The 60,948-nt window shown below is 39.7% G+C and overlaps 1 long non-coding RNA gene across 1 annotated transcript; it reads right to left on the bottom strand.

Annotated features, from left to right (window-relative positions):
- Positions 1-1,812: 1,812 nt before the first annotated feature.
- Positions 1,813-51,673, bottom strand: LOC149917292 (uncharacterized). The gene is made up of 3 exons (XR_016468040.1): positions 51,579-51,673; positions 2,853-2,935; positions 1,813-2,754 (listed from the first exon to the last, which is right to left on the bottom strand). It is a non-coding gene; the product is annotated as an uncharacterized LOC149917292 (long non-coding RNA).
- Between the last annotated feature and the right edge of the window lie 9,275 nt (positions 51,674-60,948).

The following is a 60,948-nucleotide window of genomic DNA, read 5'->3' as shown; positions in this document are numbered from 1 at the left end:
AAATCACTAAGGCACAATAAATATGGAACCCCACAAAGGATTTATTTATTTATTTACGGTCAATTTTCAAAGGAGAGCTGCAATTTCTGTAATGAACATGCATTAAACCCTCAATAAAAAAGTTAATTAAGAAAATTAGATTTTTATTTTTAATTTTTTTTTTTTTTTTTTTTTTTACTCAAAGCAAGTACTTTCCTGCTGAAAAATACATTATGTACAGTAACGATGGCTTGGCAGGCCAGGTCTACTGCGGGACTGCATTAGTATGGATAACAGGCTTCAGTTCCTGTGGAACTTAAATTCAGACACTCCACACAGGGAAATAAAATATGAAAAGAAGCAGCACATGAAACACCGCAAGATCATAAAAAGGCAGAACACAGATGTGCAGAAGCAGCATAAAATCAACAGGAAAAAAAAAAAAAAGTCAGATATTTGCCATTGTAACAGATAATAAAGTGTGCTCTTCCCCCCACCTCACATAGCAGCAAACTGTAGTAGAAACTGTGTACCTCACAGGTTTTTCTATCCGTAATTGCCAGCAAACAAACAAGTCCCCATAAAGAATAGAAAGCTTTTTGGCCACATAGATGAAAAGAGAGATTTTGAAAACACGCTCAGACATTCCTGTATTGATAGCTTCCCAACTTTCTCTTTGGCTCATCCAAGAATTAGTGACAGTGTCCTGAAGCAGGAGGCAGTACAGAAGGAAGTCAGAGAGGTGACAAAGAGAAATACTGAAGAAGGTTCAGAGAGAAACACATGTGTGTGTTGTGACATAGACACAACCTGTATGGAAGGGAAGCCACAGATTAAAAGACTCTGTTAGTCACAAGCAGAGAAACATAAAAGGAGGGAGAAATCAAAGCGAAAGATCTCCTCGTATCATTAAGTGAGGAGCAGCACAGAGTAAATCTCTAAAAATGAGAAAAATCCTAACCTTTGCTGTGGCTCATAGTTGGTAAAAAGAAAAGGTAAGTTTTGCCAAAGAAAAGAAAACCAGTGATCAGGATACCTCAGATCTGACACCTAAAGAAGCATTATGCTCATATTCTGAGAAGAACTCAATACTCGCCCTGTGAGCAGCATACACTGCTGTGCTAAACATGGGGATCACTAGAGGCAATTGCTCTGCGAGCATCCAGAGCAACACCATGGCCCAGCAGCACAGTTCCTGGTCACTGGTTGGGGCTGGCAGCTGCTGGGGACTGGATGAATAACCCTGCACCTGTAGGCAATGGGTGCTCGTGCACAAGAAACAAGATTCTTGGAAATATGGTGGCTTCAGTACTTATTACAGCCTCTTTCCCAAACTATAAAGAAAGCTGACCAAGACCTGCAGCCTACACAAACTGTTCCCTGTTCCACAGAGAAATCCTGGGTTTCTCTGTTACAGCAGAGAATGCAACATCCTCACACGAAGCTCATGTTGGCCCCATGTTGGCCAACACTCAAACCAGCAACGATTTGGAGATGCACACCTTAATAAATGCCAGCCTGCTACTTGAGATCACATTACATGCTCAGAAGCCTGTGTCTCAGAGGATCTTTGAGAACAGACTCAAGCACACCCTTCTAACATGTCTCAGTGTAATTCCCTCTCCTTCACAGCTCATTCCGTACATCAGAAGCACTCTATTTTTCACAAAAAATCTGTCATACAGGCAGCATAATGCCACTCACTTGCTCTTGTCCCCTTAGCATCACCATGTAGTGCTCCCACAGAGCAACAGGGGATGCAGTAGTGTCTTAGCTAACACAGGAGATGGCACACTCCCCACTGCACTGGAAATATTAATGTCACTTGTTTTGCCTGTCCCAATTTATAAAGCACAAAACTTCTTACCTGTTTGCTGGTGGAGGGGAAGGAGGTCCTGTCTGCTCTTGTTCAGTGTCCTTCTCCTGTAGAGCAGATAGGCTGAAGCTGCTGGCTGACAGCTGCTGGAAGGGGGAAAATATTCTCTCATGTTGAAAACAAGCACTCTCCAATTCCCATGTGTAGATTCAGTCTTTAGGAGAAGTTTATCCCGATAAATGAAGCCCTGTATCCAAGAGCTGTTGAGTTTCATCAGGGAGTACTTTTTGTAGCTTTCACCAACCACTAGCAAGCATGAGTATTTGCTCATCAGCTGATCAGCAAAATTTCTCATCCATATGCTCCTGGGGCACAAATCCCACCAGTTTTTACTCATGGAGTAGACGTCCAATCTGGCTTGACCACCAGCTTTGCATTGTTACTAGGTGCTTTAGAGGACAAACATGCAAATGGGCATTTATGAATTGCCTTTACTGAAGTCTCCTTTTGTGCACTTAATAGAAACAGCTTAGGTTGGTCTGAAATAGGTGGGCTCAGTGTGCAGGCCGGATGCACGTGAAGCCTTCCAGCGAGTTCCTCCACTCTCACACACACCTGAGCCCAAGAGTGGGTGTCATTTCCATCTCATGTCCTCTCACACATCTTCCTTCTCTTTACCAAGATGGTGATTATACTGGATACTGTCTTGTTGAGTCTATTACAGTGCATGTGACATTACAAAAAGACCTTCAGCATCCAGAATCATTAGTCTGGCATGTTTCAGTTCCCATTGACAGAGAGCCAAACATCCAAGCAGGAATGTGGGGTGTGGATTTCAGAGAATGTTGACTTTCATGATGGCTTGCATGCAAGTAGATAGAGAAACATTTGTCTCCAGTACGTTCTTTGATATTGTAAAGAGAAAGCATCTTTACTCCTTTCAATAAACTCACCGTGTTCTGCGTTGGAAAAAAAATGTCAGGAATAATTTAAGATGACATGTAGTGCCCAAACTTCCTGCAGAAACATCTTTGATAAATAATTAATCTTCAAAAACCTTAGAGGCATGGATGGATGGCAGATGAGGCGCTCCCTTCCAGCACCGGCTGGCCTCCTGCAGCACGAGTAGCTCATCCTATCCTGGTGGGGCAAAGGGAAAAGAGCTTTAATGGCTTTGACAATGTAACTGCAAAGTGCAGGTGCGTGTGGTAACCAAGGGGCACATTTCACAGCAGGAGCTGTAATGTGGGGGAGAAGTAGAGATGCCAGGCTGGTCTCAATCCCCGCAGCACCCAGCAATGCAACATGTTAAAAAGGGCTTGCACAGCACATGGTCTTCACACAGATTGTGGTGACAAGTCTCCGTGCGGTTACAAATGATACAACATTACACTGTTTAGACCTCAGAGAACATCCTGCCAAATTTCTATCTTTTATTTTTAGATGCCTATACATTTTGAGTGCTCTTAGCAGGAGGTCGCAGTCAGCAAAGTTTTAGTAACAAACCATTTTCCTTCTTTGGTTTGGAACCGAGCTATCTGAAATATTTTGCTGTATTCCAGCAACGGGATGCATTTGCTTTCTCCAATGGTTACTCTTACACACATCTACTGAAACATCTGCAGCAAAACGTTTGCTCCTTATAACCTTACATCATTCTTCCCTCAGATTGACAGGGTTCAAGCCAGTGGTAGGATTCTCCACCAGATGAGATGAGACAAAGCTAAACACAGCCATCTGAGCATGGTCCTCAGCAAGGTATGCCTTGCTCATTCTTTAAGACCTTGAAAAAACTTGTCATGGTTTTGCTTTTCTGACTGTGTGCAATAGGGATCAATTACATTTAACTTTGGACATTTCCCCATCTACTTACCAACTGTCATTTACTTAACATAAATATTGATTTATTTTTTTTTTTCTCGGTCAATCACAGCTCATCTGACAGACTAATGCTGCCACAGGAAAACTCCACATGGATTGTCATTACTTTAATGAGGGATTTTGGATTACCAAACTGGTTTAAGAGAAGGGAGGAAGGAAAAATACAAAGAACTACTCTGTTCTACACAGAAGATGTTATGCACATGTGCATGCAGTATTAAAATCTCTAAGAACTTTCTTGATCGGGAACTTCTGTTACTTAACAGAGATTTAACAATACTTTTTAATTAAAAAGAAACCCAAAAACCAATGTAGAGACATAAGATGTTTTCTTGCCTCATATTCGTGCTCTTCTGGTACTTAGGCTGAGAAAACACGCACATAGTTTGTTCTGCAGATCTATTTAACACATTGCTAAAGGGCAAATCTGACAGAAGATCACAGTCCTATTTCCACTTGCTTCCATTTATTGGCTGGCCCGGCCCATCACTACAGCTACATTACACAAAGGTCGGAGCCTGCTGGGCCCCCTGCTAGGAAGCAGGCTAGTAACAATACACAAGAAGGCGGCTGAGGTTCCAAACATTTCTGCCTCAGTCTTCACTGGCAACTGCTCTTCACGCATCCTTCAAGTGGACGGGTCAGAAGATGGGGGCTGAGGGAGCAATGTTCCTCTTGCTGTAGGTGCAGGTTTGCAACACCTGAGGAACCTGAAGATCAATAAGTCTGTGGGTCCCAGTGTGATGCATCCCAGAGTCCTGAGAAAACCGGCTGATGTAGTCACCAAGCCACTCAACGATATTTGAAAAGTCACAATGGCCAGGTGAAATCCCTGGTGACTAGGAAAAAGGTAATATCGCTCTCATTTTTAAGAAGGGTAGAAAGGATGACCCAGGGAACTGCTGACTTGTTGGCCTCACTTCAGTGCCAGGACAAATCACGGAGCAGATCCTCCTGGAAGCTATGCTAAGGCACATAGAAGGCAGGGAAATGATATGAGAGAACCAGCATGGCTTCACCAAGGGCAGGTCCTGCCTGGCCAACCTTGTAGCCTTCTATGATGGTGTAACTGCAACAAGGGAAAAGGTAAGGGCCATTATTGTCATCTACTAGGACTACAGTAAGGCCTTTGATATAGTTCCCTGTAAGATCCTTCTCTCCAAATTGAAAAGATATGGATTTGATGGATGGACTGTTGAACCGGTTGTGAGATTGTACCCAGAGAGTGGTAGCAATTGACTCAATGTCTGGATGGGGATCAGTACTGGGATTGGTGCTTCTTAATATCTTAATCAGTGACATTGACAGTGGGATTGACCGTACCCCCAGCAAGTTTGTGGATGACATCAAGCTGTGTGGTACAGTTGACATTCCCAAGGGATGGGACACCATTCGGAGAGACCTAGACAGGCTGATGGTATGCCCAGGAGAACCTCACAAGGGTCAACAAATCCAAGTGCAAGGTATTACCTGGGGTAGTGGCAATCTACCATCAGTACAAGCTGGGAGATGTAGGAGTGCAACACAGCCCTACTGATAAGGACTTGAGGAGCTCTGGGGAGACCTGAGAGTGGCCTTTCAGTGATGGCTATAAGAAGGAAGGATACAGACTCTTTATTAAGGTCTGTTGTGACAGGACAAGGGGAAATGGCTTCAAACTGAGGGAGGGGAGATTCAGACTGGATATAAGAAACAAAATTATGATGTGGGTCATGAAGCTCTGGAAAAGATTGCCCAGAGAGGTGCCCCATCCTTGAAGACATTCAATGTCAGTCTGGACAGGTCTTTGAGCACCCTGATCTAGCTGTGGGTGTCCCTATTCATTGAAAGGGAGTTGAACTAGATGACCTTTAAGGGTTCCTTCCAACACATACAATTCTGTGATTAGTCCAAGCGAGGGAATTGCATGGTGATCAAAATTAATGGTAAGGAAAAATCAAGGGTATCAGCAAAGTGGCCAGAATTAAGCAGTCCTTTCATAGGAGGATAGAGGGGCAGGATCACCCTTATCAGAACACAGCACTCTTTCTGCGAATCAGTTAAATCTTGTCATTTTGCTGGCACTTCAAGAAAAGATGGCTATGTTTGGTTACCTAAAATGCAAGTGGGCTCAGATTTTTGATTACAACTATAGAAAACCTGAAAAAAAATTAGAATAACACAACAACTTTTAAAGAATGGCCCATTATAACCACACTTCAACAGAAATAACTTCTGCAATGTGTGTTCTGCCAGTGCTACACTGTGCCTGCAATTCAAACAGGAAGAAGTTTAATTCATTTGATTATCCATGCCTAGAAATAACAATTTTGAAAAGAAGCAGAAAATATATTTTCTCAAAATAAATTAAATGAAGAAAGTCCACTTTCCTTATGGTCACGATGAGACTGCTTTTCTGCAGGTTTGTATAGTTTTCATGTGTAGTGAATGAGGATATTCTAAATTAAAACACAATTATTTTACTAAGGAACATACCCTTCTGACCTTACATTCTGCAGAGCTGAATGTTGCAGGCATTATTGAGCCCCATAAGCAGAAGAGCTGAATATTATGGCATTATTGAGCAAGTAATTGCTTCCCCCAGTGAATGTTATGACTCCCATACAATGCGATACAATTTATTTTATAATGTATTTTCACAGAAACGCCTCACTATTTGCAGAAGTGATGTAACACCAAAACTTTCTATTGTGAAATGCTTTAATGAAGGGTGGTGTAAGAGGAGGTGGACAATGAAGAGAGCTAGCGAAGCTGGTGTGCAGTGAGGGCAGCAGCCTCCAGAGGGAGAAGAAACTACCTATGGCAGTGCAGCAATTGGACAAATTAATATGACAGGAAAAGGTGTTTCACCAAAGGTGTAAAGACAGAAGAATCAGCACAGTACAAAGGTGCTATAAAGGAAAGGAAGAAGATTGTTTACCTGTATCAGAAGATTCCAGGTTCACAAAAGAAAGCTCCACCAAAGAAGAATCTCCTAAAAGAGATTCTTCCCCAGTGGCAATCAGCCCTTCAATGAGGTCTAAGGGAGGTGCAGCCAGACTCCACCTCTACTGGTCACACAGCTGAATTGCCTCCACCTGTGCTCCCAGCACTGACCGGGTCCTTTCCCCAGGTGCTCAATTAGTGGTTCAGGCTGTGACTCAACAGTTCCCATACAAGCGAGAGCACAACTGCTTTGAAGGATTGCTGCAGGGATGCAAAGTGAGGCAGAGGGGCAGGTGATAAGGGGGACTACCACAAGCAGCTGAAAGCTGTAGAAGGGGCTCTGTATGAGAGAGAAGGCAGTGCTGGAGACTGCAACGAGGGGACCAAGAATGGAACAAGGAGAAAGCAGAGCACTGTGCAGGCTGCCCAAAGTCTTAAAGCCAGAGAAATGCATGGGCACACCCTGCAGGAGCTCTGTACTCTGGCGTTCAATGTGAGCAGTGAAGATTTCTTTACAAAATGTCACATGAGAAAAGGAACGTTTGTAGGAACCCCCTTGACTGGCTGAATGCTCGCTGAATCCTGGGACAGCAGAAGCACAGAAAGTCACACAAATGTGAATTCCACCAAGCACTTGCAATGGTAATTGCAAAGCTGCTTCAGGTTCCTGAGCAACAGTGCTTTAGAACCCAGGGTGAATTTAAAACGAAACAAAACTTTTTTTTTTTTTCTTTTTCTTTTTTCTGGTGAACTGAAACAAAATCTGCTGAAAAACCGAAGCACTGACTTTTGGCCAGTGCCAGAGGTAGAGTTAAGGTTCAGAACTCCATTGCAAGAGCTAAGGAATGAAATAACGCTTGAACAACCCAGAGGAGCAGCATGCGTATTTTTACAGCTGATCTTGAACCATAGGACACCCATTGATTCTCCAAAATTGTTCTAAAGACAAATGAACTGTAATAGCACACATCGTGCTCTGATTGCATGTTGATGCTGTTTCCTGCGGCGATGCGATGACACCGTGGTAGGACCATTAACCCATCTGTCACTTCCTGCATTTGTCTCAATCAAACTGACAAAAGGATTGTGTAAATGTGGCTGTGGGCAGCGCAAACACAGTGATACTGACCTGACATGTGAGAAAGGCAATTGGTATTGAATAGAGGGACTGATATGACACAGACACGTATTTGAAAGTAGGATTCTTGCAAGAGGACATTTAAATAAAAGATTTGTCACTTCTCTCCAGCAACCTGGGATCATTGTGAAGGCGCTTCAGAGCTCCCTGCCATCCTTTGACAGTCAGCCTGCACATAATGTGCAGAGCATTGTACCCAGCATCAGAAAAAACAAAGCCCTCTCTCTAATGCCTCATCATTCGAAAACTGAGACACCCACTTACCATTAGGAACATCTGAAAATACGGGAGTAGTTTTAGAAAGACCATTCGGTACCGTTAGGGGCAAGGTTTTGGTAATGGCATTGCCTACACCTCAGCCAAAATTTCCATTTCTATAAACAAAAATGCGCGTGCATTGAAGACTGGAAGACAAACACTGGCAAACACAGCCTTATGGAGCAGAATCCTGCTTTCCTCTTTTTATTTAAAAGATGGAAAGTATAAAATACATGTTGTCTCTTTTCTGCAAGATATGCTATGTCTCTAACATATAACTGAATCCCCAAAGATGTGACAACTACTACTGTAGCATTATCTTCTTTCCATATGCACCCTGTGATACACAAATCCAAATCCTGGGTACAGATTACTGTAGCCCGAGGAAATAATAATTAAATCACTCTCTGCAACATTTTCTTCTTCTCCCCACCACCTTTTAATCCTAATTCACTGAAGTACACCTGCAACTGACTTCGGCCTGATATACTGAAGACTGCTAGAAGATGTCATGCTCTGGGTGGCCATGAGCACTCCCCAGATGCCAGCAGGAGCTGGCAGATCAGCAGCTCATATCGCTGGCACCACGCTCAGCCCTACCAGCCGGGATCTCTCCAGCTGCAGGCAGATGCTCACTGCAGCACAGAGTAAAGGCAGGGCGCTGAGGCAAGAGCAAGTGGAAGGAAGCTTAGGTTAGCCTTGCCACAGAAACGCATCACTCACCCTGGACCTCTGGAGTTGCTCTCAGAAATGCAATCGGAGCAGAAAGAACAAACTGAGGCGGGCCCGGAAAAGCTTGCCTATTTTTCCTACAATATCAGCTGTCTAAAAAAAAGTGATTACCTCCTCCTGAAGCCTTGTCTGACAAATAATATGTTCCATCTGCCGAGGTTTTTTTTTCTTTTTTTTAATTTTTTTTTTTTTAGCGACTCAATCATCCAAGGATAAAGGAACAGCAACTGTATTTATTTTATTTCCCTAAGTGCAATCTCTCTCCGCAGCAGATGTGACAATTTACTGCCAAAGTAAGTTCATCACACAATTAGCGGTGTGAAAGGAAAGCCCATTGTGCACCATAATGGTTTCTCTCGCTATTAGCAGTTAATAATTACCGACACCCGCTCCCCCCCCCCCTCCACGCCTGGGCTCCGAGCATCACTGCGCAGCGCCCGGGGCTGTTCTGCAGACACCTCCTCTGCAGGGCACGCTGCAAGGACGGGGTGCTCTGCAACACCTCCTGACAAAACCCATCATTTTCTTACTCACAGCGCCCTATTTTCCCAGGTGGAGCGCACAGCTGTGCCCGGATTAGAATCGGCACCCCGAGGTCTTTTGATTTGTCTGGTGCACTCGATTACTGTTCCACCGGTGGGATGTTGGACGTGCTGTTGCTTTATACTTACAGTAATGACATTCCTATAAATTTTTACTGCATTTTCTAATGCAATTTCATAAATATTACTAGCACAATATACGGTAAGTTCAACATTTTATACAGAAACCCATAAAGTAATAATAAAGATTGTCAAAGCCGGACCTTTAAACTACATAATGTGTTTTCATCAAATGACGTTCCAGTAACTGACCCTGCCTTGCTGTTTGGTGCTATCAGCATTTCCAATGACAGCATCACTGAGTGTGAACACCTCTACCACCACTGCTAACTTTTTACCCAAAGAGCGTATGAAGAAAATCCCCTTTGGAGCTGTTTGTGTGTTTTAGGATGGGGAAAGAGCATTGTTTTTTTTCACTGAGAAATCCCAGTGATTGTTGTTTTCTGGTAGAACTTCAGTAAAAGTCAAAATAAAGCCAAGAAAGCTCCCAACAGACTCAATACATCAGAAATTCATGAAGACGCAACTAAGAGCATAAAGTTAATGAGTGCCTATCAAAGCCTGTTAAAGCACTGCATGCATGCTTCTTGCCTGAGAGTAAGGCGACCTCCAAACCACATTAACCCAGAAGTACTTCACCCCACACAAGGGTGCACACACCTCAGTTTAACAGGCTCTTATTCCTTATTCCTGTCCATTAACTTGGTCTGTTTGCAGGGTACTACTCCAGGCAAACCAAAGCTGCTGTCTCTTTGCTGCTGCACACCAGCTTCCATTCTTGCAGCATTGCTCCCTCATCCAGAGGTGCACAGCTAACCCCAGTCCTCCTCACCAACGTGCTCTGCCAACTCATCACTGTTTGCAACAGGGGATGGCACCTACCTCTAAGGCCCCTATTCTGCACATCACACACTAGAACACTCTTCTCATTAAATGCATTGGGAAATTTTTGATACCTAATTCCGGTGCATAGAGTGAGAAAGCAGACAGCACATCCCATCTCCTGGGATGTGCTTGGGGATGAGAGGAAAAGCAAGCAACCAAGCAACATTCAGTTTGTTGAGAAGGGGAGAGTGCCCTGCTGGATGCTCCAGGATAGCTAAGAGGGATTCAGTGCTACCTGGGTTAGAAATATTTATTCAGGCAGCGTTACTGACATAATGGGAAGCTGTTTCTGCAGGCAGATCAGGAAGCAGAAAGTAGACTTTTCATGCTTACAAATGCACGGGCAGCGTAAACCAGATGCTGGATGCAAAGCTATCTGAATTCACAACAAGCAGCCCGTCGCAGCCGTGTAGCTGGCAGAGCACTGGGCAGACAAGAGCCCTAAACTGTGGCCTTGATTTCTTCCAGTTCCCAGTCTCCTGTGTGCTCAAAAGGGGCTGCAGCAGGTGAGAGCGGAATAAGTAATCCTGCTCTTTGCCTGTCTGACTTCCCATAGGAAGCTGTAGCCATAACACTGTTGTCCTCAGCAGCTGATAATACTGTGGGTGCATAAGGAATGTTGAAGACACGGAGCAGGGCTGAGCAGCAGCCTTTCATCAAGAATGATCATTCATATGTTATTTAGGATCTCAGATTGGCACTGGTTGTTCCTCAGAAGACGGATCATAGAGCTGCAGGAAATGGGGTATAAAGAAATATGAAAGGTCAGCTAACCCACCCCAACTTAAAAGACCATCTGTGGCATACCAGCCAACCTGTTCCCAAAGCTCTCAAAGCTGAAGTGTCTCTGACTGATCTCTTGGAGCGTTTTTAGGGGACCTGGCATCTGCCCAGCACTCCCACCTGCAGAGCTGTCTGACAGCACACAGCCTGGCTGCTCCATATCTGAGTGTTGGGATGCACAAAGCAACAGCAAGAATCCCCCTCCATGCACATCCTCCCCCCCACGCACAAGGCCCAAGGAAGACTTTCCTGGCTCACAAGAGCTGCTGCTGAGCCCAGAGCATATTGTGCCATGTGGGAGGATTTCGTCCCATTCCTCAGAAGTTCTCTGTCTATTTAAAGGCATTAAACTAGATATTTTTGGAAAAGCTAGAAGTAGTGATTTTCAAAAGCACCACTTTCCAGATAATGGAGTTCTTGGCCAGAAGTTATGCATTAAGGATCGCCTTTTATAAATTTAATCTGTGAGCTTCCTTTTGAAGGTTCTTCCTCCCCCTGACCAAACCATGCATGACTGTGCAAGGAGGATTCTGCATTTTACAACCTTTGCTTGTTGCTTTAATATTTGCAGATCCCATCCACTGGAGAATGGGCATTTAAGAACTTCCAGAGGATATTTCTGTAGAAAGCAAACCTCTTCTCAGTATATTCAGTCCTCTCACTTCCCAGTTCAGAAGCTGATGACCTGGCTCACATTGCTACCCCAATAGGTTTCCTTGCAAATAATCCTGATTAAAAGGAAATCACAGTGTGATGCCACCCACTTGGCACCGTCCATCCAACCACATCGATCATCCGTCCAACCGTCAACCCATCAGCACCATGCCTGCTAACCACATCCCCAAATAGAATCACACCATCACTAAAGTTGGAAAAGACCTCCTTGCAGACTCTCCACTATTAATTGTTTATAACGCATCTATGCAAAGGAAACACTTGCAGTGATGTCCCATCAAACGTTCCAGGTTCCTCATAGCAGTAAGTGCTCTAGGAAATTTGTATCAGCTGTTCCCCCATGGTTGCAGTAAGTCTACTTCATAATACAGCATTGCCTTGGGACTCAGTGCAGTAGGCATACATTTTAAAGTTACGTAAGATTAATTTTTTATGCCACTGAAGCAAATTCTCTTTGTAATTAAATTTATCTTCAGTTGTCTTTGTTGTTGTTGTTTGCTTTTGTAAGTCCAGAATGCTTCTTAGCTTACATTTGCATATGGATTCATTTAGAAGTATTGAAGGGCATTAAAAAATAGCATGCAAGATCTATGTTAATATTGATTTTTCTAAGAAAATTAAATACTTATAATTTATTGTTAATTATGTAAAATGTTTTATAATCAAGAGAACTTGAGGGGACTAATCCCTTGTCTCCTGAATTTTTATCTGTTGACAGAAAAAGAACTCATTAGTGTAGAAATAATATCCATAAGTAAAGAATGGATACATCTCTATCTCTTCTGAGTGCGAGTGGTGAATATCATATGAATTCAGTAATATTAAAAGAACAGAAGATGTGATGGCTACATTATGCATGAACCCTGGCATAGTTTGCTCCTTCAGACTCTGTCAGCTTGCTTGCATTTCTTCAATCCTTTTACAGCAGAGATCAGAGTGGGAAAGATTCCTTTGGCAGGGGAGCTAAAATTGGATAATAACATATTAAGGGTAATAGGAAGAGGGAAGGGAAGAGGGAGGGTTTTCCTCAGCACACTTCAAAGATCATTATTGGAAAGTTAATGCTGTAGGTTCACAATTCTGTAAATTCCAGTTTACCTTCACAATCTCTTGTTTTTATTTTTTAACATACAGATCAACAGAAAAAACATCTCTGGGGTCAATGAATGGATTTCCCTGCCAGGCTGGAATCACTCTTAAGAAAATGTTTACTACCATCCTATTCTGTTACATTTAAGTTTTCAAAGAAGTGCTTCACTTGAAATAGAAAAAATTCTATTTTGAATAGATGAAATGTAGCTTTTTAATATTTACATCTTCCCAAGTAATCCTTTCCTACGTCAGGGACCCATGCTAGATACTTAGACTGCCACCAGCTCCTTTCCTTTTCAACTCAGGAAAGCATTCTTATTCAGAGCTGCACTTAAGTAAATGTTTAAGTGCCTTCTTGAATCAGAACCAAAACTGCCACTCTCTAGGTGATAGATGTATTCGCTATTTTGAGCTTCACTTTTTTTTTCTTCTCCTGAGACATCTCCTTTTTTTTTTTACTAACAGTTTTCTGGTGAATGTGTTCCCAGAAACAAATGAATTGTGGTCACCTATCTCCTATCCAAGCACTTTATTATAAAAATTGGATCTATTCAATTTTGCACGTTTATCTCCTTTATTATGGGAACGTTCTCACTTGCAGGTGGACCTGCTGATGTCAAGGCATCCCACAACAGTTCCTTCTCCCAGTCCATCAAGGAAAATCATGCTGAAAAGCTGAGGAGCGATGGGCTGCCAGAAACATGCCTCAGGTGCTCTCACAAGTGGGGAAGGAGACTTCAGGGACTTTGCTGTGAGAATTAGCGGAACAATGAAGAGGGTGGCCTCTTGCTTCTGAGAAGCACAAAGCAGAATGAAGAAACGTCCATCAGCTCTCCCTCCTATCACATTATACACATTAACCCAGACTGGATTTAATTTACAAAACAAAGCGAAATCCATTCATTTCTATTGCGCACTGTACATGAACTGAAAACTTGGTTTCTCCGTCACCTCTTGGTCTGTGTCCCTAACCCATCACTGGATTCAACTCTCCTATTTTGCATTTTGCATTTGAATTAGAATAATGTGGATAACACGACCTCTGTTTGCACACGTCTGTATTTACAGAAGAGCTGAAGCAGCATTTTACCTGAATGAGACTACCACAATTACTACCCAATATTCTATTTTCTAACAATATCTGACTACTTGGCTTGCAAGGCACACAGTGCTTGCTGGGTTGGCTTGAAATAAGGAGCATGGAGAAGGTGGAGCAGCCTTTAGTCTTATGACTCACCACCTTATGATAATTTAAAAGTTCTGGAGTTACCGTATGCATTGATATGCAATGCCAGAACCCTGAAAAATTAAAATTTTAAAAGGGAATGATTTAACATTATATTATTGCTTAATGAGATAACAGAACCTCCAAACCCAATTAGATAGCTTCTTGCCGTTAGCCAAAATCAGGCCAATACAAAAAAAAGCATGACTTTGAAACATCACTTATTGACGCATTTCATCCTCTGAAGCTACACAAATTACATGAATGAGAATTTCCTCTCTGCTCAGGGTTATCTTGAGATAGAGAGAGCCGAAGCAAGGAGAACTTTTAATAGCCTCTTCTCTGGGCATTTAGAACTTGCAGCTTCCTGTGTCTGGATGCTCATACTCAAGCATGTTTCTTTCCAGGAATAAAAACCTTGAGATTGCCCAGATTCCAAAGATATAAACTGCAAAGACACAGCATCAGATCCTCAAAAGGAAGAAGACCCTAGCAGCTTCTCTGTTTAGTCTCAAGCAGTGAGCATAACAGACTAATGGTGCACCTCTCATTTCATCCTGGCACCAAGCTCCATGGATGTCATTACCTGATACGTTTCCCTGAATGTAGCGCTAGAGTGCTGTAATTATAGTGCACATACATCTTCAATAATATGGATTTTTCACTAACCTCCAGTGCATAGTTCCTACAAACCATGTGCAAACTCCTAAGGATTATCTATACAGATATTAATTACTAAATATGCATGCTAAAATCCTATGACAAACCTCCAATCCTTCAGAAATAAAGTTTTATAAAAGTTTCATTATGTCATTACATGCAGACTTCTGCTGGAGGATGCTGGACTTTAAGCAAGAAGCATCCATCCTTGCTGGTAAAGGAGAGGAGATTCTGTGCCAACTTCAGGACCACTGCTCCTAGTGCTAAGCAGAAGGTTTGCAGCAACAAACCCAAAGTTACCCATCCAACAGTGAATCAAAGTCAAATTTATACAGCCTACAAAAATAACTCCAACTATCAGTTCAGAAATACTGCCTTTGAAATGAGAGGCAGACACTTCAAATCAATTTGATCTGCATGGATAAGGATCTTTCCAGAAAGTGACAGGATGTTTAGACTCATATTTCATCTACGAAGTTCTGGAGATCAATGAGTTCACCAGTCTTTAATGTGCTGCAGACTCCAATCAAATTTTCATGGAAAAAAAAAAAAAAGTTGAGCTTTGGGTAAGCCAAATCATATAGCAGCTACACATTTTCCTTGCTAGGATCAACTAATCATCATATGCCAGTTAATAAGCTTGTATACTTTCTATAACATATTTAATTCCCTACGTGACAAAATGTTTCATATGTAGTATTTTGAGGGAGGAACTCACTATTTTCAACCATGCTTCTGCTTAGTTTAAGTATCCGGAAGGATTTTCTTGTCAGCTTTGGAATTCAGACCCTGAATACATGGTAACATTCCCCATGCATGTGACTGGTGCTACAGGTCCTACTGGAAATTTGAGGTGATTATGGGTTAAGTGATCAAAATGATCACAAAATTTGGGTTCTTGTATTCTGAAGTACAGAGCTTGTGCCTCCATCTCACCTCTTGCACTGAGCATCTCAGACAGCCTCACATTATAACTATACATCAACCTGATACCCTGAGTCCTATGTTTCACTCATATATAGCAATCATATGTCAGCCCCCAAACAACGGTGTACAGCCTTACAGCGTGTGGCCTTTGATTTAATAGTAGATGTATCTACCATTAAACAATTCAATAGGTATTCTCAGTAAAACACATACGTTTTCTTAACCACATAAAGTGTTTTGTAGTCAGTCCTATCAGTTTGGCAAATTCTGAAAAATAGGATTCAAAGAAAACTGTTATATATAGATGAAGGGGTTTATGTGTGATACTTAGAGATTCTCGCCTTTTCAAATTTTAAACTACTTGTTTCATTTCCAATCAGTTTGTTGATTGAAAAATATCCTCTCATATCTCTATTTTCTAGATTCATTAATTAAATCAGAAATCTCTGAAAATCTGAATAGATTTTCAATGGGAAATTAGATGCATTTTTAAGATGAGATCACAAATTTTGTTTTCTAAACATAAGATAGGAGCAAAATAGGGAATGAATCCTGCTGTCTTCCTAGAGGAGCAAACTGCCTTACACTGTGGGTGCTAAAAGACGAAACTTACTGCAACTACTGTAGAACAGCACTAATTCAAGACCAGTGTTTTCCATTCTGGTCTTTTCTTTCTTTTTAATTATTATTATTATTTCCTTTTCTTTCTTTTCTCCCGTGGTATCTTATTATAATTCAAACCCATTTGAACCAGAGCATGCTTGCCAGCAAGTTTACTTGGCGTGAGCAGAGGTGAGGCTGACACCAGAGAGATGAAAGAGATTGTGGGAATTCCTTGCTGAAAAGCTGCATGAGTTCTGCAAATGTATAAATAATGACATTTGTACAATGTGAATTTTATAGGACCAGTCACTATACACTGGAAAAAAAAAAAAAAAAGGAATAGTCACAAAGAATTTTATGCTTATATTTTTAATATTAGTATCAATGAAGGCTACGCACAAATATTCCCAAATATGTGCCTGTCCATTCTGGGAGATCAAGGTAGGATCACACCCTTCAGGATGCACAGTCACACTGCCAAAAGCACCACTGTGGACCCTTTGTAAGGAGCTCTGAGTTGCTCACTGCTACCGCCAACGTGGAATCAGAACATCCTGCTTTTGCTCATTGCATTAGGCAACAGGCTTTGGTTTAAATCTTTGTCAAATCTTAATAGAAAGGGAGATGATCTACTTTTAGGAGGGGCTGCCCGATAAATTGATTGCAGTGCAACTGAAAAAAAGAAGGCAGCGCAGACAATTTGCAAAGTCTGAACAAGGACTGCAGCTCACAGTTGGTTCCATTCATAATGATAAGAACCATAAGATTTTCAGTGTTTCTATGGGGAGCTCTGTTAAAATAGTGGCACACAATTCTTAATTAGTATGATTACACCGAGTACTGTTATAAATCCTTTTAGACAAAAAAAGGAAAAGTGTTCTGTTTTTAAAATCCAATTTAGTCAAGAGAATGGGAAAAGTTATCTTGTTTTTAACAACAGGGGGAAAATAAACTGGATTTTAATTAGACAAAAGGACTATGATGGAATTAAAGCTAAAGAAAGAACAATGCCTTAACAAAGCCTAGCTGAAGAGTGTTCATATAAAAAAGTTTCCACTTTTATGTCAAATTGAATTAAGGATCTCACAGTTATTATGTAAGAGTGATAATTACAGAAGAAAAGTTCAGTTACAGAAATGCTTTAGGAGCCAACGGGGACATATTCTGCAATTTGTAGTTTACTCCATGGAAAGCATCCCTCACGGCCCACATGCGAGCACAGGAAATTCAGCAAGTGGAGATGGAAAGAAGGAAACCCACTGGGAGCAGAGGCTGCACCAGCCCAGCAACATGGGCTGAGAAGGAGGATGGCAGCAAAGACAGACAGACAAGGAAATACAGGGAGCAGATTTCTGTCTGGAAATAGAAAGGAAAGCTCCTTTTCTCAGATGAATTTCCTGCACTTTTTTTGTCAACTCTTCTCCTAGCACCACAAACACTGGGGGCTGCAGTTATTCTCCAGCTGGCCATCAGACTGCCTCAGCTAGGGTACAGTTTTAATCAGTGCCAAAGTAGGTTCTCTAATGCCTGTGTTGAGAAACGCTTGAAAAGGCAGGTACAAGGAGAGAATGAAGGCATGGAGGCCATCTCGTTGGGCATACCAGGTGGGTTCTTGGACGACCCTATGCTCCTCTACCATCTGTATGCTTGCAAAGAAAGTAAGAAAACCAGAAAATCACAAATACCTCTCCAAAGAGATGCAAAGCACACCATCTTCGCCGGGCACCAAGTGGCAGGTGCTCAGGTGCCAAGCCTAAATATTTGCCCTCTGTTACGGCATCTCACGCCGACTTTCAAAGCCAGGGGACCAGCTTCTGTTTCATTAAACAGTCTGTCCTTCCCTCTCTCATAACACTTGCTCCAGACTGTATCGATTCAGACAACACATAATTAGTGTTGACTCAGACTAAATTCAGGCTCAAAAAGCACTTGTATCTTTCATCCTGCACCACAGAAGCAAACTGAAGACCCTCACGTTCTGTAATGCAGAAATGTTGAAGTAGAAAAAAATCTGTAAATATTTATGGAAGTCTTTAAGTGTTATAGGAATCACATATGTATCTGAAGTAAAGCTTTTACTGATTTGAGCAGCATCTATGTTCATTTTCAGAAATATATACTAGCTCAGAAATAATGGATTTGGATTGCTTTTGAGAAGAGACCTTGGAAGAAGGACTTCAAAACATCGTGGTCAGAAAATCAAATGGAAGCAAATGTCACATTTAAACTCTATAACCAGCAAATAAAAGTACACCGTGAGTTACATTTTCCTATATATTTTGATTTCTGTAGAAAGAAATAAAACCCAGAGTTAGAAGTACCTTCTTTCTTGCTTGCTTGGCTCCATACCTACAGATTTGCTGACTCTTACTCAGGAGCTGTGCTGAAAGTACTACCTCCTATTTTATTCTGTCGGCCCACAGCGTCACAGGTAGATGTTGGTGGTATGGCTGTAGAGGCGGAACCTTCCCACCAGTATTACATTACACGTTGTTGTCATGTAACAGATGGCAGACGTGGGGCAGTCTGATATGGAAGTGCATATGAAGCAAAGGTGTGTCACTGAATTCCTCCACGCAGAAAAAAATGGCACCTATTGATTTTCATTGATGCTAGCAGAACATTCATGAGACCAAACAGTGGCTGTGAGGACACTGAGGGGTGGGTTATTTTAGCACTGGCAACAGAAGCCAATGTTTTTCTGCCTTTCCTTTTCTCCATCCCAAATCAGTCTGTTTTCATTTGCACTACTATGGTATTTTTTTTCCCAGTGTAATTTCATCACATTGTTCTCATTATACCTGACAAAGATGAATAAAACACACAAGTGAGCTAATGCGTGAAAATAATAAACACATCTCTGAGAAGGAGGGGAATACTTTTCTTCTGGTAGCAATATGAATACAATCAGCAGTATTAGAACAAAAGCTGCTTCTCTGCAATTGAGCACGCGAAACCTTCTGCTTTATCCATCACCATTCCACCTATCAGCTCAATCAAAATCTGCTCTCCTGGGGTTCAAAGGGAATGGAACAGACTGATCTCCAGATTCCACAGAACAACTTTTTTAACAGTCCTTTCCTGGTCAGATATTCAGTGAAAAGCATCGCTGCAATGATACACATGGCTGGGCCACTGGTGTTCTGTGCCACCTGCCATTGAGATCTGCGCTTCTCACTTTCCAGCTGGTAAGCCTGTTGGGTTTGATGTACGCTGAACATTTACACATGGCCCATTATTGCAAAGTAAGCCTTTATCATACATGCTCAAGATGATACCACGAGCAATGTGTGCTTCAGTATCCCAGGACCAGAATCAAACATTGCTAAATGGAGAATGTTAAAGTAGCTGTGTGTGGTGATAATTAAACACAGTTGTTGTGTAGCTAGTCTTGTCTTTTAGGAGCATCTTGAAAATCAGTATATCTATCTAGCCTACTAAAAGGGAGATTGGCCTCATCATTAACTAACATGTGCATGGGAGACGTGGGTCTCATGTTAACTGCAGGCATCTCTCCAAGCACACATGGCATAGTGTACCCAAATATGCCTTTGTTCTGTTGGGGTGCAAGATTAGGTAGAAGGATCCCATTCCCTCCTGCATCCTGTTCTGTGTTAAAGAATGCCTGCTTCTTAATACCACTTTGACCTTTAGGAGTTCTATTTGGGCTGAGATTTATCTAACAATATAGTTCTTGCTTAGTTATAGCCAAATGTTCACAACAACAAATCTCAAAGGAGAAAAGAAAGGACTGTAACTACTCAGTGGAGTAAGAGCTGGGGACACAGAGCTTTTTGCAAAGTCAAGCAGAGAAAGTGACTGCTTGCTTACAAATTTATGGAATATCCCAAGTTAGTGTGAAAAAGTTGTGAACTCCTTATTTTCTCTATTAGGTGGCATAGAAGGACCTGTGTTTGGGATTCTAGGTGTGAAATGATTCAGGTTCCTCTATTCTTCAAGAGAAGTCATGTGTGACCTCCCAGTTCATCTGGCACCACCAGATGCTGCTGGTCCTGTCTCTGTCACACACCTGCACACATCCACACCCAGCAGCCAAGCTCTCCTAAGCAGCAGATCTACACAAAGCAGCCAAGGTCCTTTAACTGGACCTCAACATTCAACTACAACCTCAAGTACGCAGGCTAATTCCTTATTAGTGTTAAAATCAGAATAGTGCTAACGACTTAAGCAAAACCACCTGTATTACCACTTATTGCATTTTTTAACATTTTGAGGCCAAAGGGACCTATATGTCAAGTATAGTCTCACCTCTTCCATAACATCTTCCATAACAGTGACAGGTGAATTTCCCCTGAGAAACTCTCCTCCAGGAATGAAAGGAAACCAGCATAATTTGCTTAAAAAAAAAAAAAGAAATCCATGAAAATGAAACCATCCTGAGTCTTGTAATCAGCCCCGACCAAATGCCAACTGCTCCTACACAGACCAGTCTTTTTGAAAAAGCCAACACGGAGCCATGAAATGCGGCAGAATTTGCTACAATAACTAAGCATGCATGATGACTGAAGGCAGTATGTAGCTGCTGGATCATTGGATTTCTTTAACATATTGATGGAATACATCAATAGGTTATTTTGAACTTTTCCTACTAAAATATTTAGTGCACAAGCAACACAGAGAACTTTCACACTAGACTGTAAAAGTGAGCTGCCAAAAGAAAAATACAGGACATGTATGGTATAATTGGCTGCAGTTCACAGCAGTGGAATCCCTCTACCTGAGCTCAGTAACCCTCCCTCCACCACTAGTAATTTAGAGCTAAGAATTTACTTCATCCAAATACTTTTATTTTAAAGCCACCATAACCAACCATTATGGAGAAAATTAAGTTATCAGGCTGCAAAATGGAGCCTCATCCACCGATGTCCAAGCTCTGCTTGCAGAAGCAGGAGGCTGCCTTGACACCTCTTACAAAGAAATACTAGTCTTCCCCTTTGTCATGCATACACTTACCTAAGAACTTTTTGACTTTTAATTGCCTTGCTGCATCTTCTTTAGGATTATCACTTGTCTCTGACCTTCCTTGTTTTACATCAGATCATCACAGATCATCAGAGACGATGAAAACCCACACAACTTCACCAAAAAGAGAGGGCCTTAATCAGTTCTTCAGGTGAGGAACTAATGCTTTAAGCCTGCTGCTGCTTCATTTCTTCTCTCTTTCTATTTCTAACAGTGCTTCCCAGTATTTCTGTTTCACCAGTAGTTTTTGTCTACTTCAAAATCTCCTTTAAGTCTCTTCATTTTATTGCATCCTCTATTATTCAACTAACATTCCAACAAAAATATTCCTAATTATGTGATAAAATTCTCAGTATTTTTATTTCACTAAATTTATATCGTTACATAAATGGCTTGTAAGAATTATATACATAAAAGCTGCCTTTTAAACAAAATACATCAACAGAATATAGTCCCATAAAGAATTTCTCCATTTTTATAAAGATGATGCAACAAGGGAAGAAACAAAAAATTGTGATCCTGAATAAACACAGATACTGCCAGCAGTTACTTTTACCTACCCCATCATTTTATGGGTAGCAGAGCCTAACAAAATCTACCGAGAATTGCTGCTTTGGGAGACAGTGTCTTCATGCTGTAACGTTTCAATCTGCTGCATCCTACATAACTGACCATATAACACAGATTATAGTCTCTTCTGCAGTGCTGCCACAGCTAGAGCTCCGACATCTCAAATGAGCATGTTGCAAAACACTTTTACAGCCATGAGTAAATTTAGCTGCATACACAGCTCAGTTTTACATCTGCAAATATGCCCTAGAATCGTGTGCTGGGCACTGGCTCTGAAATACTTTTAGAAGCGGTTCCTGGCAATACTGTTGTGTCAGTAAATAGCATGAATTGGGCGCCCTTATTAGCTGAAACACAGGAATTTGTGCCACTGCAGATCTCAGAGCTTTAGTTGGCACAGTGTCTTTACACAAAGACAGCATTTCTAAGGTTGGGGTTCATCTACCTAAATGCTTCACGGAACACTGCGATTTTTCCATCACAATGAAAGGTCTCAGTGTATGGATCTACGTGCCCACAAAAAATTAAACCCTGGTTATTTTATCACACCGTGCTCTTCAGATGCTGCCAGGCATTCACAAACCACAGGTTTCACCAGAAAGGCTCACAGATGTCAACGTTTTGATTGACACAGCTGTAGTGACCAGCCTAGCACAGCATGGCCGTTTGGGCAGGGCTGAGCATAAAGGGCAGTTCTCTCTCATCTCCATCTGCCTGGAGGGAATGGAGACACCTACTTCTGCAGCTCGGATGCTGAAATCCTTTTTGCTTTCAAGTGGTAACCGTGAACATTCTCTGGAGTATTAAATGAGAGGAAGGCATTATGGTTTTTAACTTTGATGCCCCATTAAGATGAATATGTACCTAATGAGCTGAGAAATTACCGTTGCTGCTTCTTTTTGTACTGCTGTACAAGAGCAGCTAATCAGGACGGGGCATGCTCTTTGTGTTCTTAACCCAACAGCTATGAGTGTTAGAGGATCATATTCAAACATATGTTTAATGCAGCAACAATAAAGGCAGTAATAGTTTCTACTGCGAGAGAAGGACTGAAAGGGCATTTCCCTTTTTATTTTTTTTTATTTTAAGAGCCATAGTAACTATCCCTTGCAGTTCAGATAGAGTTTGGCACAAAACCGAAGAGATATCACTTATAAGCCAGATGTCCTCATCAAAACTGTCAGCATTTTAATGCCTTCAGACAAAAACAATCAAAATCACCAAACCCGCTGAGTATTTCGAAAAACAAGAAGTTTTACTTTAAAAGCAATATTGGAATGCTATCAAAGCCCCTAAACGCAGTGCCTTAAGACTGCTGGAATTTGAAATACGTTCTAGTTTTTAGGTCAGGCTCTAAGAATGAAGCTGTGTCTGATGACACAATATGAGAAGCTAAAGCCAATTAAATTCCAGTGTTATATGCTAATATTCCCTACCTGCCAACTGGAGTGTGGCAAGTCTTATTCACACTGATAAGTGAGCGTGGATATGAAGTGCAGTTTTCTCTTAAGGGAAATCTTGCAACAAACAGTTGACAGAGCAACACACAACTCTGGGAGTAACAAATTAAAAATCTTATAATGCAAATGAAGAAGCTGGGAATTTAGGCATTTTTTAATGCCTAAAATAAAACATAAGTTTGCTTTGCTTTCAATGATATTTTAGAGGAGAGGTGTTACCTAGGTAATGAATGCACCACCGTGCTGATACCTTTCCAAGGTTTATGTCCTGAAAGGTGTCAGTCCCCTGCCAGTTCCACAAACATTTTATCACCTAAACCTGCTAAGGTGGTAAATTGTATGTGGGCCTGAGCACAGTAACAGCTCTAATGTCCTTTTGCACAGCTGGAAAGCAGCAGTTTATGAAATGCTGAGAAACTGGAACTTCTGTGGTAGTTACGATAGGCAAGGAGCTCTCTAACCAACCCGACACAATGGTTTTACTGCTTTCTTGTAAATGAAGCTGCAGGGAAGTGAGCACATCTCAACAGGCAAATGCTCCCCAGCTCCTGCAAGCGTTCAATTCCAATACCTGAAAAAGGGAGGTTTGTTTTTTTTCCGTGTATTAGTCAAGATGATATTGTTTTCCTCATATACCCTATGTAACTTATGGAAATTGGAGGATCACAAATGATTTTAAAGGGAAAAGTAATTAAAGAGAAGAATAAGATAAAAGAATGCATTTTAGATAGTTAAAATGCCTTCTAATTTTCTGCAGTTCTCCTACATCTTCTCTTTTTCTCAATTAACAACAAAGCAGAAAGTGGGAGAAATACTAAGGAAAAATGAAAGAGAATTCAGAGTCTGGGATATCAACTGAAAAGCAGAAAGTTTCAAGTGGAATTTTTTTTTTTTTTTTTTTAAACGTCATCTTTCACCTAAGCATGTTATTTTAACTGTAACATTTAAGTGAACATAAATTTAAGCACTGAAGAGTGTTCCACAGCTACAACTATGTTTCAGAGCTGTTTCCACTTTGCTACGGGTGACACACAGGAAAAAAAAAAAAGAATTAAATTCAATTTTATCCCAATTTACTGGGCTACTGTGGAGAAGGAGAGCAGGGAAAGGGGCACTTAATTCAGAAAATTAACAGAATGACTGTGAAAGTCAAGGCAGGTAGAGAAGTTATGCAGCCCATGACAACCATTTAGAAAACTATTCTTTCACGTTATGGAATGTTTTATAAATCAGCTTAGCATGCATTGAAGTCATTCAAGACTGTGAAAGAAACAATAGGCTTTGAAGAAAAATTATTTTAAGCCGTCAGTGTTATGGGCTTGAAAATATGAGTTGCTAGGGATTTAAGAAAACTTCCTTTGTTGTGGTCAGCATAGAGAGATTCAGCAAACGCAGTCTAATAAATCCAGTGGAACACGATTACTTTACTATCCTGCAACAACACGGTGAGTCAGAAGGCTTAATTCCCTCGCACTGCTTTATAATGGCCATTAGATCGAAAGCGCTGCCGCACGCATCTGTGTTAACACGCAATGATCCTGCTAAGTACCTTTGCGAGAGCAGCCCTGGGTGGCCATGAGCACTCAGCTCTCCCCAGTGGCTCGCTGCAAATCATCTCGTACGCCGCAGCACGAGGCCAGTAGCTACAAAAATGAATATGCCAGTAATTTCTTTCTGACAGTGATCTGACACCCAGCTGATGGAAGAAGCTAACCATGCAACCTCTCCACCGCACGTCCTGCTAACGGAGGTTCTCTCGTAACACCCATGGGGTTATGGATTCCTGCTAAGAGCAGCAATAGGATGGATGATAAAATTAGGGCAGTGTAGAAATGCGCTCTCAATTAATTTCCCATCATGTTAAGGCCATTATCATTAGATGTCATCTGGTGAAATGGAAAAGAAAGAAAACAAACCCAGAAGCCTTCAATACCTCTGAAAGTTGCACTCACTTAGCACATGATATAATTGGAGGGTAGGGCAGGCCAGCCTCTTGAAAGAGTTTACCTTCAAATAGATCTTTAATGGTATCGATTTAAAAGGACTGAAAGGCAGATTGCTTCAGAAACATGAGCACATAAGAAGTTTAAAAAAAAGAAGCCAAGCACATAGGCCAGAAGGAAAGCGAGACACGGATTCAACACCCAATGAGTTCAACTAAAATTTCTAGATGTCAGTGACAGCTTTTCCCAACCAACTTTCAACACAAAGCTCACAGTATTAGATGTCTGTATGTTATATTGTCTGTGTAATGATGCTCCTTCTCTCCTTCTAACAATGGCTATTCTTGTTATCACAGTAGTTTGACTGTGTTAGAAGATGAGAAAGTTTAGACTATTATGGACAAGAAGCAACACAATGTAAAGTCTACAGGAGGAAGAGATGAGCACTAGAGCGTGGAAGGTTCCTTCTGTCCGTCAATCTGTAGGCATGATTTCCCAACTATAATTAAGGTACAAGACATATGATTAAGAATTAAAACACAGCCTGAGAGAAGGCGTGCGCCAGGAAGAAGTTAGCAGAAGAACACTTACAGTAAGACAGGCAGAAAAAGTGATGACTCGAAAGCTGCTGGAGGGGTTAAAGACAGTAACATAATCAGAGAAAATTCTACATCTGTAAATGAGTAAGAAGACAGAACCCTCTGGGCCATACTTTTGTCTTCTGAAGATTCTGTACATCTATCTGATATGCAGTTGCATTTACAAAGTAATTGCAAGACTTAACAATATGCTCATTTTTGATCCAAGGCAATTCTTACGACAAAGGTCAAATTCCTCTTGGCTGTGTGGGACATTGGAATGAGCCCTGTCATTCAGAGGAAAACCTGGAGGTTGGGTTTGAAAGTGCTGCTTTGAAAGCAGAGCACATGGTGCCATTTCTTGGTTTCAGCTGCAGAACATACAGATGACTATCTCCAGCTTTTCATCACCTCCACTGCAGAGCTTACAGCCTGCCACATTTGGTATTGCTTCCCTTTCCATTCTGTCACAAGTCTGGGTAGTACTGACACTCAGAAACAGGATTTTTTACTAGACCAAAGTATTTTGACTTCTGAATTACATTCTATCTCAAATTATAAGTAGTTACATGTAGATCTGTACTTTATTCACTTCATTTTTTTTTCTTCCCTACAAGCTTAATGAAAAACAGCTCTAAGCATGGCTGGCATCTTAAGAAACTTCAGGTAGAGAAAAGCATCACTGTTTGCAAAAACTGTCAAAAGCTTTCAAACTAGGGACAAAAAATCTATCTTTTGGAAACATCAGCTTCTCAGTTTGCCTTGGCAGTACCTGTTGCAGTTATTAAAGCTCAGATGATTTTCTCTCTTATATCCTTCTCCAATCCCCCAGAACATTACAATGGACAAAGGTTCTTGACCGACAGCCCTGAGAAACAAGGCTTCTCACACCCAGCCCAGTCAAGGAAAATAGAGCTCATTCCTTGGAGAGCTTATTTATTTCAGCTGCCAGCATCGGTAGTACTAAAGCACTAGGTAAGATCTGTTCCCATTCACATGGGCTGCTTTAGACAGTAAAATGGAAAAATGGAGGTTTTATATCTACAGCACTATCCTCTCCAGCTTTGGAGACTGCAAGTCTTTTGAGCATCTCCAAATGTCAACTGTCTGACACTGGGACGTGTTAACAGATTCATTAAACAAAAAAAAAAAGCATGCTAACAGAAAGAGCACCCTTCTTCCTCAAACAAAAGTTACAAGAGAAAAGGCTTTAAAATGAAGATATAGGGAGGAACTTCTGACAGTATGGGGTGTGAAATCCCACGCGTCCATCCTCAAACACCTTCCAGCCTTTATGTCATGTAGATAGACAAGGTGACATTTTCCCAACAGTCCTGGATTATCACCATGTTTCCTGCTATTGCATTTGATGTTCAATTCCAGTTTTTTGAAAGTTAGCCACCAAAAATGCCTGCAGCTGTATCTGTATCTGCTTCACTGCAATACCTATCTGCATTGGACACTTGCTTTTGCGGCTCGTTATCTAATCTCTTTTTAATCCTAATTAAAAAGTAGGTACCTCTGCAACCCTCCCACTCCTGCAAATGACCTGGGCACCCCTTTGTATTGTGAGGCAATTTCAAGGACTTCTAGAAGCCTCTGTTTTGACTTGCATCCTACCTCTGACTATCTACATCCTCTATTAATGTGGTGCTGCTGAATTTCTAGTTTGACAAGGCTTCAGCTCGAGACACAGCTGCAATTGCAGTGCAGGCAGCAGTGGCAGAGTGCTCAGGCACATTAGTCCTCAGCTTCCCCAGGCTTGCTGCAGCCTGAGGATCTCAAGATGATGGCTCCATGCTGTTACTTTAATGAAACACTGCGAGGTTCCTATTCCATTAAAACTGGGAGGTTGTGGCATTTCATCCCAATTCAGAATGGGCACCGTTTCTGAAACTCAGAATGTTAATGGAGACAGGATTGGGTGTCTAAACCAATACATGTAACAGCATTTAAAGTTAGACATCACTGGCCAGACAGGAACACTCAAGTTAGAAGAAATAAAAAATACAGTAAGAATTTAATATTTATTACAGAACAGACTTCAGTCCTCTAAGCTCCCTGCTGTGCAACTGGCAGGTTTATTGCAACTTCACGAGCCAGGTTAGGTACAGTATTATACAAATTCCCTATAAGGTTTGACAAGTCCATTACACCTTGGATGTCTTTAACCTTGTGATAGCTTATTGTACTGATCTTACGTCAAGGCAAATATTCAAGAATAATTGTGTGATAATGTCTGACTGTGGTGGCAGCGTTACAGAAGATAAAGTGCCATACTAGCCCTCCAGCTTGTGGATGACAGCGCTTTGCCCAGCCACTAGCAGGAGATCCAGGAGACAAATCAGTGAAAGCTATGTACTGCCTTTTATCCTGTATCCAGAGTTTGGTTTTTATGATCTGCTTGTCTGACGGTGGCATCATAAACACAACAACGTAACAATAATAATAATAAAGTGCTCAACAAGGAGAGAGTAGCAATAGATGGCATAGTGTTTGATAAGGGATGCTGGAAAGTGGATCTATGGAAGGGCTGCTTAAAAAGCAAGAGGCATAGCAGGTAGTTAGAAAGTGAGCCGCCTGCTACCACAGATGAATCCTAATTATTTGAAGTCACGGCCATGCACTGCAGATTGCTTTTTAAGTTAAAGAGGAAAATTACTCATGCTCTACTACTCACTAATTTCTTTAATTAGCAGCAGGTTAGTCTGAAGATATCAAACTTGAATGCCCAACACACGAAACTTGAGTGCTCGTGGCATCTCAAACTTCTTATCTCCTTCTCATCCAGGATAATCGAAGTAGCAAAATACAGTAACAGCACCTTCCATAAGATCACAGCATATCCAAGGTACAAATATAATAATATACTTTATGTGCCAAACACCCATGGCACCTACAGTACTAAAAAGTAATGAAAATGTTTCTGAAAAATACAAATCCAATAAAAAAACTCTTCCAAATTTCTGTACCAAAGTATCTTATTTGAAGGACAGCAATGAAGTTAAAGAGGTGACCGAATATTGCCCTCCTATGTATTTTTTAGGATCTCTGTCAACTGTTAATCTAATACTGTCATTCTCAAAGACCTTTGTGTGCTCATTAACACAAAACTGCAAAGATCTACATTCAGTTTTGAAGCAGGTAAGTTTTAATAGCTGCAGTATACTAATTGTAACATCGACCATTATGGGATCAACGAAGACAGAATAAAATCCAAAGCAGAGTTCAACCTTCCCAGGTGATTTTGAAGAGTCCCATCTCCAGCCCCACATGACTCACTGAAGCCAGAGGAAGAGGACTGTACAGCAAGTGAGTCTTCCTGAATCTCGGTCCCCTGCTCTAATTACTGAGCATCTCTATTCCCCTCCAGCAACAGTTTGCTCTCACATAGTTTAATCCATTTTCCAGCTTTGATTTAAAAAAATAAATCAATCACTAAACCATTCTTCCCTAACCTATGCACATTACAATACATCTAACAATACATCAAGACGGAAGATGGCTTTTTTTGTGTTATCTGAACATGCAGTAGCGCTTTCATATTCCTCAGATTGTGCCACTGCTGAATTCAACTTTCTATATAAAAATCAGAGCCAAAGGCAAGCTTCTGGAATTGCACCTACAAGTCTTGGATCTCAAAAACCTTAAGTAATTTACCTGACAATGCTCAAGAAGTGTTTAGTAAAAGGATTAAACGCAGCAATAAAATATGAAATAAACATCTGTAACTTCAAATGCTTCAAGTTACTATACAAGTTCCCAGTTTCTATCAGCACTCAGTGCCAAAGGCTTCCTGATTAATAGCCTAGAGTCCCATTCCACGGCTCCAAGGAAAGGCAGTGGGTGTACTAATCTGTTTTCCACCTGTCTCTGGATTGTATAATACAATACTTATTTTATTGGAGAAGATTCATCACCATTGACATCATAACAATCACAGCATAAATTGCATACCAATGAATTTCTGATGTCAGCCATAACCTAACTTGGTAACTAGAGTTAAATCAGATTTCTTTAACAAAGGCTAATTGGGAAATACCTAGTTTATTCCTTATCAAAACACCATTGTTGCAAATTCATAACAAAGTTACGAATACCCTATTAAATCATCTTTCGATTATGCAACAGTAAACAGTAAATACAAACAGGCAGAATTTAGTCATTCTCAAGAAACACATATGCTTTTATAATCACAGAATCATTAAGGTTGCAAAAGACCACTAAGACCACCTAGTCCAACTGTCACCCCATCCCCCTCATACCTGCTAACACATACGGTTCAGTGCCACGTGTAAGTGTTTCCTGAAATGCGGAGGTGACTCCACCTCACCCTGGGCAGCCTGTTCCAATACCTCACCACTCATTCTGAGATAAGGTTTCTTCTAATCTAACCCCATAGCTAGGTTTTGTAGGATGTGACTGAGATTAGCTCTGCTTCCTGTGCTGCATAGGTGCAGAATCAGCCCTTCTACCTGCCACAGGTCCAGTGGGAGCTGGTGTAAGAATAATAGTTAGAACCAGAGTTATACCATAAAAACATGCTAGTGTTACCAAAGACTCAAAAAACCTATTTTGTTTTCTTTTAAGAGAGAGAAAAAAGGGGAAGGACTAACATCTATAAAGAAAAACCTTGGAAAAAATGAAGGCAATTTCATTTCTTGCATGGACACTGCTCTAACAGAAAGACACACCCCCTCAATGAGATTGCAAAAAGCAAGTGAGAATATGGTTGAATTGATGAAGGGCAAAAAAAAGATGATCAAACTGCAGAAAATAAGGCAGCAGAATAAGTATACAAACAGAGAAAGTGCATTATGGCAACTTAACCACAATCTTTTTTTTTTTTTTTTTTTTTTAAGAACTGTACTTTGAAGAGAAGACACATGCATATTTAGGTGAATCCTTGTGCTATAACCAATTTCCAGTGCTACAGATTTTGACCATTTTTTCCAAGAAAAATTCCCCTTATACACACACAAGCTAGAGAGAAAGCATCCCATCTGCTGACTGGCTCTGCCAGCATCTGGTGAATATTGTCTTTTCCTGTGCTTAATTAGCTGTAGAAGCTGGCATAGCCAGCAGGATGAAAAACAACATTAGTGCTAAAAGAAATCCTCCTATTGTTGCTCCTCAATCACTTTCAACCTAGGCAAAGCTATCATTGTGGCACTTTTGCTTCAGGTGGCTTCCATCTAAGTAGATTCTAACTAATCTAGTAGTTCAGTATGGGAAAGATGGATGCAAAGTGACTTAATTCAGTGTTTGGATGGAAGTACTATAAAATAAGAAGTACTATAAAATAGCAGCCTGTTGAGATTTGCATGGTAGATTCCATTCTTTCTGTTTTGTCTGAGGTTTCAATAAGTCAGTCCTCTCTTTCTTCTTTGAGCGTTGCTGTCACTGCTGCAGATTTGAGCATGACGTTCTGGGTGTGGTTCCCCATTGCACTGATCTTCAAGATCAGACATAAGCAGGCACACTGCTGCATTGTGCATTTGAGAAAGAGCACACACAACTTGCGTTTCAAGTGCTGAACCTGGCGTCTATAGAGTTTGTTCTCAATGTCTTGAAGCCTAATTGACACGCACTGACAGACTGTCAGAAGCCCTGTGTGCAATCCTGCATTTGGGAGCAGCAGATGCAATGAATGCCCACTGAAATAAGTATAGCTTCAAAAGAAAAAAAGAAAAAAAAAAAAGGTTTTCTCGAGCCTGGAATGAATCTTCATTTATCTACTAAATTCAGATTTTTGAAAAAAAAAATGAGCACTACAACCAAATGATAGAAAATTAATAATTTTTATCAGGTTATACTTCTATGTGAGGCTGAGTATGTTTTTAGGTGGGACCTCAAGCTGAGAGGGAAAAGTGCTTTCAAGCTTTATCAGATAATCTATTAGTTAAAAAAATGCATGATCATATCGTTGATGTTTTGACAAATTTTAGATATTCTAAAGATACTTTTCAGATTCTGGGAAACACTCAATGCTCTGGAGATAGGCCAATGAAATAAAGCGATCTAATCAATGAGTAGTCAGAAAACATCTCAGTGTGGAATTAGCAGAGAAGCTTCCAGCATCTGCTGTGTCTGACATTACCCAGCAGGCCAGGACATCCAGACATTAGGTTGTTTCAGTAGAAATAAGTACATCCACAGCCACCTGATATTCAAGCCCTGAATACACTATGTAAAGAGCAATCATTATTTGAATGGTAGGACAGAGAAGGAAAAAGAGTTGAAATGGATTTTTGTTGAAGAAGTAGATATTAGGTTTGCAGTAAACATTCCACTCTAAAACGTATCAAAGTTTGGATCATCACTTATTATGTACTACAGTTGTTCTGATAATATTTACTTTCTTCTAGATCACTAATTTAACATTAATAATGGATGCAGATGCAAAGGATTTTTTGTCCCAAATGGTACTATTGGCACCATACAGATACCTTTACCTATAGATATACATATTTGCAAGACAGTAATTATGTCAAACTGAGAACAAATAATAGAATCCGAATCAGCAGAATTTTTGTCTGTTTTGCTGTGCTAATGAATAAAGGGACCCTAAAACAACTCAAAGTCATTCAAATGACAATCCATAGGTGTAAAGTTTTGTTCTTTCCAGCATAGACCACAGACTTGAACCCATGTGTCCATTAACCTACTAAGTGCCACAGTCACCAAGCTAACCTGGACCTGCTTTATTAGCTTTAACCTCAATCTAAGAAGGATAACTTTATTCTCCCGTGGTCAGTTTAGAAGAACCATTTCTCATCCTGTTCTCTTTTTTGAGGCGATGGCACGATGCTAACTGCACAGCTATATTTCAGCTGCACTCATGATGACTGTGTTTTAAAAAAATACATATAAATAATTGTAGGGAGTCTACAGATACATCTAAAAGTCAAACCTAACATGTTTTACAGATATTATTCAGTATATATTAATAAATTAAATATTTATTTTAGTAAAATGTCTTTCTGCATACATTTCTTTGCATATCACTGCTCAAAATAGCCACGTGTTACCTGTTATTTCTAATTACATCTCCAGCTGTAATCAAAAGAAGATAACATTGTATTTTTCATGTAGGGTTTGGTATAGATGCTCACCTCCTGTCTGATTTTATCAGAGTATATAACAACGTGTTTTGGAAGCAGTTGTAGGAACTATAGACCATTTGATTTCTTTCTGCTACAGAGGCTGTCAAGTCTTGCCATTTCTAGCTGAGAGAAAACATTCTCTGCATCCACACAGTGGATGAGAGCTGTGTTCTTGCAGAGATCCATTAAAAATTTCCGTGGAGAGCCTCTGTGTGGCTTGTAATCTTGCAACTGATATTAGTCACCTGGGCCTACGCTAGCATGCTGCAGTGTTTTAACATCAAGCCCAAGACAAAACTGTCAACAGGACAGTTTGAATACATTCCTCTCTCCCTAAACAGCTGTGTCATATTTGATTTTTAGTATTACAGCAGTACAGTATTGTATTAGCTCGCTACAGGGATTGAAGAGTTCACACTGAATGTAGAAATAACACCTACCTAGAATAACATTATCTGATGTGAGAACATCATTACTAGTTGTGTTAAAGGAGCATAGAATTAAGGGATTGTGGATGCTAATACAACTCGTAAAACATTTATCAGCACATGTAAACACTGATGCACACAGGGTGGCTGCTGGGATACCATTTGCCTTTTTGGACATACTTCTCACAAACCAGTGTGGCTCAGCAAAAGCCTTGAATCAGACCTAAAGCCTACCAAGGAAGGTCTGTGAAGACAATATACTCTGTAGAACCTACAGACCAACACACCCAGTTACATCTGCTGACTGCACTGCTCTTGGCATTGAGAAACACCATGCAAGCACGATGAACCAGCTTGTCTATTTTCACCAGAAACCTGACATTCATCCTTGCTCTCTGCAGCAACTCAGGCATGCAGAAACATGCTTCCTTACACTCCATCCTTTAGGGAGAGGAAAAAACATTCCATGAGGCACAATCTGTCATCAGCCCCTAAAGGTAAGCACCTACCTGCCCTCCATCAGAGTCAAAGACCTCTGTGAAAACCAGGCACGTTTAACCTTAATAAAAATAGGAGCTCCTCTTCTGCTGCGGACAGAATTTTCACTTAAAAGTACAACAAAATACATGCTATAAGGGAAAGATTTAATCATAGTGGAAAAAATATAAATTACTTGCTATTTTAGAAGATAGTTCTTGAAAGCTGTCAAATCTAAATTGGTTTTACTCAGCTTTTGACCTCTCCTGCAACAAAGCACCCGAACTCAGAGGGCAGTTTGGTATCTCAGGTACAAATGGAAAAGTTAACATGGGTACTCTTTCGGCACTTTACAGTCAACTCTTTGGATGTATGGAGAAGGGAATAAGCCCAAGACACAGGTTACAACACCAGCAAGAAAACTCAAAACAGGATTAAGATCTTATAACTGCGTAGTTTGTTTGTTTTTGTTTTTATTTTATTTATTTATTTTTTTTTAAGGACATAAAGACGACTATGCTTCACTGAGGATTTCAGTGAAGACTGAGTCTCAAAGCACTGACCACAACTTTGGTTTTCCTGAGATTGAGACACAGTGAGGCACAGTCCCTCCTAGAACACACCACTGTAATTCTGATGCTACAAGATACACTGCGCTCAGAACATTACATATTCGGCAGTTTCAATAATTCAGAACACTACATCATTTTTACGGAGTGATTTAAGTCTACGCTTGATTAATGATAGAAAGCTGTTATAAATACAGTTATTTTAATTAAAACCTTTGGCTATACCTCAGAATCACGAGTCTGACCTCATTGCAGCTGCAAAAATGGTAAATTTAAATATATATTTGTGCATACATATGTAAGATATAGACACATAAACATATACATATATATGGTATATCCTAGTCTCCCTGTACTGCTTGGGAATAAAGGATCTTGGAATACTACAAGCTCCTCAGCTTTTTCTATATTCAGGAAATTTTGTTAATTTTTGTTTTGTTTTGTTTTTGAAACAGTGGGAAAAAATAACACATTTTACTGCGCTGTGTAGCTGCAGTGTTAGAGCCTCTGAGCATAAACTGGTACAACTCTACTGAAGATGGTGTTAATGAGAAGAGCAGTATATACCATCTGAGGTTCTATCCTGCACCATTTAGAAATGTATGTAAAGACTTTGAGTATGGGACATGGTCTACTTTACTAGCTAAAGCAGTCCCACTAATTTTAATTGAATCACTTCCTCTAAATCAGCTTTAGCCTGTCTTCTTCTTCTATGACTTACGCACAGTGATATTGTACTGCAAATATATCAAACAACAGAATAAACACTGATCAACAGGAATAAAAACACATAATTGTTTAAATTTGGAGCCCAGTAGTTTGTAGTTTACGTTGTAGAACTTACTGTTTATACAAACTTCTGTTACTGTCTAAGGGAGTAATAGGGGTGATTCAGGAAAGAGATCATTTAGAAATACAAATGCCCACTTAATTCCTAACTGTTTTCTTCCACAATGATTTATACCTCTTTTTCTAAATCCGCGTAGCCTGTGCCCATCTCTTTAGCAGCATTAAGTTCTTACAGCTAAGTTGCTTCTGAAGCTTTACCTTCTTATTTCGCAGAAAGGCTCATTAGCTACACCAAAATGCAGACTAACTATTCAGAGACAGGCTGTTTCACAGCAGCATCCACAGTTACAGAGTGGTAACTTAAACCACCTTTTACCTTCACACTACTTTTGCCTTTCTGCTCCTTTCAGTTTTGGATTATGTGTTTTTGTTCCTGAGATATTAGTACAGAACTGTATGCATGAACCAAAGTAGGAACACATAGTGAATGCTTCTCTTTAGACTTGCTTTTGACATAGTTTGTAAGAAAATAGAATTTAGTTGCCAACTTTAGGCATAGAACAGAATCTACATACCACACCTGAACATAGTCAAATGCAGCTTTCAGATCTTCACCAACCAAATCCCAAATACTTCCCCAGTCTCACTGTTCCCACCCAGACATTTGGAATTCTCCATTTATCTGGAAGAGTTGTCTTCTAAACCAATGAACCCTAAAAGATCAAACGATTTGGAGCTGATTGGAAGGCCACGGGGAACTCACTCATTCAAGATCATAGATCCAATCGCATCTCTGGAATTCAGACACCTATCTTCAACAGGAATACCTAGTAGTGCTTCTGGGGCTCAGCATTTCCAGCTGCTTTCCTTTAAGGCCTGATGCAACAAACACAGCAAACTTTAACTTCCATCAGAACTTGATTTTTTTTCCTTCTTTTTTTGAACAAACTGTTGCAATGAAAGTATGTGAAATTGTAGGTAATTAAAAAGCAGCTCAGCGCCCAGCAGCATTTAAACAAAAAAAACAGAAAACTATACAATAACTTCCAGGCGACATTCAAGCAATCTCATTAAGGTTCTTCACAATCCCAGCTAGATTTTCACAGAGCTGTTTGCCAATTTTATTCAACGTACAGAACCCAACTGAAACTATATGTAGCGAATGATGGAAAATGATTATTATAAAATGGAAGGGCCTGAACTGACTGCAGGAGCTGATGGAAAATGTTTTAAGCACGTTATATTTTATCATGGTAACGTCTTGATTACTTGATGGAATTGCATGTTTAAGTGAGTACATTACAAGTAGGCGGAGATTTTTAATAAAATATGCTTACAGTGAGAGAGATGTCTGCTACTATTCAAAAAAATATAATCTGTCTCAAAAGTTAGAGCAAATTAGTAAATCCAAATTGACACCTCACTGCTATTATTTGTTCAATATAACAATAAAGCAGACCTAGTGAAACTCATACACAAACAAAACCAATAGAAGACAAACAAGCTGGCAACAGACATATTTATACACACAGGGGGATTTACTTTCAAAACCAATTTTTAAAAGAGTCCCCCAAAGCCCTTTCTGCAGTGCATCACCGTTAGCCTCAATCTCTTTTCCTACCTATTAGAACTTGAGTGGAGACCAAATGAAATACTCTATTCAATCACTGTTATCTCTTTCGGGGAGCATTCAGATCTACACATGATGCTGGTTGCAACCATGACCCTCCAGAGGAATCTATTCTCTTTGTTAAGTTCTTATTTCTGGCCTTCACCAGCAGTCCTTTGGAGACAGAGTGTCTCCAGCAGCTATTATTGTCAGCACAAGAGGTGGAGTGATAGATCCTTATTCCCTTAAAGAGAGAATACCCTTTAAACGGTCTCAGACAAACAGTACAACAGTAGATGGTACGCTGAGTTTCTTTTCACTCTTTCAGAGTAATGTTATTTTAACCCCACCAATGTTCTTGATTTATACCACTGTATGCTAGCAGAAAACAAGACCCTTCGTTTACATCACAGAGCAATTAAGTGCTAAGGCAGAGTCTGGATGAGGAGAGCATTCTGTCCCTGGTGCTACAGGCAACCTCTGTGCAACCAGAGCAAGGTCGCTTCTCTGCTGACATCTCTTCACCCCTCCTGGGTTTTGCCAGTCTGTCAGTACTTACAGTAAGGTCTTTGCAACAGGACATGTCTAGCTATACAGTTACAAACTACCTATCGCATCGGTGGCTGTCTTTTACTGGTTGTAAAAAGAAAAACAGTGAGGCTGTTAAAATAAAAGGTACAAAGCTGACCTTTCCTTTGCTTCACCTAGTTTGTGTACAGAGCTCCAGGCTGATACCATTGGGATTTTGTCATGTGCATTAGTCTTACAATAAAATATTCCAATTTCATACATGCAAAAGCCATAGGTTCAGAAATAGCATATTGATCAGGTTGTATTGTAAATATGATATGACACAGAGTGCAGATCAATATGCTGCTGCGTCTGCTACTACAGCGTGGAGTGCAATCAAATCATTATTTTTAGCCCTTAATAATTCCGGGAGTTTAATTTCATCATTTTAAAGGTGAGGAGAAGTGTTTGAAAAACAATCTGATTAGGGGCTGCTGCAGGGGCCCCTGCCCATGCGCAAATGCAGCTGCAATGTGCAGAGGCAGAAGCCGTGTTTCCTGCAGGCTCTGCTGGGGTCACAGAACATTTTGGGAAGGTTTGAGCTATGAGGCATGGTGTGTTTGCTGCAGGCTGGGCACAGCTCCTGCCAGGACACCCTGCACTCAAGGCACATGGCCCATGTAATTTCTGCTCATTGTAGTTGAAGAAAGGACAACACAGGAATGGATTACGGTACAAAGGGACTGGCAGCTACTGTGCACAATCCCTCCTTCCTTCTCCAAACGTCTCCTTCTGCTGTCATCCTCTTTTCACAAAATAATTGGGAACTTTTTAACATGGAATTGTGTCATTAGTTTTACTCGTCTCTCATTATGGGCTGTTTTGAAGTCAGAGAAGGGTGAAACCCTAGGAACGTGGGTGTCAAGAAGACTTGAGAGATGCACTTCTGATCCAGGAATATTTTCAATTCCGGCCATTAACAATAAGACCTAAGAGAAGTAGAATTTAAAAAGTCCAGTCAGGCTTGCAGACCTTGGACAAACCCCACTTTCAGTAGGGAGTGAGAAGAGACAGAAATGCCTTTAACACAGATTTCCTTACAACAACAGAAGCCACCACGTCACATGCCCGTCCCAAAGAGGGAGGTGATCAGCAAGGAGGAAGGACGATTGCACTGATTAGACCAACATAGCCCCCACAGCTCTGATGTGCACGTGGCAGAGACAATGGTTCTCACCAAAGTCTGAGACAGCACAGATGCATCCTCTTGTTCCAGAAGTTTTTAAGACCATGAAGATCACTGTATATAAAGTAATGTAAGGCTCCTGCCAGGATGAGTTTAGCAGAAATCAAGACAGATTCTCCTGCTAAGGATCACTAATAAACACTGCTTTGAGTGCCTCTCCTTCTGAATTTGAGAAAACTCAATTAAACTGAATGGGACTCAGTGAACTCTATTTCCTCTATCAAGGGCAATCAATCACAGGACTGAACAAAACAGCACTTTATCAAATGGAAAAAACTCAAACAAAACAGGAAGATAAGTAAGATAATAAATAATAGCTGACAATGTCAGTAGCACACCTGAAAACTTTTTGAAAGAGCAACTGTAAAGCCTTCCACTCCTTGTCAAGGCTACTAATTGTACAGCTGGTTCGTCCCCTCCTCAAAGTCTGCTTGCCAAGGCCACAGCTTGCCACCCATCTTTGGATCACCCAACTCCTGAGCTGCCTGCAAGTAACCCCTGCTCTCTTTTGGATGCTCACTCCATGACCAAGCTCCTTTGCTCCCTGGCTGGAGCTGTGGAACACACTGAGAATTTCTCAGGTGGAGCTTCATTTTTTCTTTGTTTTCGTTTTAAATGCTTAGAAGACAAACAAAGATCTGTGAATATAGAAACAACCATCGGTTAAGTGTCCTGTCTGGTGTGGAAGCTTCTGTTTTTATTTAGTTAAAGCTGGCCTCGAGTAATTGTCCTTTCCTGTTTTCCTAAACATTCATTTCCAATGTTTGAACTTCATTTCCAGTGTTCTAACTCCAGTAATTGCTGCTTTAATCTTTTGCAGCTTCACATGTTCTTGGTAATGGAGAATAATAAATGTAAATGTAACATTTAGGCCATCAGTAATTTATCCGGGGAGAGCAGTTCAAAGGAAGCACCGGCTTGAAACTATCGGTTCAGTTGAGGAGTGAGGCAGGAACCCCCCCAGCCGCCATCTGACTTCAAGGAGCCTTTGTACGGTGCTAATTATAAGACAAAGCCACCGAGCTGGTACTGATTAGTTATTTATATTTTTGATGAAGTTATCTGAAGTTATTTTTTGATCTCTAATTAGAGGTGACCTCTAAAGCAGGGTTTTGCTTCATTTTCCAGAAGAGCAGCTCAGGAATCATTCAATCACTCACTTAAAATAAATGCCACGGTGATCTTAACGCTCCCCGGAGCTGATTCTTAGTTATCGAGAGAAGAAAAACATCTGATTAAGTTCACAGAGCTGGCTCTCTGAGTGACTGAGGGCTTTTTTTAAATATGTCACACAGATGGAAAATGTTTTCTAGTAGCATCTACAGCAAGTCACGACATTCTTTTAAATCTTTCATAATTTGCGACACAGAATTAGCAGCTGTTTTTAAAGTAAAATACAACCCATGGGGAATGGGAGGAGAGGATGAATTCTGACTCTGCTTTCTGACATTCTCAGACCAGGAAAGGAAAGGTTCCGTTTTAGTCATTTAAATGCTAATATAATTTCATGACCACCTGTCACTCCATAAAATGTTTTCCATTGCCTTAATCACATTCTGCTCTCCTCAGCAGAAAATTAGCTGATGCTAAAATACCAAAGGTTATTAGGAAGGTTTTATTTTCCATGTATAGATCATTTGGTATCAGAAGAGTGATAGAGAGATCTACTCAGGCCAATATCTTTATCAAATGCTGAGGTATGCAGTAGTCACTTTCAAATGCAAGGAATGATAAAACAGTCCAATGTGTTAAAAGATCTGCACTTAAAGCGTATACACATCTATCCTGTACTTCCACTACTTTCAGTACTAAATGCCAAGTCCGTAGGGTAGAACAACATTCTTCAGTTGCAATGTATTGGGCAACTCTGACTGTAGTTCAGACAAAGCTTCTCGAGAAGCGGAGAAGCTGTCCTATGCTTTAGGAAAGTCATAGCTATCTCTCTTCTTAACGTGCTTCTTCTATTCCCTTTACAAGTACAGTGCACTTTCAACAGCTTTGACTAGACTCTTTTCTTGTATTTAAGCAGAAGAAAACTGAGATGTTTGGTGGTATCTCTAAGAAAAAGAGGAAACAGCAAATATACAAAAACAAATCTGAAAAGAATTAAGTGATAAGAACCTGAAAAGTAGCATTCTAGCAGATAAAGATCTGCTCTTGTAAGTGCTGATGGGTAGTTTCTTCCATGGAGATTACCCAAGTAGGGTTAAAACACTGTGTTATGCGTTATTCTTTGCCTAACCTGACTACCTTATTCAGAGAAATATTTACCACAGGGTCTAGGTTTACAATAACTGTTAGTAAAATTGCCCAGCAACGTACTGGAATTGTAGACTGTTCCATGCATTATTTCTCACTCTTCTTGTGTGACGAGATAAAGTAAGAAAGAACCCTTACCTGAACCATCTTAGTTGACATAGATATTTCTTAATACTGCATTAAGAATGATAAATGTTGGCCTAATCTTTAGGAAAAGATTATATACACAGCCTTAGATTTATAGCTGAAAAATGTAGTTACGTTCTTCCAGGAAACACACTAACCAGAAAGGTCAAATAAAATGCATTAAACAAATGCTGTTAAATGCATTCTAGAGTTGGGACTAACCACACCACAATAACATGCTTAACTCCCATCCATTAGTAGATATTAAATGTTACTTTCTTAACGTGTACTAAAGACAAAGTCATATTCTACCTCATGAAGCAGTATCATGGTGCTCTTTCCTGGTAGAGAGAAACCCCAAGGCAGGCAAGCTACTTTCCAGAATCTCATCCTCCTCAAATATCCTTTCTACAGGTTTTAATTCAGAGTGAGTTTTTGGTCTTGCAGGTATGTATTTCTGCAAACACAAGTAGCACTAACTAACCTTTATCAACCAGAGAAAGCAGATCTCCCAAAGTTGCTTCTAACTCTTTTACTATCCTGAAATAAACAGCATGGCTGTAATAGGCAAGACTGCAGCAAGTGCAGGCAAGATTCTCATTTGGGCTTTGATCTGTAAGAATTCAATGACATGGCCTTATTACCAATTCAAGAAATTCTAATTCTTTTTAATCTCAAACCTATTTCACTTTATTTGAGTCAGTTATTAATTTCTTATATGAACTAAGAGAATGGCCTTCAGAGGGAACAGATTTTTCTGAATTCATACTCCAGTGCTTAAAGATGCAAATTGCTTCCAAATATACCTGAGCAGCCCTGCAGTTTGAACTGTAACTGTTTTTTATGACTGCATTAGAAGACCTCTTGCAAGTTCAATATCTGGATCTTCATGTTTTCGAAGAAGCATGCACATACACTGCAAAAAATAATGTTATTTTCCAGGCTTCCCTGGATTTTTCATTACTACTGGAGTTGTCGCTATTTCTATTATGATAAATCTGAATTTTTTTAAAGTAGATTGTCCTACTAAAGCATTGCTAATCAGATCCTCCTGACTATGCAAGTCTTTTTCCTTTTATTTCTTTTTTCTTTTTTCAACACGCTGCAAGACTTAGATCACAAAAAGATTACTAGAAAAAGCATATGGCCCAAACCTTTCAAGACAAAACGGACTGTGTTCATGAACAAAGCTATCTGACTCTTGCAATAAAAGCCACGCTGATTCCGGAGCTAATATTTGTTTTGAAGAAAATCTGACAGCATTTTGACAGTCCCTTTGACACACTGCAGTTTCTCAATCTAAGATCTCAAAACAAAACGTATGAAAGTGCTGCAGGATCTTGCACTTACAGTTTTAACAAATGTTGCGAACAGTTTCACTGGTGTTTTTCACACTACTGGGAAACAAGCAAAGGCTCATAGCATCTTTTTCATCCACTGATAAAGAAAGCATAAGTTAGGTTTCATGAGTATAGGAGAACTTTAAATCCTTTGGCAAAGATTTTGTAAACGTAAGATGTTACGATACCGTAGTTGTATTGCAACAAATCTTCCTGAAGTGATAACAGTGTTTATCACAACGTGGAACATCTCTGCATTAAGATGTTTGTTCTACTTTTGCTGTACTGCTTCCCATCCCTAGGAGCAAAGCAGCACCAACAGAGCACGCATATCAGTCACTAGGGTGGAATAGTGGTAGATGTTAAAGAGCCCAGCTTTGCCACAGCACTGGAAGTTGCCTCCAATTTCCAAAACCCCAGTGCCACTCTTCTCCCTGGTTTGATTGCTGGCAATTCTGCAATACAGCTGTAATTATGAATTTTCAACAGTTTCTGCAGTATACTTTGAACTGGTATTTATTATGCAGACCACACATACTCATGCTTATATGCGTGATGGTGCTCTACATAAAGTACTCAATTCTCTCAGTGTCTGATGGCTACGATACAGAGAAACCCTCTTATGTTCCCTTTGTGTTTTATATAGAAGGAAATATCACTTGTCTTACAATAATCTCAAGTATCTCTTCCTTCCCTAGAAAGGAAGGTAGAGAACACAGCCTCGGTTTTAATACTAGGAGCTAGTACTTGATTGCACCAAGAAGGCTGCCAGCTCCTTTCCCTGAAGTATCATGCAGAAACAGGTTTGGACTGAATATCTGACGGGAGGTGAATTGTAGACCAATTTTTCCCATAACAGAATGGCAATCTGAAAACAGCAGAGTCTTACTATTTGCATGCTAAGGAGATGTTAATATTAGTTATTTAGTGAGTCCTGTGAGGAATCTGCAGCATACAAAGAAATCAACGGACTAACTCAGAACCAATTCTGAAAGTAAAGACAGCACACAGATTAATCTGAGAAAGCCATCCAGCACAATCAAGTACGACACACAATTTGAACAGAAATATCAAATTGACTCGTGTTGAACTTAAAAAAAGTTATTTAGAGGAAATATCACATATAAAAAACTAAAGCTGCTGCCATCTGCAGCATTAGACCAGGAGAATGGGCCACGGCCAGATAGGATGATGAGCCTGGGGTTAGTTTAGCTGAACTATATTTCCCAGGCTAAATTTTCTATTGAACTTGTTCTGCCAGAGCCAGCAGAATTCTACTTGAGGCTGTGAGAAATTTTCTCTCATTTGACAATTAAAATGAAATTAATTAAAGCAGACCTCAGTGTCTGAATATTAAAACTATGGGGAAAGAAGAAAGAAACGTGCATTTGTTTCACATAATCACCAGTGAGGCTTCTGATTTTGTTTCCCCAGTGAAGACAGTGGTATTTTTTATTGATTCAACTGACCATCAGAGAAATAAGGAAAACTGGAAACTAAGCAATGCATGCTCTAAAATATGGAAAAACCTCAAGAACAGTGAAAATGGGTCAAATGAAAGGTCAAACTAGTCCAATCTACTCTGATAGCATCCAAAACTGGCTGCCAAAAACAGAGAGCAAAAAGTGAAGCTGTTTCTGTGTGGTCAGATATAGTTATAGATCTTAGGCAACTGTCAGTGGGTTTCTCATCCCTAAACTTTATGTTGAAGCTTCGCAACATCTAGCACTGCTGGGTACCTTATAGCAACAGCTTCTTAAATTTGGCTGCTTTCCACCAGGATCACTTTTATATGCTCCAAACACGCCTCCCCTCCCAGGTTCACTGAATGGCTTTGTTTCTGTACCGGAAGCAGGAGAATCACAGAATCACCAAACTGCTCATAGCTTTATAAATGCTCATTTTCCCAGTTGCTTCTTTCCTGAACTGAAAGATACTTGTCTAAACAGTTCTTTAGAAGATGGTCACAGCGGCCTGGTATACCTGACTCATACCTTCCCATGTGCAAAGAAAGATCAGAGAGCAAACTGGCTTTTCTAAATTCCTCAGAAAAACCACTCCCAGGCATTACACTCTAAGCTGCTTGTCTCCTGTCAGACACTCACCTAAATAGTTCTTCCATATAATGGAAAGCACACAGTCCTTACACCTAGGCCACTTTGCCCTACTGAAACCGCTAAGAGAGCCGCTGTGAAACAGTCAGAGATGCTAATAAATCGTTCAGACATGCAGAAATGATTTGCAAGCAGTTCTTGTATGCGTTATTACCGAGCCACTACAAATATATTTGCTACTGCTTTGCTGAGTGTATTTCTTTATTTCACAGCGCTGCGTGTTTCCGCACAAAGGTCTCCAGTCAACAGCGCAGCACCATCAGCACACTGCCCATCTGTGGCTCATGCTCTCTCAAATGAGTGTGCTCCTCATGTTTTCTGCTGTCCATGATCCCACGGGAGACACAAGCTGCTGGGTCTCGCACATACTGTCATCAACACGGACCACGGAGTAATTACATTGGACCCAAGGGCTTTCACTCAAAAGCACTGCTGGAAAGTATAATGCTCTGCCTTCAGCTACTGCCCTTCCCAGACACATGAACTAATAGTGTATGGGCCCCTTGGAAGAAGTCTCTATACTGACTCGATTTTGCCCAAGTTCCCAATTTCTTGCTCTACATTAAAAGCAGAATGCTTTATCGCTACAGTATAAACAGCTTTATATTAAAAAAAAATAACTTCCCCTGGAGAATACCTTGGATTCATTACAGTGCCCATATGGGGTGCAATTAATGCATCGCTTTCCTCACATGTGGAATTCAGCATTTCCAGCTATTAGTTAAATCATCGCATTCTCAGTTGGAGCTATTTTAACATAACTGACTCATACTTTTAGTGTGCAAAGAAAGATCAGAGGACAGATTGCCTACTCTAAATTCCTTTGGAAAACTAATTCAAATCATAATATCCTAGACTGCTTCTCTCCTGCAAGGCACGCACTTCACAATCCATTCTTTTACATAAGTCAAAGAGCAATCCAATTCTAAAATCACAGACCTTGAAATTTTACAACTAGCCCAATTATCATTTTAAGAACTCATGATTTAACCATTAAATTATTCCTAATTAGAAGTGTCACATGTTCCTAATTTATATAAATGCTACTTAAATTACAATGAAATTGGTTAGTTTTCAAGATAATTGTATATAAAATTTAACTTAATCTTTTCAAATACTGAAATATTATCCCCATAACTCTTCCTGTTTACTCTCCCTTCCTGAGTAAAGTGCAAGTTGCACTTCCATCAGTGACAAGATTCAAAAGTGGTATTTTGTGATTAGAGATCAGTAACAACATTTCTTTAACATGGAAATGGGAAGCTGCTATGCTTCCTATGTTCTGAAACAGCTATCCTGAAGGATAACATTCCCCATTACCACAGTCAACAATAACACCAATATCAGTTTTAATATGAAACACAGTGTAAAGATGCATAATTTTAAGGATATACCATGAGAAATCTCTGAAGTTCAGTGTTGACTTAAGTTGCTGCCTGATTTTTGCTCAGCACAGTTAGATGGTTCAACTCAATATGTTGGTAGCTTCAGTTTTGTAAGTATCTGAGTACTAAAACAGATTACATTATATTTTGCCCTCAGAATCATATTTATTGCAGATAACATTGCAAAACCTTAGACATTTCCACATATAAAAAAAAAAAAGTTAAGTTCCTGGTACAATTACTGTATAGTAAAATAGCATTTCTTCTTCTTTGGGTGATGACTTTCTTTTTTCTTGCAGTGAGTTGTCATGATGATCTATATTACTTTTTATTTTATTTCTTACTGAGCTGTAAGTTGCAATCTAAGAGATGCCGAGGTGAGCTTGTACCCAAAGCAAAAGATATCTTAAACTGAAAACTAGTATCACCAGCTCAGTTAGGAGATGTGGTTAAAATTCCTCAGCAGAAGGTAATCCTTATACATTACAAAATTGTGTTGTAATGCAAGTGATATATGAAGAAAAATCTTGATGCAAATCAAGCTTCATCAGGTTTTACCCATCTTGCAGAAAGTATCACTCATGGAAGACAACAGAAAGAGGAATGAATTTACCCACAACCCAGCCAACAAGCTATAAAAACAAAGATAGAATTTTTGTCTATGCATTTAATTTACCTGAAAGAGAAGAGTGGGAAAGAGCATGGTGGTGAATTTATTAGACATTGGTCCTTTTTACTTTGGCAGCAGTCAAGCACAAGGTAAAGATAGCCACCAAGACAAAAGTTGCAGAGACAACCTGGAAACTGAGGAACTTTCACTTTGGTTAAGTAGCAAATTCTGTATTACAGAAAATATTTAACTATTGAGCATCAAAGAAAATTCCCAGGAATAAAAATCTGACAGGTTCAGAGGTGTAATTTGAGAAACTGCCCAGATATCCTTGCAGATCCAGCAACACCATTCACCTGTGCAGGGGAAAACATTGATTCCAACCATGCCCAGAGGCTACCAGAAGAAACTTAATGACATCAGCATCTCCTCGTCAATTTTTCAATCACTTGTCTTGGGTCAGTAACTGCTATAGGATGCAAAGTATTTCCCTAGTCTTAGAGATGACACAAAATGCACCTGCTAGTCACAGATATATCCTTTTATATGTGGTCTACTATATAACTTTTGAAGGAATGTCTATCTCCTATGTATATCATCTATTTATTTCTATGGAAACTGCAATAGATACAAGGATCACGAGAACACTATTTGATAGAGCAAATTCTCAGCTACAAAACACTGTTTTTCAACACTGACGCAACCACTAGCTATACACTTCCACCAGTTATGAACAAGAGCCTGGACGCCACACTCATAAAATCTGCACAAGCAGACATGATCCACTGTTTCACGTTGTGATGATGATGTCATTCCCAGGAAGAAGTTGCCCATGCAGTCCATTTTTCATCAACCCAAACAGATGAAAGGCCGAAGGCACAAAATCTGGACTGAGTGGGGAATGTGGCAGGATTGGTAGTGTGCTCCATAGTCATCAAACTGGGGCCTGGCATTATCCCGTTGCAAGAGAAAGGTTGTTTTCTTCTCTGGTCTGATACTGGAAGTTTGAACCTCGAGCTTGTTCAGTGTATCTGACGTAGCAATCAGAACTGATGCCTTGTCTGGGTCCCAGAAAATCCAGAAGGGTCATCCCTTTCTTATTCCAAAAGACAGTGTACATCACTTTACTGCTAACGGCTGTGTCTTGAACTTTTTCTTTGATGGGGAATTCACACGATACACTCCATGGATTGCCATCTTGACTCCAGTCTGTAGTGATGACACCACATCTTATCACTGGTAATGATGTGATTCAGGAAACTGTCACCTTCAGCTCTTCGTTTCATGGTGTAACACATAGACATGGCCATCTAGCCTTTCACAGTTCTGTTGCCACAGCTGAGATGCACTACTCACAGCCTCACTGTTCTCACATTCATCATTTGGTCTCCATAAACATTCAGCAAGCGTGAACAGTTACCAAAAGGATGCCATTTTTTCCCACATAGAGGAATTCAATTGTGTGCCTTTATTTCATTTGCACTTCTGTGTCAGACAACATTTTGTTAGGCTGCCCCTCTGCTGCCATTTCTCATACAGTAAGAGTATATGAGTGGGAAGGTTCAACTCCTACTATCATACAACCAACGCCTGCCTCTGACGTCATAGCCAACAGAATAAAACAGGAGGCATTACTTATGGAGCAGCCCTTGTGTATTGGTGTACAGCATGCTTGTGTGTTTAAATGATGTTTCAATAAGCAATGATGATGCAATGAAATAATACCAAATGTTCCATAAAGTCAATAGGCTTGAAAATGGAGAAAATATTACTGAAAGTCAATGACTCCAAGGCACAGTAAATATATTCCTTTTATTAGTTGTTTACACTTGTGCAATAACATGGGTGTGCTATAATGTTGTATATGCTTATTTGCTGCATGGAAGATATATTGCCACAAGCTATTTGTAGCAAAACAACATTTGTAATGTGAAATTGGCATATAAAGGGACTCATCCTCATTAAGTACGCAACAAGGCATGACAACTCAATAAAATATAGGGATGCTCTCAGCAAATGTCAGGTCTGTCTGCATCTTGACTGATTACCATCTGCACTCTTACATGTTTGTGCACCTGTATAGGGCACTTTCTTGATGGTATCAGCATATGACTTGTGTTTTGCAGATAATTTGGCTCAGCAGAATAAAGTCAAGAAGATAGGAAGGGATGCTATGGACTACTGGCTGGCTTTATGTTACTTATTTACAAAAAACATTATTTACTCCAAAACACTGCACGCATCAGCTTCACACGAAAACTCAACAAAAGTATACATACATCTCAACATACATCTTTCCACAATACAAACTCACACTGTTAAACAGGTACTTTTGGACTTACTTTGTAATATCTAAAATGAGGTATAGAGCAAAAGATTTGCATGAAGTGATACCATAAGCCAGTGTTAGAGCCAGAAGATGAATAGGCCAATGCAAGTTAATAATTCACAATCAGTAGACACTAGCAGTGCTACAGGAACATTTTACAATGTGTATCTCTAAAGTCAGTCCATTTAAAATTAAAGCTTGCTACAGTGGAAATACTTCGTTAGTCCTTTTCTAATAGAATTCACATATTTGGGATACCAAGGTCAAAAAATTTGCAGAAAAACCCCAAACAACTCCAAACTAATCAATCTGATTCATATTTGTTACCTTTTTCCTCCCTTATAGCGACACTTCTTTCTCAGCTTAGCAAGGATACAACAACATCTCTAAGACCTAATGCATGCTACATATCAGATTTTCTACGAAATTAAACAGATCAGTAATCAACCTGCATTACTCTGCTCAAGTGAAGAGTAGTGTATGAAGTATTGAACACACAAATTAAATCTTTTTTAACTACATTACTTCATATTTTTTAATTAAAGTGGTATCCTTCCATGAAGAATTAGAATGACTACATTTGAACTGCAGTCTTAATTTCTAACTCCTTTTCTCACCTTACCCATTAGTTGATATACTGATGGGTATCTGCTAAGCAACGGAAAGCAATGACAACAGAGAAGCAAGGTTCTAGGCTCCAGCAAGCGAGGACTTGAACAAGTGCAACAGCTGTAGACACAGAAACAAAGGAAAGAATCTGCTTACCTTTGGAAGGCCTAAGGTACATGGGAATCTCCAGTAAGATACCTCTGCCTACACTGCCAACCCTTACATGAGATCTGGGAAGGGGTACATCTTGGCTGGAGCCCTTTTGGTCACTCTGATGCATTATACTGCATGCACCTGAGCTCACCTAGATTAGCCCTGCCTTCTCACCAGGTGCTCCATCACTGCTTCAGGCTGTGATTCAGCATTTTTGCTACAGTATCACACTTTAAAAAATATATTATGTGAACCCTACTATTCCACTACTTCATCAGAACAGAACTTGCACTAGCTCTGTTACAGCCAGAAGACATGGTCTTTACATTTAACTCATTAAACTGGTGCAAAAAGAACCATTTTAACCAAGTATGGTTGCTGCCTAGCACTAAAGCCAATAAAATAGATAAGCAAAATGATTTATGTTTTATATTGTCTGATATATGGCTAAAATCACCTATAATACAGAATACGAGCAAATGCCACACTTCACATACCAGCACTCATTTAAAAATCCTCACAGCTAAGGCACAGAGATTTGTGTCTCTGAATATGCTTGCATGCTGATGTATTAAAATGAGATCAGGTCAGGACCATATTTGCAGAAGGGTTTATAGCAGGGCTTCAGAGCACAGAGAGGAGAACAGCCCTGCACAGCCCCCACACCAGCACTGCTCTCAAACAGCCGCTGGCTGCTGCTCCCACATAAAAAGGAGAGCAAAGATTACAAATTATAACCAAAAGTATTTCAGTGATTCTACCTGGCTTTTAAAATTCTGCCTAAGTAAATGCCAGCTGCTGGGATGGCATGTACATGGTTGAGAACCATACACAGGCCTTCCTATCCTCTGAGAGGTCAAAATGCACCACTGTCCTCAGCTATCCATACAGTCAGGACTCAGTGTCACTTTGCATATGAATGACAGAATGGGTTTAAAACACTTGTCTTCTCCTGTGCCAAGGTGCTCACTTTTAGGCTGTACAGAAAATCTGAGATAATCTGTAATACATCTATTTGTGGGCTTCACTGTAAACTCGAGGTGTGAAATGATTCAAGATAAAAAAAAAAAAACACACAAAAAAACAACAACAAAAACCCCAACAAAACACAAAAAGCAAACCTTCAAACCACTCTTTGGCTTTCAACTTTTTCCTGCATGCATCTGCTGCTTCACTGGCTGTCAGATAATTATATACACACACCACCACCCGCAGCCTCTGAGGAGTTTTAACCTGAATCAGTAAGACACTTGTCCTTCACACAAAAGACAATAAGAAAGAAAAGGTTACTTTCTGCTAAGGAAAGCTATCTAAACACTCCTAGCCGTCCTCTCTCCAGCTTTTACTGCAGCTAATTACTTGCACAGTCAATAGTCCTTCCAACAATGCTAGCTCCCTGTTCGAGTGGTAATTAACAGAAGAGAAGAGCAGAGGAGTTGGTAAACACCTCTTTTGTAGAAGCACATGTATCAGATACTAGTGAACGATTACCAATATTCACAGGGAGATGGTAGTTGCACACTTGCAATGTCTCCCAGGGCAGAGAGCCAGGGCTACAAAGGGACCACAAGAAGCATGCATCACTAAACTTCAGCTTTTGCTTTGATCACATACGAATTCATTTGAAGCCTGGCTTTCAGTACTCTGTTTCTTTTGGGAACCTGCTACAGAAACATTTTCAATATGCAGAGAAACTCAAGACACAACAATGTAGATGCATTAGTTATTAAAAAATGAATACACTATACACTGCTTCTTTTAAAATAAGGGATTTAAGGATTTGATGTATCAGATGAGCATTTTCAGAAAAAAATCCACATATTTCCTAAAGAACTGGGAACAGATCTTGTTGAAAACTATATCCATGGTACACTAACTTCCACTGATAGTTTAGAAAGATGCTGAGATCAACAAAACTTCAAGACATTTTTTATGACTGCTCAGTGAGTATTGATGTTCCCAGATGTGCCAGGAACAAGCACCAAATCAAGACAGTTAAAGTTTATTGTTTTACACAAAAAGGCAACTTCTGGTATAGAAAAAAATATGCAACTGGAAAGGTAAATTGTTAATTCATTGATCTACTCTACATAAGGGTATGGCCTGTGGAATATAAAACAATTGGAGAATGTTCAGTGCTGACGTTAAAGCATCAGTCAGATATTAAAAATTAACTTTTAACTTCAAAACCCATTATTGCTGACCTGGTCTGATTGTCTGTTCAGGCACGTGTTGTCCAAGCAGGAATAAGGAGCAGAGCTCAACATCCCATTCTTCTGTGCATCTCCCATACACAAGTCTGTAAGAGAGGAAGACAGAAAGCCAGGTTACTCAGGAGAAATAGCTCCATCTGTAACTATCAACAATAGTGTGGGACTGCTTGAAAAGAAAAGATAACAATCCTGCAGCACAGAGCTTATCATCTGACATGGGTCAAAGGAAATGATATTGAGCCTATTGAAATCTTCCAACACAGGGACACAGTCCTGTGGGACATGCAGCAACATAAGAAGTCTGATGGAAAAAACAGTACAAGGGAAAGAGGTGGAAATGAGGAGAACCTAAACTCCCCGGGGAACTGATCAGGGGAGTGAAAGAGAAAACAAAATCTTGGGCTGTTGCACATTGCTGAGAGATCAGAGATAAAAGAATAAAGTGAGGTTCAGAGGGTTCAGTGAGATGCAGAAAGTGAAGAAAGCAGAGAAATACAGGTGTACAGAGATACTATAAGTTTGCTTGAGAAATGGGGAAAAAGTTATAAAAAGAAAGCAAAAAGGATGCTCAAAGGAATAAGGACCGTGAAGGCCTCGCTAAGACAATGAGATGGAAGATGGCAGGCAGAAAAAAATAAGGAAGAGCTCTGCTGATCATCCAGAAAAAAAGCGACAAAAGAGAGGCAAGTGGTGAAAACAGACAGTGCTGGGAATAAGTGAGACAGCTGTATGGTTTGCTTGGTGAAAATGGATGCTTTTTGCTCAGATCATTACCCTGCTTCGTTTCTCTTCTCTCTGTTTTAGCAGACTGTCGGTCCACTTGAAAATAAACTTCTGAAGTATGTATAGTTCTCTGAAGATTGTTGCTGGATTTCATTATGTGCACACTCTTTCTCACATAGCAATACAATGTAATTTCCTTTCAGCACCCATTCTATGTCTATTCTATGTTTGCCATAGCTTAAGACCCAGTAGAGCAAGAGATTCTGTTGCTTGCTGTTCAATGCGATCACATCGATGGAAGTTGGAGATCAAGAAGCCTAACTTCCAACTGCACAACTGACTCAGTAATACTGCACTCGTAAGAAGTACTACCACACTTGGTAAATGACTGAAGTTTGGACAAAAATTTAGAATACAATTTCCTCCCATGACAGTCTGACGTTATGTTTGCATATGGATAGGAAAAAAAAGCCAAAAAATCTAGCACAATTTTCTATCAGTAAAGCATTTTCCTTTCACCTAAATGCTTGTGTGTGTATTTTTGCAGTAAGATTTGAAAATAGTTTGAGTGAGATAACCTAACCCAACACAAAAGGCTGTAGCATGGCTGGGATTATGCCATCCCTGCCTTTTTAAAGACCAGAGGTACGTCATGACAAAGACAGACATCCGTTCTCAGCAAATAGTTTTGGGAGAGGAAGTTGGTTTGGAGTTAAAATGAAAACATGACCACAAGTGCACACATTTGTTGTGTTTACTGGTACATTGTTAGAGAAGAGACAGAATTGCTGAGCAAAACTGGATTACTGCAGCTCATGCAACAGTGACATCAATAGGAGCTTTACCACTGTCTTCTAGAGAAGCAGGACAGAAACATATTTTTAGAAAGGCAACATGAGTCTTGGATCAAACAATTTGGGTGCTAGATATCAGTCTTAGCAAACTAGAGGAGACATAAATCTTCCTTTGTTTTCTCTATTGATTAATCTATCAATATAGTGAAGATTGATCAAAATTCATAGTGCTCAAACTCTTCTCATTATTTGAGATCAGGAACTATAGCTGATATGAGAACTCAGAGAGACACAGTGAGATAGAAGTAGGAGGTGAAAGGAAGGACTCCTAGAAATACAAAGTCTTCAGAAACATAGCAAGTCATTGAAAGTACAAGAATTTTACCTAAAGGCAAACCGAGTGTCTGAAATAAAGGACAAAAAAAGATACAAGTTAATTTTACTATGGTAATTTAAGGATACTGATTTTACTTTGAGCAGTCTATGTCTAGTTAAAAAGATAACTGAGAACCAAGCCAGTTATCAGATTGAGTTATCGGTTACAGGAGTTTGTAGAACAGTACACTCTTAAAAAGAATACATATTCTGGAAATTTTCATTTCATATGAAAAATCAAGAACCAGGAGATCTAATACATTTAATTATGCTGAGGCAAACATGTCATTTTAAACTGTTTATGGAATTGCTCATCCAAGGCCAGATGGTAAAGGGGATCAAAGACTCATAACTGAAAAAGATCACTAGACAGCTTAAACTTATAGAAAGCTATTAGAATGTGAAAAAAAACTGAGAATGAAACAGGACCAGATTGTAAATTTTGAAAACTAAACAACAGAATGTAACATTAGACTGGGTTAGCAAAGAACAGAAACACAGGGCTATGCAGAGGAAAAAAAGTAAAAATATTATGAAGAAATTTGCATAATCAAACCAAACCAAATTTCAGGAAAAAAAAAAAAAAAAGGCAAATGAATACACAAGCAGCATCCTACATTTGGATGCTCAATGTAGCTACAAGCAGCAAATCAGTTTTGCAAAAGCCTATGAGACAAACCTTGGTTTAATAGGAAAGGCATTACATGCCTGTTCTGTACAGCAAAGAGGACTTCCCTCCATCAGCTCTGAAGCTTTCTGTGATATTTCTGTTGCCTGATCTTGACAGTTTCCAAATCATCAGCTATGTTGCAGATGCACTCCTTTCTCTCCTTCCAGCCCTTCCTCAGAAAGCTGCTCCTGGCTGAGCTTTTCCTCAGCAACTGAGCACTCCCTCCAGAAGGTCTGCACGACCCAGTGCATCAGCCAGAACCAGGCAAACAGTTGGCTGCCTTCTATGCTGTGCAGACACATATTTTAAGAAATAGAGCAGTCTGTAACACACAGCAGATAGTGAACAAATAGGACGTGTGTGCTATCCATGAGAGTAAGTAAAAGAGGAAGAACAAAATTCCCAACGTATTCATATGTGTTTGTAAAAAGGATTGTGTTGACTTCTGATATCTGATTAAAACCAGAGCAAATATTCAAGCAAAGCAAGAATTCTGAACGCTGCCCAGAACCGGGCCTTAACACTCACTTAAAGAACCTTCAGTTTCTAGGCCTTCAAAATGGTGCTGATTTGTTTTAATATACCAGGAAAAAAAAGTAATTTTGGTTCTGAATTGCCAATTCCAAGTTTTACTATGAGAACTTTACTAGGGAATAAAATTGCTGAACATTTAATTTCAGATATAAAAGATCTCTATTTGCAAGATGTGACATACCAGTGGAGATTAAGGCAGATAACATATCAATTTGAGTGTTAAGAATGTAAAGGATTAGCAAGAGAGCATGAGTTTACAGGTTATCTCTAGTCCAGGGTTTCCACAGTGCCTGAGCCTATGGAAAAGAATGGCTAAAAATTATTTAAAAATACTTTAAAAATTTGGAAGAATCGGTGGTAGGTCTGTTTGACACTACTATAAAATGAAGGCATCACCCTCAGAACCTGAGCTATCAGCCATGAAACCTTGTTTAATAAAAAGTTTAGTTTTCTACCCAAGAATCAGGCGTTCTGCTTAACTGTGTAACCACTGTGGCAAACACAGTGTCTTGAAAATTCTATAAACACCTCAAAAAAATGTTTTTTTTTAATACAGGTATTTCGATGCACCAACTTTGCAGCTGCAGGAAAAATGTGAAACAGCTATGTTATCAAATGCTTATTTGTCAAAGATAGCTGTAAAAAAGTTAGGAGACTCTTCTTGTCTTTCATGGGAAGAAAAAAAACCCTGAGATTCTAAACTTCCAGAATAGATGGCTACATTGGAAAATATCAAGAGAGTGGAGTAACTTGAAAAGTTTGGCAGCTTTTGGTGACATATTGTCACCATTATGATTTTTTTCCCCATGAGGAGAGAATGAGGAGAAGCCTTTTAAGATGCTTGCAATGCTCCTTGCATAGTCAAGTTCAAACCAGTTGCTACAGACTAGTGTTACCATAAAGAAAGGAGCTCCCCTTGCTCATCTCATGTTATTCTTGGGGTGTATGCTATCCCACTTACTATAAGAAGGACTCTGAGCTCTACACTCCACCAGTAGCCACATACCTGCATTATATTTTGAAGAATGGAGGAAGCAGTATACAGCAAACTCAGAGAAATAAAATCCCCTTTGTGCAGGACAGTGCTAATAAAACAAGACCTCTTTGAAGGCCAAGTGATTTACCTTTGAAGGAGGTAATTTCTTCCTTGGAATACAGCTATTCCTAAATAAAACCTTGAGACACTCACGGAAACTTGTGACTGCTCTTGCTTTAGAAGCTAAACTTCTGAGTCCCTGACTCTAATTCTATACCTCTTCTCTGGACCGTAACTGAGTCAGTTACTTACAAATTGACCAAGACCGTCAACCTGAAGTATAACACATGTAACCACTATTCAGATCTATGTTTTGGGGGGTTTTCAATGTTGCTATAGCTAATGACAAGTAACAATTAGAAGGAGAGAGAAAGCTGCTGTACCAGGATCTTCACGGAAGCCTGTCTGCCAAAAGAGAGAGGATGAGCCAGATGTGGGGTTTGCACCCCCCTGTGATTTATCTGGGTGTACCCACTGCCAAGTGGCAGCTCTTGTGGTCACAACGCTCAACAACAAAAAAAACAACCACCTATTTATGTTCATTTTCAAATGTCTATCACCTCAGTAGGTGAGCATGGTTTGGCTACACAGTATAGTAAAACTTATTTTTTTGTAACTGGTTCCTTATGTTAAATAGATTTACAACAGTTTAGAAGATTTACAGTTCACTTCTCTTTCTTTCCTAGAACCTTTTCTTCAAGCATTCAAACGGATCTTGCTTGTATTAAATGTAAGTCTTCCTGCTCATTCTCTTTCCTACGCTTCCTCTCTCTATATATATACACACATATATATAAACACAATAAGGATAACATTCAATTGGGAGTTTAAAAGACAAAGCATCCAAGTCGCTCGACTTGAACTCATCCAAAACTTATTTGCTCTAAAACATTACAGGACACGAGTTCCTTTGGATGGAAATCCAGGCTTTCTGCATGGTTTCCTCCAATAATTATCTCTATTCATTCAATGTTACTTTTCCATTAGACTCCTAAGGTAACCTTTTGAAATGTTTAAAACAGTTGTAATTTCTCTAAGTGAGTAATTCAAGTGTTTTAATGAATGTTAGTCAAATTACATGACAAATTCATATTACTAGAGCTTCTTGATTCAATGAAATGACTGCTACAAAATACAAAAATTAAGACGACTTTCTTAAAGTGATTTCTCCCATGTTTTCACGTTAGTTTTGCAACATATAAATTCCAATGAAGTTAGTAATCAACAACAGTATTATTCTTTAAGAGAGAAACTTGATATCTGAGTCTGTAAATACTTTCTCTCTCTTAAAGTTTAGAAACAGGAAAAAAAAAATCATTTTAAATTGTCCCATTGAGGACCTAGTGCAGGTCTGTAGTAACACCTGGCTTGCATACGATCATGTGGCCCTTCACGACACGCCACTTCCAGCAGCTTATTACAAAAATAATTACTTGTTCCATATCTCAACACAACTCAGAAAATACTCCTTGTATCTATGATAACTGAGCAATGGGAAAAACACAGTCCTTGTGAGAGCTTGATTTCAGAGCCTCCTAGGGGTCTCTCTTCTATTATTTGATTGCCATTATTGTCATTGTCGCTGTGAGATACAGCCCTTGTCGAAATAATCTGAATGACCTCAATCTCTGATTCTTTAGAACATGATGTATTCATTTCAGGTTTTAACATCTTTTCAGTTTTTAGCCAAGTATTCACTGGAAATGCGTGCACTGTCTGGAAGTAAATTACGAGGGTAAAAGGGCATTTTGGGACGACTGAAAATGTATCTCTCAGGCTGTTTTTTTCTTCTATCTTTTACTGTTTGTTTGCTTGTTTTTAAAAAAGGAAAAAGATAGAAAATCTTAAGTCAAACTTTTTTTTTCTTATTTCAGCATAGTTCTGTGTCTATCATGTCACACTCAGAGATGTTAATAAAACAAGAGCTGCACATGTAAACACAAGATCTGGTTGTATAACAGACAGAGTCACAATTCAAAAGAGTCTATCAATAGGACATAGCCTCTAAATACAAACAAACAAAACTGAACAGTATTGGCACCAGCAGCACATTAGGACTCAGAAACACATGTAAAGTGCAGTTCTTCCCTAGCATATCCTTGAGAGTCAAAGAAAGAGGCTAATTTATAAACAGAAACAAAATATTTTTTTCTTCCCTGTCCTGGCCTTTCCTTCCAGCACAGGGAAATCACTTCCCACTTCTTCCCAACATTTCTGAGGAGGGAGCACTACTCAGCATAGTTTTCCTACCACACCTATAGAATTGAAACAGTTTTATAGACTCAAAGCTCTGAGGAATGCCAGCCTAGTGTGGAATTTTCCTCCTGGGCTGGTCTGGGATTTGAAGCAGAGCCATGGCTACTCAAGTGTTCTCATTCATTTCAGGATGCTCTTTTAATGTCAATCTCACTTTCCGTGCCCTGACTCACACCACAGATAGTCTCAGAACAAATGAGCAGGATTCCTCTGGGAGGAAGGCAAAGAAATGTGTTTGAGGCACTACTGGGTATTCAGCACCAGGGAGCAGGCTAGACTGAGGCTAATAGAAGTAGTGTAGAACAATGGAGGATCTGTAGAATGAAACTCTGATGCTGAGGACCTAGCATCTGTACAGTATGCATTTCTAAGATTTCTGCTCTGGAAAAAGTTACTTTACTGGCTGTATCCACAGAGCCTGGCACCATCACCACATTTGATTGGAAATCCATTGATTTCCAGGTTGAATTTCCCAGTAATTTCCTAAGCCTTTTTTTATTATACCCCTGCTTTACCTTTAAAAAATAAGAATTCTCCTTCTGAGAGCACAACAGCATGCAGTTGCCCCCCAAGGGACTTTACCTTTCCATCCTGCATTACTGGGAATTTTACTTGCATCTTTGTGCTTTTAGTGTTATTTAACACTACATCAACGTAGTTTCAGTGCAGAATAATATTAGATCAGTTTCAGTATAGAAAACAGGACTAAAAGATGACATTACATTTACCTATGGACAACACAGAGCTCTATTTCTGCCAGAGCACTGAACGACTGTAGCTACACAAGGATTAGGAGGAGTATTCACAGGTTAACATTCTATGACATGTTTGAAATGGTTTTGTTGAAATCTCCCACCCCACCTAAACCTTTATCATAGATCTTTTCACAAAAGAAGATGTGAATAAGACTTGTTTGACATCCTGGCAATTCAGGATGACATATTCTGTGCTAGATCAGGAAGGAATTACAATGTATGCCAGCACTCAAGTCAGTACAAGACCAGATTTTATTCACATGCATGTATTCCTATTTTTCTGGAACGCTGCTCTTCATACAAAAATACTGTCACACTCAGCAAGCTCTAGAGGTCCCTCAGTCCCACCGAGTGGAGACTGACATCTCATGAATATCCTAATAACAAGATTTTGCATATTATATTTAAGAGACATTTATGTACAATCACTCACTAGCTGAGACAATAAGGAATATAATTAATAGTTAAATGGCAAGATTCCTGCAATTTGTAATTCCCTAATTGGTATTTTGGATTTCTAACTGAACATCAAAATGTCATAATCTAGTGGCACCAAACACAGAACACTTAAAATGTCAGTGAGCTAAGAAAATGACTTTAAAAACAGACTTCAGGAAGCCCAAACCTGCAATGTAAAATATACAATATCTGATGGCAGGAACTGCATTATGCAGGAACACTCTTTCCAACATTGTATACTAGCGACGGCACAGAATCACAGCTCTCCACCTTCCCCTGCTGAGATGTCAGATAAACTTGGGCTAAATGTGATGGCAAGTGTTCCAGATCCCGTCTGTCAGGTTCTTCCATGCTTTATTTGATGGAAATACTGTTTAAACAATGAAACGACACGCTGAGGAGGTGTAAATGAACTTTCTTCTGCAGCGTCTTCAGTTGGAACAGGGTTTAGGACTTTTAAGGGAGCACTACAAATGGTGTTTTGTTCCCAGAGCACAACTGGCTCCTGACACCATCTGAGGCACAGTAAAGTAGTAGGAAGGTCCTTCAAAGAGTTATAAATACAATTCATTCATTCTTTTTATGAAGACTGTGTTTCCAATAGGTGGGCTGTAAGAAAGGGCTGCCTAAACCCTTGCTTGTCCTGATGGCCTGTAACAACATCAACTCAAATGTAGGTACAGAGCATAACTACTTTGCCCAAAAGAACACAAAGAGATCATCACGCCTTGCTTTGTGCCTGATTATACAGCTGTCTTCCACACTGTAAGTCCTAAAAATCACAACTCAAAGGTTACCTGTTAAAACTATCAAATAAGGGAACACTACAGCTATTGTTATATTACTATATATTCAAGATTACTATATTCAATACTTATTTTCAAGAGTGACTACAGGTTGATGCTAGCAGTGTGCATGGAAGCATCTCTGCAGGCTTCAGTGACTATAGGTTCAAATGAATTGCAGATTTGAATTGACTTTGCAGCTTTCCACTGCCCATGTTAGTCCCTGTCTTCCCAGCTGAAGTTACAAATAACACAGAAAACAACAGCAATTTGTGATACAGGCAGTCTTTCTTACTTTCCCCACCTTAACCAAACACCTACGCACACACACCATGCCTGCTCAGATAAACCTATTTGCATCAAGTGGCCTAATTTACATTGTTTAATAAGCTGGAGTATGTTTTAATTGATGCTATGATAACACAAGTGATTGTTTATGATTGTTTATTTTTGTTCCTCTACCTACTTACATTATCCCAGGGTAGACATCTCTGGATTTACTGTATGTTGTGTATAGTATGGAGTAGCAAATGGCTTTATATAATATATAATATATATATATATATATAATATATATATATATATATATATATATATATATATATATATATATATATATATATAATATATATATAATATATATAATGGCTTTATATAATATATATAATACTGAAGAGGTCTACCACACGTTTTGGAGAAGTGCCCTCGAGATAACTGAAGAATAAGGCAATGCAATGGCCAGATAATTTAAAAACAGCATTCAAAAGGAAGTTGCAGGAAAAGAAGCATTTGTTTTGGAGAAAAAAAAGAGTCAATGCCACAGATCTATTTTCAGATAATGGCTTTAGTTAAATTAGCAAAACATTAACATCAGAGCCATGGATAAGTTGCAGAAAGATTAAGTTCTGGAATGACAGGACAGTTGATCAAAATTAAATGAAAGGAAAAATAATTTTCTCAGGAAATAAACACAC

Source organism: Phasianus colchicus, chromosome 7 (genome assembly GCF_987193195.1).
Source record: "Phasianus colchicus chromosome 7, bPhaCol1.hap1.1, whole genome shotgun sequence".
Classification (NCBI taxonomy): Eukaryota; Metazoa; Chordata; class Aves; order Galliformes; family Phasianidae; genus Phasianus; species Phasianus colchicus.
This window is presented reverse-complemented; position numbering and strand designations above follow the sequence as displayed.